This window comes from Oncorhynchus kisutch, unplaced genomic scaffold (assembly GCF_002021735.2).
Source record: "Oncorhynchus kisutch isolate 150728-3 unplaced genomic scaffold, Okis_V2 Okis07a-Okis12b_hom, whole genome shotgun sequence".
Taxonomy (NCBI): Eukaryota; Metazoa; Chordata; class Actinopteri; order Salmoniformes; family Salmonidae; genus Oncorhynchus; species Oncorhynchus kisutch.
Window position 1 is genome coordinate 5,523,644 of NW_022261984.1, and position 60,948 is coordinate 5,584,591.

The window sequence follows — 60,948 nt, forward strand, 5'->3', positions numbered from 1 at the left end:
AGGTATAATAACATGTCCTGTTTCTAGATCTATATCAGTATCTCTATACATTACAACATGTCCTGTTTCTAGATCTATATCAGTATCTCTATACATTACAGCATGTCCTGTTTCTAGAACTATATCAGTATCTCTATACATTACAACATGTCCTGTTTCTAGATCTATATCAGTGATTACTTCCGGCGCCGACAGAGATGGCCGCCTCGCTTCGCGTTCCTAGGAAACTATGCAGTTTTTTGTTTTTTTACGTGTTATTTCTTACACTAGTACCCCAGGTCATCTTAGGTTTCATCACATACAGCCGAGAAGAACTACTGAATATAAGATCAGCGTCAACTCACCACCAGTACGACCAAGAATATGTTTTTCGCGATGCGGATCCTGTGTTCTGCCTTACAACCAGTGCCACGGGATGGTTCCCATGCAGCGACCCAAAAAAACGACTCAGAAAAAGAGGGAAACGAAGCGGTCTTCTGGTCAAACTCCGGAGACGGGCACATCGTGCACCACTCCCTAGCATTCTTCTTGCCAATGTCCAGTCTCTTGACAACAAGGTTGATGAAATCCGAGCAAGGGTAGCATTCCAGAGGGACATCAGAGACTGTAACGTTCTCTGCTTCACGGAAACGTGGCTCACTGGAGAGACGCAATCCGAAGCGGTGCAGCCAGCGGGTTTCTCCACGCATCGCGCGGACAGAAACAAACATATTTCTGGTAAGAAGAGGGGCGGGGGCGTATGCCTTATGGCCAACGTGACATGGTGTGATGAAAGAAACATACAGGAACTCAAATCCTTCTGTTCACCTGATTTAGAATTCCTCACAATCAAATGTAGACCGCATTATCTACCAAGAGAATTCTCTTCGATTATAATCACAGCCGTATATATCCCCCCCCAAGCAGACACATCGATGGCTCTGAACGAACTTTATTTAACTCTCTGCAAACTGGAAACGATTTATCCGGAGGCTGCATTCATTGTAGCTGGGGATTTTAACAAGACTAATCTGAAAACAAGACTCCCTAAATTTTATCAGCATATCGATTGCGCAACCAGGGGTGGAAAGACCCTGGATCATTGTTACTCTAACTTCCGCGACGCATATAAGGCCCTGCCCCGCCCCCCTTTCGGAAAAGCTGACCACGACTCCATTTTGTTGATCCCTGCCTACAGACAGAAACTAAAACAAGAAGCTCCCACGCTGAGGTCTGTCCAACGCTGGTCCGACCAAGCTGACTCCACACTCCAAGACTGCTTCCATCACGTGGACTGGGAGATGTTTCGTATTGCGTCAGCCAACAACATTGACGAATACGCTGATTCGGTGTGCGAGTTCATTAGAACGTGCGTTGAAGATGTCGTTCCCATAGCAACGATTAAAACATTCCCCAACCAGAAACCGTGGATTGATGGCAGCATTCGTGTGGAACTGAAGGCGCGAACCACTGCTTTTAATCAGGGCAAGGTGTCTGGTAACATGACTGAATACAAACAGTGCAGCTATTCCCTCCGCAAGGCTATAAAACAAGCTAAGCGCCAGTACAGAGACAAAGTAGAATCTCAATTCAACGGCTCAGACACAAGAGGCATGTGGCAGGGTCTACAGTCAATCACGGACTACAGGAAGAAACCCAGCCCAGTCACGGACCAGGATGTCTTGCTCCCAGGCAGACTAAACAACTTTTTTGCCCGCTTTGAGGACAATACAGTGCTGACACTGACACGGCCTGCAACGAAAACATGCGGTCTCTCCTTCACTGCAGCCGAAGTGAGTAAGACATTTAAACGTGTTAACCCTCGCAAGGCTGCAGGCCCAGACGGCATCCCCAGCCGCGCCCTCAGAGCATGCGCAGACCAGCTGGCCGGTGTGTTTACGGACATATTCAACCAATCCCTATACCAGTCTGCTGTTCCCACATGCTTCAAGAGGGCCACCATTGTTCCTGTTCCCAAGAAAGCTAAGGTAACTGAGCTAAACGACTACTGCCCCGTAGCACTCACATCCGTCATCATGAAGTGCTTTGAGAGACTAGTCAAGGACCATATCACCTCCACCCTACCTGACACCCTTGACCCACTCCAATTTGCTTACCGCCCAAATAGGTCCACAGACGATGCAATCTCAACCACACTGCACACTGCCCTAACCCATCTGGACAAGAGGAATACCTATGTGAGAATGCTGTTCATCGACTACAGCTCGGCATTCAACACCATAGTACCCTCCAAGCTCGTCATCAAGCTCGAGACCCTGGGTCTCGACCCCGCCCTGTGCAACTGGGTACTGGACTTCCTGACGGGCCGCCCCCAGGTGGTGAGGGTAGGCAACAACATCTCCTCCCCGCTGATCCTCAACACTGGGGCCCCACAAGGGTGCGTTCTGAGCCCTCTCCTGTACTCCCTGTTCACCCACGACTGCGTGGCCACGCACGCCTCCAACTCAATCATCAAGTTTGCGGACGACACAACAGTGGTAGGCTTGATTACCAACAACGACGAGACGGCCTACAGGGAGGAGGTGAGGGCCCTCGGAGTGTGGTGTCAGGAAAATAACCTCACACTCAACGTCAACAAAACTAAGGAGATGATTGTGGACTTCAGGAAACAGCAGAGGGAACACCCCCCCATCCACATCGATGGAACAGTAGTGGAGAGGGTAGCAAGTTAAGTTCCTCGGCATACACATCACAGACAAACTGAATTGGTCCACTCACACAGACAGCATCGTGAGGAAGGCGCAGCAGCGCCTCTTCAACCTCAGGAGGCTGAAGAAATTCGGCTTGTCACCAAAAGCACACAAACTTCTACAGATGCACAATCGAGAGCATCCTGGCGGGCTGTATCACCGCCTGGTATGGCAACTGCACCGCCCTCAACCGTAAGGCTCTCCAGAGGGTAGTGAGGTCTGCACAACGCATCACCGGGGGCAAACTACCTGCCCTCCAGGACACCTACACCACCCGATGCTACAGGAAGGCCATAAAGATCATCAAGGACATCAACCACCCGAGCCACTGCCTGTTCACCCCGCTGTCATCCAGAAGGCGAGGTCAGTACAGGTGCATCAAAGCTGGGACCGAGAGACTGAAAAACAGCTTCTATCTCAAGGCCATCAGACTGTTAAACAGCCACCACTAACATTGAGTGGCTGCTGCCAACACACTGTCAATGCCACTGACTCTACTCCAGCCACTTTAATCATGGGAATTGATGGGAAATGTAAATATATCACTAGCCACTTTAAACAATGCTACCTTATATAATGTTACTTACCCTACATTATTCATCTCATATGCATACGTAGATACTGTACTCTATATCATCGACTGCATCCTTATGTAATACATGTATCACTAGCCACTTTAACTATGCCACTTGGTTTACATACTCATCTCATATGTATATACTGTACTCGATATCATCTACTGTATCTTGCCTATGCTGCTCTGTACCATCACTCATTCATATATCCTTATGTACATATTCTTTATCCCCTTACATTGTGTATAAGACAGTAGTTTTTTTTGGAATTGTTAGTTAGATTACTTGTTCGTTATTACTGCATTGTCGGAACTAGAAGCACAAGCATTTCGCTACACTCGCATTAACATCTGCTAACCATGTGTATGTGACAAATAAATTTGATTTGATTTGATTTCTATACATTACAACATGTCCTGTTTTAGAACTATATCAGTATCTATATACATTACAACATGTCCTGTTTCTAGAACTATATCAGTATCTCTACATTACAGTATGGAATAAAGGTATAATAACATGTCCTGTTTCTAGATCTATATCAGTATCTCTACATTACAGCATGTCCTGTTTCTAGATCTATATCAGTATCTCTACATTACAGCATGTCCTGTTTCTAGATCTATATCAGTATCTCTATACATTACAACATGGAATAAAGGTATTACAACATGTCCTGTTTCTAGAACTATATCAGTATCTCTACACATTACAACATGTCCTGTTTCTAGAACTATATCAGTATCTCTATACATTACAACATGTCCTGTTTCTAGAACTATATCAGTATCTACATTACAGCATGTCCTGTTTCTAGAACTATATCAGTATCTCTATACATTACAACATGTCCTGTTTCTAGATCTATATCAGTATCTCTATACATTACAACATGTCCTGTTTCTAGATCTATATCAGTATCTCTATACATTACAGCATGTCCTGTTTCTAGATCTATATCAGTATCTCTATACATTACAACATGTCCTGTTTCTAGATCTATATCAGTATCTCTATACATTACAACATGTCCTGTTTCTAGATCTATATCAGTATCTCTATACATTACATGTCCTGTTTCTAGATCTATATCAGTATCTCTATACATTACAGTATGGAATAAAGGTATAATAACATGTCCTGTTTCTAGAACTATATCAGTATCTCTATACATTACAACATGTCCTGTTTCTAGATCTATATCAGTATCTATACATTACAGTATGGAATAAAGGTATAATAACATGTCCTGTTTCTAGAACTATATCAGTATCTCTATACATTACAACATGTCCTGTTTCTAGATCTATATCAGTAGCTCTATACATTACATGTCCTGTTTCTAGATCTATATCAGTATCTCTATACATTACATGTCCTGTTTCTAGATCTATATCAGTATCTCTATACATTACATGTCCTGTTTCTAGATCTATATCAGTATCTCTATACATTACATGTCCTGTTTCTAGATCTATATCAGTATCTCTATACATTACAACATGTCCTGTTTCTAGATCTATATCAGTATCTCTATACATTACAGCATGTCCTGTTTCTAGATCTATATCAGTATCTCTATACATTACAGCATGTCCTGTTTCTAGATCTATATCAGTATCTCTATACATTACAACATGTCCTGTTTCTAGATCTATATCAGTATCTCTATACATTACAGCATGTCCTGTTTCTAGATCTATATCAGTATCTCTATACATTACAGTATGGAATAAAGGTATAATAACATGTCCTGTTTCTAGAACTATATCAGTATCTCTATACATTACAACATGTCCTGTTTCTAGATCTATATCAGTATCTCTATACATTACAACATGTCCTGTTTCTAGATCTATATCAGTATCTCTATACATTACAGCATGTCCTGTTTCTAGATCTATATCAGTATCTCTATACATTACATGTCCTGTTTCTAGATCTATATCAGTATCTCTATACATTACAACATGTCCTGTTTCTAGATCTATATCAGTATCTCTATACATTACAGCATGTCCTGTTTCTAGATCTATATCTCTATACATTACAGCATGTCCTGTTTCTAGATCTATATCAGTATCTCTATACATTACAACATGTCCTGTTTCTAGAACTATATCAGTATCTCTCTACATTACAACATGTCCTGTTTCTAGAACTAAACCAGTATCTCTATACATTACAGCATGTCCTGTTTCTAGATCTATATCAGTATCTCTATACATTACAACATGTCCTGTTTCTAGAACTATCAGTATCTCTACACATTACAGCATGTCCTGTTTCTAGATCTATATCAGTATCTCTCTACATTAGATGTCCTCTCATGTCTCTACATTACATGTCCTCTCATGTTATACTACCTGCATACTGAGAATCTGTTAAACATTGATTCTAGCAGCCAATGAAAATATACTGGAACTCATCACGGTTCTGGTTCCTTCGTCAACACTGACCGCTAGCTCTGGGCCACTCAATTCTGCAGCAACGCTGATACTGCTTCTCTTTTAGTCCCTCAAGATCAGGGCCCATGATCCTCTGCTCTACGATGTTACATTTGACTGATTCTGAGATTATGGAGCTACATGACTTCCTGCTGTACTGCTTTATGATCATGATGATGTCAGCCCCGAGGTCCAGTAGCTATGCTACATCGGTAGAGTATCCTTCTATATCAAGATGACAGTTCATCCTGCCTCAGAAAAGCCCCCCAGTGGTGCATCTATTGGTCACTAAATCCGGAGACCGAGGACCATGAAAAAATGGCTAGCTGGAGCTGAAAATATTTGCCATGGGTCCTCTACACCATCGCGAGCATCCTGACCAGTTGCATCACCGCCTGGTATGGCAATTGCTCGGCCTCTGACTCCAAGGTGCTAGAGGGTATTGCGTACAGCCCAGTATATTACTGGGGCCAAGATTCCTGCCATCCAGGACCTATATACTAGGTGGTGTCAGAGGAAGGCCCAAAAATGTGTCAAAGACTCCAGTCACCCAGATCATAGACTGTTCTTGCTTCTACTTTTTATTTATTTATTTATTTCACCTTTATTTAACCAGGTAGGCTAGTTGAGAACACCTTTATTTAACCAGGTAGGCTAGTTGAGAACAAGTTCTCATTTGCAACTGCGACCTGGCCAAGATAAAGCATAGCAGTGTGAGCATACAACAAAGAGTTACACATGGAGTAAACAATTAACAAGTCAATAACACAGTAGAAAACAAAGGGGGGGTCTATATACAATGTGTGCAAAAGGCATGAGGAGGTAGGCAAATAATTACAATTTTGCAGATTAACACTGGAGTGATAAAAGATCAGATGGTCATGTACAGGTAGAGATATTGGTGTGCAGAAGAGCAGAAAAGTAAATAAATAAAAACAGTATGGGGATGAGGTAGGTGAAAAGGGTGGGCTATTTACCAATAGACTATCTACAGCTGCAGCGATCGGTTAGCTGCTCAGATAGCTGATGTTTGAAGTTGGTGAGGGAGATAAAAGTCTCCAACTTCAGCGATTTTTGCAATTCGTTCCAGTCACAGGCAGCAGAGTACTGGAACGAAAGGCGGCCAAATGAGGTGTTGGCTTTAGGGATGATCAGTGAGATACACCTGCTGGAGCGCGTGCTACGGATGGGTGTTGCCATCGTGACCAGTGAGCTGAGATAAGGCGGAGCTTTACCTAGCTTAGACTTGTAGATGACCTGGAGCCAGTGGGTCTGGCGACGAATATGTAGCGAGGGCCAGCCGACTAGAGCATACAAGTCGCAGTGGTGGGTGGTATAAGGTGCTTTAGTGACAAAACGGATGGCACTGTGATAGACTGCATCCAGTTTGCTGAGTAGAGTGTTGGAAGCCATTTTGTAGATGACATCGCCGAAGTCGAGGATCGGTAGGATAGTCAGTTTTACTAGGGTAAGCTTGGCGGCTTGAGTGAAGGAGGCTTTGTTGCGGAATAGAAAGCCGACTCTTGATTTGATTTTCGATTGGAGATGTTTGATATGAGTCTGGAAGGAGAGTTTGCAGAGAGAGTTCTACCGCACGGCAAGCGGTACCGGAGCGCCATGTCTAGGTCCTAAAAGCTCCTTAACAGCTTCTACCCCCAAGCCATAAGACTGCTTAACAATTAATCAAATGGCCACCAGGACTAGTTGCATTGACCCGCCCCCCCCCCCCCATCCTCCACCTTTGTTTTTACACTGCAGCTACTCGCTGTTTATTATCCATGTATAGAAACTTTACACCTACAAATGACCTCTACTAATATGTACCCCCACACATTGACTCGGTACCGGTGCCCCCTGTATATAGCCTCATTGTTATTTTAGTGTATTACTTTTTGTGATTTTTTTATTTTAATTAGTAAATATATTTTTTAAATATTTTAACTATTTTCTTAAAACTGCATTGTTGGTTAAGGGCTTGTAAGTAAGCATTTCACGATATACGGCGCATGTGACAAATAACAATTGATTTGGTCTGAGTGGTTGGCTGTGAATACCCTCCCCAGCTATTAACTGATGCCATAGGTTCTGCTGACTACAGTGATGTCTGGTTAAAACATGTTGAGGACCATCACTATACACTTTGTCTCCACCACACACACAGCTGCAATTGTCGTAAAGTAAAGCAACATATGGCATGCTGTTCTAACAATGGCTGCTATAATATATCATGCAATCACATCACACAGCAGGAATATATACATGGCAGAGAGAAATAGAAGGCTTCAGATGTATGTCCTTCTCTCAGACCTGACTACAGATCTTATCTGAGCAGACACTGTTACTAGGCCGTAAATCAAAGTGCACAAGCACCAGATAGGATTTGGGCTGCTTCCTACCGTTCTACGACAGCTGCCCGGGGACTGACACTCTTGTTGTCCATTTGGGGTAAAATGACAGGAGAGCAGCTCGGAACTGCTGAAACTGGATTTTAAAGTCTCTGAAACTCTGAAAGACTCCAAAAAGCGGTCGGTTATTTCAGGCCCTGTGTATTTGCTCAGCAGCAACAGCAGAAGATTCAGCAGGCTACTGGCATTACACATCTGGCTAAAAGACTACTGTAGACCTGTTGGCATAACTTTTATAGGTAACTTCAACACCTTTTGGAAACAGAAGATGTCCATCAAAATCATCTTAGTGCCTGGGCCCTGTCCTCGTAATTCAAGAGCGTGTTGAGACAATGACTTATCAGTGACCCAAGCCCTGCTCAGATAACCCCTACCATTGTGTCGCTGAGCTGTCAATGCTGCTGTAAATATACATTTTCCCAGGGATGTTGTCAATTGTAATGTAAGTAACTTAATTTTATCCTACAGCTACTGTCAGCAGTCATCATGTGCCTATGAACCTGACTTATAGGGGTAGTAGGTTGGTGGTCTGTTGATATCACTCTGGTTGTGTTGGGGATGTGCTTTGGCAAAGAAGATGGGGTTATATCCTGCCGTGTACACAGTGTCTTCCGACCCCCCCGTCTCAGTCTCTAGGATCTATGCTGCAGTAGTCTATATGCCGGGGGGCCAGGGTCAGTTTGTTATATCTGGTGTTATTATCCAGTGTCCTGTGTGAATTTAAGTATGCTATTTCTAATTCTCTCCCATCCTCCGTCCCCTCCCAGAGGACCTGAGCGCTAGGACCATGCCTCGGGACTACCTGTCCTGATGACTCCTTGCTGTCCCCAGTCCACCTGGTCGTGCTGCTGCACCAGTTTCAACTCTTCTGCCTGTGGCTATGGAACACTGACCTGTTCACTGAACGTGCCACCGAGTCCCAGACCTGCTGTTTTCAACTCTCTACCATACCTGCTATTTCAATATCTAAATGCCAAGTGACATTTACTCCTGATGTACTTACCTGTTGCACTCTCTACAACCACTGTAATTATTATTTGACCCTGCTGGTCATCTATGAACATTTGAACATGTTGGAGAAAGATCTGGCCTTAATGGCCATGTACTCTTATAATCTCCACCCAGCACAGCAAGAAGAGGACTGGCCACCCCTCAGAGCCTGGTTCCTTTCTAGGGAGTTTTTCCTAGCCACAATGCTTCTACACCTGCATTGCTTGCTGTTTGGGGTTTTAGGCTGGGTTTCTGTACAGCACTTTGTGATATCGGCTGATGTAAAAAGGGCTTTATAAATACATTTGATTGATGTCTTCTCCCAGTAAAGCAATAAAAAACGATCAAGCAACTCAGAAAGGTGCTAAAAATAGCCACATTAACATATGTAGCCTAAGAAACAAGGTTAATTATATAGATAACTTGCTAGAAACCGAAAGCATTCATATACTGGCAGTGGCGGACTCACTAAACGCAAATACTGTGTTTGTAAATGATGTCTGAGCGTTGGAGGGTGCCCCTGATTGACCGTAAAAAAAAAAAAAAAGAATCGTGACGCCTGGTTTGCTTAATATAAGTAATTTGATATATAGTATTTACTTGCACTTTTACTCAAGTATGACAAGTACAGTGGTGGAAAAAAAACCAGATACTTTTACCCAAGTAGTATTTTACAGGGTGACGTTCACTTTTACTTGAGTCATTTTCTATTAAGTATCTTTACTTTTACTCAAGTATGAAATCTGAGTCCTCTGAAACTCACTTAGATAATTCCTTTGATGATACAGTGGTAGCAATATATGGTTATAACATCTACATGGTGTTGCTATTTACACTGATTGTACAAAACATTAAGAACACCGTCCTAATATTGAGTTGCACCCACTTTTTCCCTCAGAACAGCCTCAATTTATTGGGTGACAGACTCTATAAGGTGTAGAAAGAGTTCCAGAGTGATGCTGGCCCAGGATGACTCCAATGCTTCCCACAGTTGTGTCAAGTTGGCTGGTAGTGGATCTCTACTCTGAATAGTTCATTCCATCTCATATGATTGAGATCTGGTTGCTGGGCAGGCTACTGCAGTAAGCTGAATTCACTGTCATGTTCGTGGAAAGATTCCTGGACAATCCTAGCCTTGTGACATGGGGCATAATCCTGCTGAACAAATCCATTAGCAGATGGATACACTGCTGCCATGAAGGGATGAACCTGAGCGACAATGATGTCCAGATATCTTGTGGCATTCAAACATTCCTCTAATGGCAATACACTCTGTAAAGTGCCTTCGGAAAGTATTCATACCCCTTGACTTTTTCCACATTTTGATAAACCCAAAACAATGCAAGAAAGGCTTCGGGACAAGTCTCGGAATGTCCTTGAGTGGCCCAGCCAGAGCCCGGACTAAAAACACAGCCCTCACCATCACACCACCACCACCACCACCCTGTAATGGTAACACGTGGCATGATGTGTCGTCGGCCACCGTTGTGTCGTCGGCAAACTTAATGATGGTGTTGGAGTCGTGCTTGGCCGCGCATTCTTGTGTGAACAGGGATTAAAGGATGGGACTGAGCATGCACCCCTGAGGGGCCCCTGTCTTGAGGATCAGTGTAGCAGATGTGTTGTTGCCAACCCTTACCACCTGGGGCGGCCCGTCGGGAAGTCCAGGATCCAGATGCAGAGGTAGGTGTTTAGTCCCAGGATCCTTAGCTTAGTGATAAGCTTTCAGAGCGCTGTGCTGTTGAATGCTGAGCTTAGTCAATGAACAGCATCCTCACATACGTGTTCCTTTTGTCATCTGTGGATCTGTTGGGGCGGTATGCAAATTGGAGTGGGTCTAGGGTTTCTGGGATAATGGTGTTGATGTGAGCCTTTCAAAGCACTTCATGGCTACAGATGTGAGTGCTGCGGGTCGGTAGTTATTCAGGCAGGTTACCTTGGTGTTCTTGGGCACAAGGACTGTAATAGAACTGAGATGTGAGTTTCCATTGGAAATAGTGGAAAATGAAGCCGACAGTGTAATAACACTCTGTCTATAGGAAACACTGCACAATACTGTATGATATGTATAGAATAGGACCTACAGTATCAGCTTCAGTCTCATACACTATCCGTGAAGGGACGTTCTACCTCACACACGTTTAGTGCTTATTTCTTGCTATATACAGTGAGGGAAAAAAGTATTTGATCCCCTGCTGATTGTGTACGTTTGACAAAGACATGATCAGTCTATAATTTTAATGGTGGGTTTATATGAACAGTGAGAGACAGAATAACAACAACAAAAACACAAGTCAAAAATGTTATAAATTGATTTGCATTTTAATGAGGGAAATAAGTATTTGACCCCCTCTGAATCAGAAAGATTTCTGGCTCCCAGGTGTCTTTTATACAGGTAATGAGCTGAGATTAGGAGCACACTTAAAGGGAGTGCCCCTAATCTCAGTTTGTTACCTATATAAAAGACATCTGTCCACAGACCTACACAAGGCTGGAATGGGCAACAAGACCATCGCCAAGCAGCTTGGTGAGAAGGTGACAACAGTTGGTGTGATTATTCGCAAATGAAAGAAACACAAAAGAACTGTCAATCTCCCTCGGCCTGGGGTTCCATGCAAGATCTCACCTCGTGGAGTTGCAATGATCATGAGAACGGTGAGGAATCAGCCCAGAACTACACGGGAGGATCTTGTCAATGATCTCAAGGCAGCTGGGACCATAGTCACCAAGAAAACAATTGGTAACACACTACGCCGTGAAGGACTGACATCCTGCAGTGCCCGCAAGGTCCCCCTGCTCAAGAAAGCACACATACATGCCCATCTGAAGTTTGCCAATGAACATCTGAATGATTCAGTGGACAACTGGGTGAAAGTGTTGTGGTCAGATGAGACCAAAATGGAGCTCTTTGGCATCAACTCAACTCGCCGTGTTTGGAGGAGGAGGAATGCTGCCTATGACCCCAAGAACACCATCCCCACCGTCAAACATGGAGGTGGAAACATTATGCTTTGGGGGTGTTTTTCTGCTAAGGGGACAGGACAACTTCACCGCATCAAAGGGTTGATGGACGGGGCCATGTAACGTCAGATTTTGGGTGAGAACCTCCTTCCCTCCGCCAGGGCATTGAAAATGGGTTGTGGATGGGTATTCCAGCATGACAATGACCCAAAACACACGGCCAAGGCAACAAAGGAGTGGCTCAAGAAGAAGCACATTAAGGTCCTGGAGTGGCCTAGCCAGTCTCCAGACCTTAATCCCATATACCTATAATCTTCACCTGTCGTTAAACTAGCTACATTGCATAGCTCGTTCACCATGGAACACAAAAGAGTCTAGGCAAGATTGCTGCTCCCTGTGAGAGATGAAATATGGTGCGCCTCGCAACACCTAGCTCATTCTCAGGGGAGAGCTGCAAATCCGCCGGAGAGAAACATACACAGTCTCTCGATCTGGCGGGGTATGCACTGTCCCCGAACCCGAATGCTATAACTGGGAGGGTACCGTTGGACTGACAAGTCTCACAGACAAGTAAGACAAAACTTTAGCGCTGCAATGCTGGTAGACCAAACTGTGTATTGCCCAGGTTGGTACACTGTCATTAAAAGTCATTTAAACAGGAACAAAACGCAAACGAGATGGCACAAGCCAAACCAAGTGGGGGGACAGCAGAGCACCCAGATGGTAAGACTAGCTAGCTGCTCCAAGCTATTGAATAGCTGTGGCTATGTTTCTACGCTGATTCACAGGCAGTAATGAGGCGGCAGCTATTTAAGGGGGTCAGCCTCAGCACCACCCGGTACACGGGACCAATCTGAGATCCTTACTCAGAATGTATTCTGCAGCGCAGAAGGATACCCTGTTGGAGTGATCCTATATAGTGATACATAACCCCCTGAACTCACTGGAAAAGAGCCGTAATGAACCAATACAGTCAAGCAGACAAACTGGGCTGAGATGTTTCATGTTCTGGCTAAGTGAAAAGGGAACAACTTTCTCTTTAGACAACTACAAAAGGGTTGAATACTATTCAGGGGAGTTTTATGGCAGTGTGAGGAATGTACAGGCTGAGCAGCTACACGGGTCTCTGTACCCAGTTAAACTGATACATAACAACTCCCCTCTGGTCCTGGGGTCTAATGAAAGACTCAACATCCAACATCTTCGTGGGCACCGTTAAGCAACTGCAGCGACAGGGGAAGGACAAGGCAACGCACCATGCAGCCATCAGTGAGCAGGACCACGAGAAGATAAAGAAGTCAACAGCAGTAGAACCAGACACACCTGAGGGGCTCGTAAACACTTTACAAGAAGAGGCAAGGGGGGAAACTAACAACTGGCTTTTACCTGGACTATATTGTCTGGTGAAAGGATGAAATAAAACTAAGTTACTCATTAAAAGTACATTTTCAATGAAAACATGTTGTTCATCTTTTTTTAAATCTGTTGGCAACCGTTTTGTGAAAGCAATAAGACCCTCGAAATCAAGAATTATCATGAATAACACCCTCCTAAGAACAGCCCTTAGTCAGGAGTTATTCATGATAATCCACAGGGTCTCATGCCTTATTACTTCAATATAAATGAAAATAATGATGTGATTATAAATCCTGTCCACAATAACAAGTGTTTTACACTGAAATACTGATTAAAGTTAACTAGGGTACTTCCTTACTTGTGGTGAAGGTTGTGGACACCAGTTGACTTTGCTTTCCATTTTCCAGCACAGTGCAGACAGTTACAGAGTACTGAGTTCCACCTTGCAGGTCCGAGAGAGTGATGCTGTGTGAAGATGTGGTAGTGATGTGTGGTTCTGTCCCTGGACAGTGGTAGGAGATCTGGTAATGATGTTGAGTTTGGTCCAATCCTGGTGGCTGGCTCCAGCTAACAGCAGCTGATGTGGTGTCCACTGAGTCAACAGTCAGCTGGTCTGGAGCAGGAAGTACTAAGGGAAAATACATTATTGTCAACGCTATATTATAACTCTAGAAATATACTACAGTAGGAAAAAATAGAATAAGTCCAGGGATAAACATGTCTGTAATTGCTTTTGATTTGGGAAAAAATAAGTTAAAAACAGAAGTCACAACCATAGTTGATTTGTAATGTAACAAAATGTCTGTTCTGGTTACTGGTAAAGAGTTGAGCTGTAACAAGGTGAGGTAGATATCTTACTAGTGCAGATGGTTGTAGAGACTGGTTCACTCTGTTCCCCATTCTTCAGCACAGTAGACACACTGACAGTGTACTCAGTACCAGGTTGCAGGTTTGAGAATGTTGTGTGGCAGTCTTCAGTATTCTCTGCATGGAGGTCAGTTACTGAGCTGTAGTAGGATATGAGGAAGCGTTGTGGAACTATCTCCATCTCTTCAGCCTTGGTCCAGTGGAGAGTGAAGGAGGTATCTTTCAAATGGTCTACCTTTAAGTCTCTGGGTGGAACCACTGGAACGAAAATCATGATTTGTTTTAAGAAGATCCATAACATATCTCTTAAAAAACAACAAAGTATGTCAGTAAAATATGACTAAAACCAAACTCTTTACCTGTGGATACAGAGATCCATCTGCTTTGTCTTCCATCTTCTCCCTCTGTAGCCACATTGAACTGGTACTTTTTACCAGGGTTGAGTCTGCTTATTTTAAGATGATACCCGCCTTTCACTATTGATGAGCTTGTTTCCCCGTCACATTTCCAAGTGACCCTGAACTTGTGTGGACTTTTAACCCCCTGAGGAGAACTCCAGCTCAGAGACACAGTCTAATGTCAGCAACAGGACCTGGATGTCACCAGGAGGGGGCAGCACTGGTGAAGGAATAACGAGAGAGAAAAAAAACACTATTGAAAATAAAATTACAAAAACAAATGTGTACTATTCATCACAGCAGTTAAGAGACAACTATTGATATCTTACTAAATGTATCCTCTTCAATGTTTATTTAAATTAAATAATGTTGTTTGGGTCAGTTTACTCTGTCTTTCCATACCTACCATCATCTGAGGACAGCGTTGTGTGTTGGTCTCCATCAAAACTCTTATGCTGTGTAAACCAAAGAAAGAGTCAATCCTTTCTGTGAAACAAATTTTATTTTTCTCTTGACACAAACCCCTCCTTATCCATCAAATACTATACATCAGGCAATGAAGAGAAGGAAAACAAACCAGTCTTCCTGTTTTATTTATCTCATGGAGGGTGGTATCATGTCCTTTGTGGTTTGTCTCTGCACACTGACTGCAGATCAGCATCTGGTCTGTCCTGCAGAACACCTCCAGAGGACTGTAGTCATGTTGACAGAGTTTCTGCACCAGGTCTCCAGTCACATCCACCAGTGTGTGTCTCTTTAGTTTAGGTATTGTATAGTGCTGTCTGATGTGGGTCTCACAGTAGGACACACTGCAGGTCTGACAGAACTTCAGAGCTTGGACCTCAGAGCAGATATCACAGGGTACCGCTCCTGGCCTGATGGGAAGTGGAAATAACAGTTATTAAATACAGTGATCAAAAGAACCTGATCCATTCAGTTTAACACATAATGGTCTGATAATATAACACATGGTAACCTACCTACAACTATATGTTATCATGATAATATAACACATGGTAACCTACCTACAACTATATGTTATCATGATAATATAACACATTGTATCCTACCTATAACTATCTGTTATCATGATATTATAACACGGTAACCTGCCCATAACTATCTGTTATCATGATAATATAACATGGTAACCTACCTATAACTATCTGTTCTCATGATAATATAACACATGGTAACCTACCTATCTGTTATCATGATAATATAACACATGGTAACCTACCTATCTGTTATCATGATAATATAACACATGGTAACCTACCTATAACTATCTGTTATCATGATAATATAACACATGGTAACCTACCTATCTGTTATCGTGATAATATAACACATGGTAACCTACCTATAACTATCTGTTATCATGATAATATAACACATGGTAACCTACCTATAACTATCTGTTATCATGATAATATAACACATGGTAACCTACCTATAACTATCTGTTATCATGATAATATAACACATGGTAACCTACCTATCTGTTATCATGATAATATAACACATAGTAACCTACCTATAACTATCTGTTATCATGATAATATAACACATGGTAACCTACCTATCTGTTATCATGATAATATAACACATGGTAACCTACCTATAACTATCTGTTATCATGATATTACAACAAATGGTAACCTACCTATAACTATCTGTTATCATGATAATATAACACATGGTAACCTACCTACAACTATCTGTTATCATGATATTATAACACATGGTAACCTACCTACAACTATCTGTTATCATGATATTATAACACATGGTAACCTACCTATAACTATCTGTTATCATGATGTGTATTTTTGCTTTACAATAAGTCACAGATCTTTTATTTCATGAGTTCAGCATTATAACATAGGCCTGTATTTACAGCTGGCTGCACATCAGAATCTCACCCTTTGTTTTGTAGAGAGTCTGCTCCTTTGAAATGAACAGGGTTTTCCATGGATTTGTCAGTCTTCATTGATAGAAAACCAGAGGAAATAGACTCTGCTCTCTCTGATTGGCCCCTAGTAGTACAAGACAGTCATGCAAAACACACAAAAACGAATAAAACACTAAATACTAAACACACAAAACAAATACAATAAAATTAACATTTTTTATATTCCTCTCTTCCACATAAGAATGATGTGAGTCACCATGATGTGATATTTAGCTTGTCTTATTCTAGCCAACTACATAAAATAACAATCATTTTAGGATCCTATTGACTTTTCCAAGTAGAACATAGAACGTAGAATCTAACTCTTCATTTTGGTGTAAGGTCCCCTCCATAAAACTAATAGGGATATTCATTGATTGGTTACTCTTCATTAAAATATACAACCAGAGAAAAGGATGCCACCTTTCCAAAAAGTAAGTATGTCAAATTTCTACCCTGCTAGAGCTTTCCCTGTCAACTGTAAGTGCTGTTATTGTGAAGTGGAAACGTCTAGGAGTTACAACGGCTCAGCCGCAAAGTGGTAGGCCACACAAGCTCACAGAAAGGGACCGCCGAGGGCTGAAGCACATAGCACGTAACAATCAAACAGTCTATCCTCACTTGAAACACTCACTACTGAGTTCCAAACTGCCTCTGGAAGTAACGTCAGCTCAAGAACTCTTCATCGGTAGTTTCATGAAATGGGTTTCCATGGCCAAGCAGACGCACACAAACCTAAGATTACCATGCGAAATGCAAAGCATCGGCTGGATTGGTATAAAGCTCACCGCCATCATTGCACCCACACTGCTCGCTCGCGCCAATGAGTGTCTACGTTGCCAAATGCTAAAATAGAAGTCAGTTCTATTTGTGATGCTCATCGCGCTGTAAGTCCTGCCTCTCCCATCTCCTCATCGGTTTATAGAAGCCATCTCCTCATTGGTTATACCCACGTGGGTTTCTGAAAGATGAACTGAGGTTGATTGGTCGTCATGGTAATACTAGATGCCAATCGCAATAAAAAGTCAAAAGAAGAAAAAGCCTGGAAGGGGGAGAGATGACAAGAAACGATTCAGTTGACCATTTTGTGTGGATTAATTGTCGGAGTATTAATTGTCGGAGTAGAGGACCTTGTGCAGTTCAGGTAAAATAACAACTCAATGTTTATATCCCAGGACAAATTAGTTATAAAAAGCAAGCTAGCTAAATAGGACAAATTAGCTAGCAACTGCAAGCTTGCCATAAATGTTTAATGCTTTTCAACCTGTCCCCAAATTAATATAATTGGTTCAGAGTTTGTTTTGATATTTCAACCTGCGTGTCGTTATCGCGTTTGGTGTGGGGGGACAAAATCAATTTGTTCACGATGTCGCACACGGACGGGCACGCGTGTGTTTGGTTTGGGTGTAACAGTATAACTTTAGTCCGTCCCCACGCCCCGACCCGGGCGCGAACCAGGGACCCTCTGCACACATCAACAGTCACCCTCGAAGCATCGTTACCCATCACTCCACAAAAGCCGTGGCCCTTGCAGAGCAGGGGAACCACTACTTCAAGGTCTCAGAGCAAGTGACGTCACCGATTGAAATGCTATTAGCACGCACCACCGCTAACTAACTAGCCATTTCACATCCGTTACATGGGCACAGTGTTAGACCTCATGGCTTGGTTTTTGCTCTGACATGCCCTGTCAACTCTGGGACCTTATATAGACAGGTGTGTGTATCTTTCCAAATCATGACCAATCAATTGAATTTACCACAGGTGGACTCCAATCAAGTTGTAGAAACATCTCAAGGATGATCAATGGAAACAGGATGCACCTGAGCTCAATTTTGAGTCTCATAGCAAGGAGTCTGAATACTTAGTTAAATAAGGTACCTGTTTTGCAAAAAATTATAAAAATCTGTTTTCCCTTAGAGTCATTATAGGGGTAGTAGGTAGCCTAGCGGTTAAGAGTGTTGGGCCTTTCACCGAAAGGTTGCTGGTTTGAATCCCCGAGCCGACAACGTGGAAAAATATGCCTTTATGCCCTTGAGGAAGGCAATTAAAACCCTAACAACAACTGCTCCCTGGGCACCACTGACGTGGTGTTGATAAAGGCAGCCCCCTGCACCTCCCTGATTCAGAGGGGTTGGGTTAAATGTGGAAGACACATTTCAGTTGAATGCATTCAGCTATGCAACTGACTAGCAGTAACACAGTATCCTTCATAGAAATCATATGAACATATTACTATATATTTGAGAGGTGTGTTGTATTTTTGGTAAAAAATCGTCATGTAAATCTATTACATAATTATAGCATAGGATCTAAAAGTGTTCAACAAAAACACAAAAACACACCTCATATCAGGGTCCATGGTCACATTAAGATCCTTGTTTGGTGACCCATCCTTCTGTCTTTCTTTAGGGATGGCTCCACCCTCAGCCCCCTGATGATAACTCATTATATCTCTCAGAGAGGAGACCTCACAATCCTGAAGAGGACTGGTCTGGTCCCATATCAATCTGATGATAACTCATTATAACTCTCAGAGAGGAGGCCTCACAATGCTGAAGAGGACTGGTCTGGTCCCATATCAATCTGATGATAACTCATCATAACTCTCAGAGAGGAGACCTCAGAATCCTGAAGAGGACTGGTCTGGTCCCATATCAATCTGATGATAACTCATTATAACTCTCAGAGAGGAGGCCTCAGAATCCTGAAGAGGACTGGTCTGGTTCCATATCAATCTGATGATAACTCATTATAACTCTCAGAGAGGAGGCCTCACAATGCTGAAGAGGACTGGTCTGGTTGGTTCCATATCAATCTGATGATAACTCATTATATCTCTCAGAGAGGAGGCCTCAGAATCCTGAAGAGGACTGGTCTGGTTCCATATCAATCTGATGATAACTCATTATAACTCTCAGAGAGGAGGCCTCACAATGCTGAAGAGGACTGGTCTGGTTGGTTCCATATCAATCTGTAAATTAGAAGAGTAAATGACATTATATTAAAACGTTTAAACACAAAAGCAGAGTAGGCCTACTGTTGACCTGCAGTGCTGGGGATTTATATTGACATTATAATGACATTCTGTAAAGCATTTTGTACCGAATGCAATTGTGAAAAACACAGAATGTATTTATTTATTTATTATTATGTAAAAAAAAAATGTAACCCAGCAATGTGGCATAATTATAGTGATCATGTAATCAGGTTATTTCAATGTCTTTTTCGTATCGGTCTTCTTTCAGGATATTGTATTATGCCTAGGCTGGACACGCCCCAACCTGGTCATCGCTAGACGAGATACAGTTTATGCCAATTTGACATCAAAAGCACATTTTTGCATTTTTGTTACCCCTAACCCTTTTCTTAACGTTAACCTAATTTTCCCAAACTACTACGCCAATTATACTAACCTGCGAAGTAATTTCTCCTATCCTGCTAGGAAAAGTAAATCCTGTGGTCAATTCTGACATAAACTGTATCCCTTCTAACCAAAAGGCCTCAACGTGCCCCAACCATAGAGAACGTTAGAGGCCAAAAGGCTGTATCAGTATGGGCAGCGCTTCGACCAACTGGGTGGGACTTCCAACTTCATTGGCTTACCCTTCCTGGTGACCGTGTTGGAGTCATGTCCAGCCGGGTCATTAGGAGGGATCAGCCAGTCCCGAAGAAGAAAATGTACTACTTTAAAAAAAGAGAGACAGCAGGGGCAGCGCCAGTGATGCTATCTCTATGGCCCAACGCAAAACAAAAGTGGCTGCCTTTTTAGGAATCCATTTTGTCATGGTTGGATGGGAGTCATAGGCTCTGTCCAAAATCTGTATTGCCTACTACTTACTAAAACGACATAATGTGTGTATATACTATTTAGAAACGTACTATTTGCTAAAAATGTATGCCGTAAGCACCAAATATCAACTACTAGACTCACCTTTAATTTGGGCACAGTGCGTCCTTCCTCAAAAGTGTGCAGCGAATTATAGCCGAAATTTGTACAACATCCTGGCATTTAAAGCAGACTCGATTTCCACATTTCACATATAAAACGTTATATTTTCGCATACCTAAAATGCCTAATATTTAGAATGCAAGTATGGGTATTCGGGCATAACAAATAAAAAAAATGTAACGGGACTCAATTAGGCCTTTGACCGCCCATCAGAGTTCGTGAAGAAAAACATGTATAGAATACACACGATTGTCTATTGTTTCTTTCCTCATAAGCATCTCTTATTTTAGGAAAAATATATGAATATATCTGCTAAATAGCTTAAATCTCAGCGTCAGGTAGCTGTGTAAAAGAGAACACTTTTCGTGGTCTTCCTTGTGCGCACTCCGCAATTATGCCAGTGGGCCAAGTGGGTACTAGATTTATTTACTTGCCATTTATTAGAAAAAAATGAAAAATCGGGCCTGTATTAAATATGTTTCGTTGGATAATAATCGACGCACAAAGAATCTTACACCTGACTTTAATAATAAAAACATGAACCTACCATTTCTCCTGTTGTCTTGCAAGTCGAAAACCCTGTGGGCTGAAGCCACAGAAAGAGAGAAAAGTGGTCGAATTTACTTTCAGTTTCTAACAGGAAAGAATTTCAGGAATATGAATAGACACAAAGAAACAGAACAAAATATAGCATTTAGTTATAAAAGAACCGTCATTTGTCATAAATTAATATTCAATTGTTGAGGTTGATTTACTTCGTATAATATATGTAAATCATTAGAATGTGTCCACAGATAATCCTTAGACGAACTGTGAATCAAACACCAAGCAACCAACCAGCAACCCAGCAACAAACCAGCCAACCAGTCAAAATAATGACAGATGGTAATGTTACAGACTCAGTGTACACAGCATCCCCTACTTCCCTCTCTCGAGAACATCTAATTGGTGTCGTGGCTTGTTCTCCAGCAGTAAACAGGAACATGCAAAGCAGAGACACTAAGTAAAGTCAGAACATTGACTGATATATTAATATAGACTAAATATCAGCACTGTTAATTATTGACTCTCATTGAGTCCTGCATCTATTCACTACATCTTCCACTGTAGTTCCCTCCACTGCCATAAAAACTGTACTTTCAACACCAAATTATGCGATTATTTTGGAGACAGGTTTATAGCAGTGATCGTCATCTATTCATTTACTCTTATAGTATTTCTATGTAGAAACCATATCAACCAGGGAAACTAGTAGTTTTCACTTCATGATAGGACATTCAGATTTGTCTGCCTGCCTTGTGACCACAACTAGGTATTTTGCTCAAATAGAGATATAATTCAATTGTATTTTCTTTGAAAAGATGGGCCTGGCTGAGAATATAACATTCAGTGTGACCCTGTTTACTGTAATTTTCTGGATTATCTTGTGTCCAGAACAAAATGACTTATTTTCCTCAACTAGAGATTGAAATAAATGATGTTTCAGAAAAGTAACATAATTAGGCCTACAGTATCACAGAGAGGTCAAACAGGTGTAGCCTGAGGGCCATGGACCGTGACTGAGTACACCCTGGCTTTCCACCTGGACGTGCCTGGCCCAACCCCACCTAGCCCCACTCTACCTGATACCTGCCTGTTGCTTCCCCTCGAGAGAGCATGACTAAGACTAAGATAGTACACCATATGCACTGGGGGTAGAGAATAAACAGTAGTGTTGCTGTGGACACTGGATAACATGACTAACACACACCTGTTTGACCTCTGTGATGCTGTATTCCTACTTATGTTACTTTTCTGAGTTAGTTCAGGTATCATTCAATGTCCTGTGTTACATTTTTTTAAAGAAACACCATTTATTTCAATGTCTAGTTGAGTAAAATAAGTAGTTTTGTTCTGGTCACAAGATAATCCAGAAAATTGCAGTAAACAGCGTCACACTCAGGCAGAAAAGTGAGAACAATCAGTTTCCCTGGCTCATATGGCTTCTACATAGAAATACTATATGAGTAAATGAATAGATGACATTCACTGCCATAACCCCGTCTCCAATATAATCACATCATTTACACAGACCCACCGCAGACCTTGGTCTGAAAAGACGTTCCATGGTCTGTTTTGTCAACGAGCTCAATGTATTCCAAACCCTAGTGGTGACCAGATGATCTCAATAATGTAGGTAGCCTAGTAAACTATGACCTCCTCTGGTATGTTCTATTGTAAACTGGGACTTGTTGTTTCCCTGTAAAACGAGGCTTTTCATCATATTAAAACGTGTCCCAGTCCAACATGCCTAGCTCTGCCCACTGGGGGCGTGGCTTACGGAGAGCTCTCTGAAATAAGAGCTTCTATTGTCGTCTCCATCAGATTGAGTTCTCTTCACACCGGAGTTTGCGGCTTAAACATCTCCCATCCACAACACCCTACCTGGTTATGTTTTCATTGGTTCTCAGAGCAGCTCTTATCCACCGGGTGATGACCTGAGGAATACTGACTATCAGCTGTTATTCATGGTATGCAGCCAGGTGATACAATCACAAATCACATTAGTTCTGCCCTAATCAGATTGACTGAAGATAAACTCCACTGAGCAAGAAAAATGTGATGGGGGACTAATGATTCATTAAGCATCTGACCCATTTCAGTTGAGAGAAAGGTAATGTTCCAGGTCATCTGTTTTTGCAGTCTTGTTGAGCACATTATCTGATGTCACAACACCTGGAGAAGAGTTTTCAGCAACCCCATTCATGTGATATAACCCTCTTCTGAGACATTCACGTAACTCCAAAAAAGATTATCAGGAAAGCCACCAATGCCTTGTACTGTTAATAGAGTCTCACACATGGCTAAACAGTTGCAAGTGAAATCAAATCATCATCTTTTATTATTATTTTTTGCTAGTCAGCTTGTAGGCACCCGGCCCTGTCACAAGGAGTAGCTAGACCATGGTGAGCCAAGGAAACCCCACCTGCCAAACCCTCCCTTACCTGGACGGGCCGCTGGGCCGAACCCCAGGCTGTAGTGGTGCCTCAGCACTGTGGTGCAGTGCTTTTGATCGTTGAGCCACCCGGGACTCAGCCCAAATCATCTATTAGATTAAAACCAATTCATTGAATAACACAATCCATTTGAGATGATTTGGGTATGACATTTAAAACACGCTCAACAGAGGAGATTGACTTGCAAAGGAATTGATCCTAAAATACAGTTTTGTTTTTTAGTTTAACAAAACCAGTGTGAATTGTAGTCGCTCATTCTCCATAGACTGCTTTATGGGTAAGAAAACACATTTCTAAATATAAAAAACATCTGACCTACTCTATAAAGGGTGCATGAAGGGTGAAATAACAGCCCCATCTGACCTACTCTATAAAGGGTGCATGAAGGGTGAAATAACAGCCCCATCTGACCTACTCTATAAAGGGTGCATGAAGGGTGAAATAACAGCCCCATCTGACCTACTCTATAAAGGGTGCATGAAGGGTGGAATAACAGCCCCATCTGACCTGCTCTATAAAGGGTGCATGAAGGGTGAAATAACAGCCCCATCTGACCTACTCTATAAAGGGTGCATGAAGGGTGGAATAACAGCCCCATCTGACCTACTCTATAAAGGGTGCATGAAGGGTGAAATAACAGCCCCATCTGACCTACTCTATAAAGGGTGCATGAAGGGTGGAATAACAGCCCCATCTGACCTACTCTATAAAGGGTGCATGAAGGGTGAAATAACAGCCCCATCTGACCTACTCTATAAAGGGTGCATGAAGGGTGAAATAACAGCCCCATCTGACCTACTCTATAAAGGGTGCATGAAGGGTGGAATAACAGCCCCATCTGACCTACTCTATAAAGGGTGCATGAAGGGTGAAATAACAGCCCCATCTGACCTACTCTATAAAGGGTGCATGAAGGGTGGAATAACAGCCCCCTCTGACCTACTCTATAAAGGGTGCATGAAGGGTGGAATAACAGCCCCATCTGACCTACTCTATAAAGGGTGCATGAAGGGTGAAATAACAGCCCCCTCTGACCTACTCTATAAAGGGTGCATGAAGGGTGAAATAACAGCCCCATCTGACCTACTCTATAAAGGGTGCATGAAGGGTGAAATAACAGCCCCATCTGACCTACTCTATAAAGGGTGCATGAAGGGTGGAATAACAGCCCCATCTGACCTGCTCTATAAAGGGTGCATGAAGGGTGAAATAACAGCCCCCTCTGAAGGTTGCACTGACAAATGTGACATAACCCACTATGTACATTTTCAAAAAGCCTTGCTTTACAAAGGGTGACATAACACACGTTAACTAATGCCTTGAGTATTTATTTTACAAGTACACAACCCATAAAGTATGCAACGTACAAAAGCTTTCATTTCGTGTTGAACACTTGCATATTTTTGTGATGCAACTACACTAGACAACCATGCATAGCTAATTGCATTCTGGCAACACACACCTGCATAATAGTGGAGGTGCATAAAGATGGCGACCCCATGCACTTACCACAACTTCCTTGTTTCCTAAATTCTCTGTATTGTATATTGCTCTCCGTTACTCTTTATTTTCTATGGTCATTAGCAGAGTATACATGATCCCAAGTTTAGCTCCAAGAGGGCTGCAATTTGAAAAAGACGAGAGATTATGCTGCTTTATTAGCACATTGAACCATGTCGCACGCCGTAGTTTAAAAACTCTATGAACAGAGCTAAAACAATGACTTCATATCTGAATTCTGCCATCTTTATGCACGTTCACCATTGGCCTAAAGCTTTGCTTGCAGAGCCTATTGCTTCTTCAACAGGTTCCATTTGGAGCCTCCATTTGCTTTACTAGTGTCTCCAGCCCTCTTCTCTGGTCCCTGCTGAATGAAGCTCATCTACCCTTTAGACTATGGAATCTAGATCACAGTGTCTAAGAATGAGTCAGCACAGCATCAGCCTTTATATACAGACATTATTATTGCTGACATGAAAAGTACAGTACCTGATAACATGTTCAGTGTATGTCATCATAGCTGACCATATAATCATGAAGCCATCTGAACACATGATAACTTTACCATGTCTTCTATGATTCCGATTAGGTAAAGCAATGATATGTCAAAAGTATTTTAACATATTAAGAAATATTATTTCTAAATATAAGGCTTTGACCAATAGTTTTATTTATGAGGGAATAAAGTAAAAATGAACTTAATGTCAAAACAATTTTTATTCATAAAGTCCTTCAATGATGTGTTATACATATTTGTTCATATGACGATAAGTAGAAAAATCATAGAATTGTGTTCAAAGCATTTTTCATCAATAAAATAATGCTGAGATTTGTAAATTAAAATATAGGTGTATACATTCTTACATTTGACAACGTTAACATGAAAGACTATACTCCCGTCCAGGTGATATAGTGATCTACAGCAGTTATGACAACTTCACCTTCCCTTCTACGTCAGCCTGCTGGTAGCTGTCAGTCAGTGATGTCACTATCCTTACAGCCATCACGGATTGTCACAGGTGGCTGTGACTGATTTTCACAGTTCCTTTCTTTAAAGCTACAGTTTGATATTTGGGAAGCTGTTAATGGTCAATTCAGATTTGTATATTTACCCAGTGATTGAATATAAATGCCTCATGACCAGAACTGTCTGTCTTAATCACAACCCAAAATGTAATGTTTTATTAGTCATTTCCATAGCCCCATCCATCAGCTGAATACCAACATGTAATGTTTTACTAGTCATTTCCATAGCCCCATCCATCAGCTGAATACCAACATGTAATGTTTTACTAGTCATTTCCATAGCCCCATCCATCAGCTGAATACCAACATGTAATGTTTTACTAGTCATTTCCATAGCCCCATCCATCAGCTGAATACCAACATGTAATGTTTTACTAGTCATTTCCATAGCCCCATCCATCAGCTGAATACCAACATGTAATGTTTTACTAGTCATTTCCATAGCCCCATCCATCAGCTGAATACCAACATGTAATGTTTTACTAGTCATTTCCATAGCCCCATCCATCAGCTGAATACCAACATGTAATGTTTTACTAGTCATTTCCATAGCCCCATCCATCAGCTGAATACCAACATGTAATGTTTTACTAGTCATTTCCATAGCCCCATCCATCAGCTGAATACCAACATGTAATGTTTTACTAGTCATTTCCATAGCCCCATCCATCAGCTGAATACCAACATGTAATGTTTTACTAGTCATTTCCATAGCCCCATCCATCAGCTGAATACCAACATGTAATGTTTTACTAGTCATTTCCATAGCCCCATCCATCAGCTGAATACCAACATGTAATGTTTTACTAGTCATTTCCATAGCCCCATCCATCAGCTGAATGTCAAAACTAGTGTCGTGGGCCCCTTTTTGTTGTTTTTCAAATCACTAATTGTTTTGGAAGTGCTATTTATTTCAAAAGTTCTTGATTGATTGAATGGCTCTTGGCTTTGTGTTGCCATGTTCATGCTCGGTGAGTTATTTCTGGTTGCCATGTCTGATATCTTTGATTGGCCAATTTTATGTTTAGGTCAAGAAGAGTCATGCTATCATTTTCCACTTTATTTCATGTTGAATATGTTTTTCAAGCTCTTCATTGCATCATCATGTGTTAATACCTTCCAGTCCTCTGGGATATCTGCAGGGAGTGCATCTGTGTCTTTAGCAATTGTCTCATTGAATGTAGCCATCACATACTTCCAGTAGTCTGAAGCCTCAATGCTGGAATCTCCAGTTATGATCCAGTCAGGGTAATATGTCTGGTAGTCCTTGTAGGGGTGAGGTTTGTCTCCTGTCAGGGAGGTCTGGAATGTGTTGTCACTAATTACATCAGAGGAACATATATTAGTCCATAGCACCTTTGTCTTTACATTCCTCCAACCCTTGACACCCTGTGGACGGTGAATGGAGGTAAAGTGTTTGGCATGCTCCTTACCTCCTGCTTCACAGGGTGCTTTGCAGAAGGGACATACCTCCCCACAGCCAAACTGGCTGGTGAACATATTGTCCTGAGGCTTGAATGGCAGAGATCTGAGCCTCTCTTTGATGTCAGTCCTCTGTTCATACTCTGATGTCACGGTCTGCTTCATTTCCCCCACAAACTCTGTGAGGTAGTCAGCAAACTGATCTGTGTTTGCAGAGTTCAGAATCATAACGGAATCCAGAGCATCCTTTGGAAAGACAAGCTTCTCTCCAAGAGCACTGCAGATGTTTTGAATGAAAGTCTTGATGCATTCTATAGTGCTGTGTGTTTTTCTGATAGAAATGGCATCAGTGATTATCTTGACTATCTCTGAAAGATGTTTCTTCTCTGATTTCTCCAGTCTGCTGTCCTTTGAGAGTTGTTGGACAATCTGGTCAAACAGCCAGTCCTTCACAAACTTTTCATAATTCCCTATGTACTTTCTATATTTCTCATATTCTCCATCAGTCAGGAGCTGTTTCAGAACAGAGAACTGGAAGGACGTCCGTGTGCTGTAATCCTCTGACCCTTTACCAGTCTTCATTTCATCAACTACATCAGGACCAATCATTTTGGTCACATAGTCCTGGACAGCTGGCTGTAAGAGCTTTGAGAACTCCTCAGCTTTCTTTAGGCACTGGTCTCGGTTATGAAATAAGTCTTTGAAATCAGTAAGGTACTTGTTCTTAGACTGTTCCAGACACATTCGGGGGTCGTTGGATACAATGAATTGATTATGCATCTTCTGGAACTCTCTGGCTGCTATGCCACAGATGTGTAGCTTCAGATGGATCTCACACTCTTCATTAACTTTACGTTTCATGTATTGTTTAATTGTTTCATCAATCCTGTTCAGCAGCTCTTTGATGGAAGTGTCATGGTAATCTGTTTTACTTTCCACCTTCTGGGTTATAAACTCATGACACTGTGTTATGATGTCATCACAGAAGACTTGTAGTTTTTTCCTGTGATGGTAATGATCCATGTGCTTTGCAAAGCCTTCAGCATTCCGCCACCAATGAACTGATTTCACAACAAAGTCTGTCTTCCCACAATCCACCAAATTGTTTCTTACCAATATACTATTTACATGACTCCCCCTTCGTGAAAGATTTCCACTTAACATGAGGAAGGCATCCTGAGCCACATCTCTCCTTGGCAGTCCACTAAAATTGATCTCAGACAGAGTTTCCTCCCACATACTTTCAAACTCTTCTTGGAGTTTCTTATCTGATAAATCAGTTTTTTTCTGTCTACAGGTTTGCAGCAAAGCCAGCACCTTTCTCTCCATTGTACTTGTCTGAGAACTCTTGATGTTGTTCAGTTCTGTCATTCCCTCTTTGATCTCAACAGCTCCTAGCAGTTTGTTCCTCACTGTGTTTTCTGTCTCTCGTCTCAGTGTTTTAGCACTGGACACAAAGTCCTCCCTGTATTTTTCCACCAGATTGACATGGCCATCTTGCTTTTCAAAGTATTTTACTAGATTGTCTTGGATTTCCTTTTCTCCCAATGACAGTTTCTCAGATGCTTCTATCATCAAGTATTTTAGCACATCTCTTATGGACCTCTGGGGATTTAGATCTGTTATGCCAAAGTTTGACATTTTGGTTTCAGAACTTACAATCCAGGAATACATCTCCTTCTGGAAGTTCCATTCCCAACCATTGTATTCAGAGCATAATCTGGAGTATGCATCTGCAACCAAGCTGTTTCTGAAACTGAAGATGAATTTCTCAAATTTCACGGACTCCCACAAGCTTTGTGTCCACTTCAGGAAATGTGTAATGTCATCATTACTCTGGCATTTTATTAAGTCTTGCATCAAGCTCTTTTTGAAATCATACACAGCCTCACTGTAGCCAGCATTGACTGGAGCCATAGGGGGAGTCCCATGCCAGAGTCCTGGGATGTAGCAGCTGCTAGTGTCTGGATCATACTCCATCACGTCAGTGAACTTGCTGATATTCTCCTTCTTCTCCATTCTGGCTGCTGCCTGGGTCATTTCATTCAACTGTTCCAACAACTTCTTCCTGTCTCTCATATTGTTGTCATGAGCAGACATGTCTGACACATTCTGGTGCACAAAATGACATATCGGCTTCTTCCCCACTTCCTTCATCCTGATAAAAGCATGAACAACAATCTGCAGAATGTCTTTCATCTCTGTGGAGTTCTCCATGGCCATGTTAATTATTGTGACATCACTGAGTCCAATCACCAGTGTTGCCAGTTCATTGTCATGTTCATGGCTGTCATCTAGTTGAGCCAACTCTGGTGATTTCAACCCCTCTGTGTCAATGACCATGATGAAGTCACATTTCAGCTCCTCCTTGAGGTCTTTGTTGACTTTAATCAGCAGCATGAAGGCCCCTCTGGTGCATCTTCCACTGCTGACAGCAAACTGGACCCCAAACATGGTGTTGAGGAGAGTGGACTTCCCTGTGCTTTGGACCCCTAAAACTGTGACGACCCGGATCTTGCTGTTAGAGTCCACAAGAGTATGAAGCTCAGTCAGAACAGCTGATATCCATTTCAGAGGGATATTTGATGCATCTCCATCCACAAGCTCAATGGGGAAACCATCCAACAGCATCTGAGCACACAATCCAGGGAGATGCTCCATCTGTTTCCATTCTGGATTGTCTTTAGGGAGATAGCAGGAAGCTTCATACAGCTGGCCCAACTCACGCAGGAAGTGTTCAAGTCCCAGGGAACAGTCACACATTTGCCTATCCAAATCGGCAATGTCTTTTTTCTCTGGATGATTTTGGCAAAGCTCTTTGTACTGCTTCCGCAAAGCAGACAAGTTCTGCCGAGACAGATTGTCCAAATTAATCTGCATCCATTTGAGGAAATAGGATCGCTCCACTTTTGAGCTTGACATGCCAGTTATGTTTTTTATTGCTTTTGTCATCTCAAATCTTTGTTGCTTCTCTCTCAGTTTTATTTCCCTTTTCTTCAGAGAGCTCTTGTAGTGTTCAATTTCCTGACCCCCTGCTTTTCTCAGCCTACATCTCTCTTTCTCCAACTGGGAAAGCTCTTTCCAGATTTGCCCTTGTAAGGGTAGCTGTTCATCTTTGAATTGAATTGTGTCTTTGATGTTCCTGGTGATATCATTTGCTGTCTTCCTGGCACTCTGACACTCATCACTGTCTTCATCAACCAGAATCCCACTCTGACGAGCCACGTCAGCCATGTTTTCAATTGGCAGTTTGTTTGGACTTGTTTCGGTGATGTCACCGACAGATGACTGCAAGGTTTTTACAAATTCTGCATCATTTTCATTTTCCTTAACAATCACATTTGTTGGCTTGATACTGAATTCTGTGGTGAGTTTTCTAAATGTGTTTTCTGTGATTTTATTTTTCTGAGAGTCAACAACCTGAAATAACTCTGCTTTTCCAGTTCTGCGTTCCAAAATCTCAGAATATGCATCTAATTCATTACAAAAAATGTAAACTGCAGCTGATGTTTGACACAGAAAGGAGAACTTTGTTTCAAAGGACCTGATGTCTCCTCTGAGATTGGCCACCGCCACAGGCTTAGTGAAGATGTCTATGTTTCTGTTCCCACATGGAAAGTACCAGCTGATTTCAACCAGACCATCTGAGATTTGCCGAGGGACATCTCCACATTCCATATCATGATGAACAAATGTGTCATTGTACTGTTGATGGTTACTAAGCAACTTGTTCAAAATCTGAGACTTGGACAAGCTGCTCTTTCCTATCCTAACAAAGGACACCATGGGAATATCAGAGACAACAATTCTCTTCTCTATGATGGACTTTGAGTCAGCTTGTGAAGACGGCCTGAACTTCTTCACTATGTCCCTCAAGGCCCACAGCATCAAAGTGCTTTGTTCTGTGTCACAGTTGGGCAGCAGCAGAGGAACAGCAAACTGACACATGGACATTTTCTGGACCATCTCCTGCTGCAGGAAACCATCTGAGCACAGAAACAGGGCTGTGATCAGGTCTAGGGGGTTTACCTTCATATGATCCTTCTTATCAGTGGGGATGTACTTTACATCCCTTGCTGAGACGTTCATCCTCATCAGTTCTTTCAGAAAACACCACGGTAGAGATTGAGGAGTTACCGTATGGTTCTTTCCTAACGTTAGGCCATCGATTGAAAGCACGGCATTCAACGACAGTTTCTCCTCAAAATGCTGTGTCAGTCCCAACTTCTTCATAAAAAGTTTCAAAGTGAGCTCTGCAATAACAAAGGAAGATGTTTGAGTTTACTAAAATATTCAAGTTTATTTCATCTTGAAGCTGCAGTTGATTACTTACTTGTATGTAGGGTAGTACAGACTGGGTCACTCTCCATATTTCTCTTGTCAATGGTGCAGACAGTGATGGTGTACTCTGTCCCTGGAGTCAGACCAGTGACAATTCCACCGCTTTCTTTGATAGCGAAGGACTCACTTGGACTGGTATTGTCACGCCATGTCACCCTGAAGTGGTGCAGGATGTCCTCCATGCAATCAGGATGATCCCAGATCAGTTTAGCAGAGGTCGCACTATAGGACCATATAACAAGATTTCCTGGAGGCGAAGGGTCTGTGTAACAGAAATAACACAAAACAGAGTTGTATTAGATTATTAAAAACATGGTGATTTGTAACATACAGTGGTGTTTGAAATGATTGACCCTCTTGATAAAGATGAGCAATAATGACTGTATAAAATACATCCAATACTGGCCTATATTGCAAACAAATGTGGATATTATTTTATACTAATACAACCGCTCATAGAAATATACATATTATTTTCTCAAAAAAGTTAGGGGTCCAACTGATTGACACCCCTAAAGATTCTTATATATAAAGTGGTCAAAGGTTTAGCATTTGGTCCCATATTCCTAGCACCCAATGACTACATCAAGCTTTTGACTACAAACTTGCTGGATTGTTTGGTTGTTTCAGAATATCTTGTGCCTAATAGAAATGAATGGTGAATAATGTATTGTGTCATTTTGGAGTAACTTTTATTATAAATAAGAATATAATAACATATCTACATTAATGTGGATGCTACCATGATTACAAATAGTCCTGAATGAATCATGAATAATGATGAGTGAGAAAGTTACAGAGGGTCAAACATCATACCCCCAAGATATGCTAATCTCTCAACATTACCTATAACAGGGGAGATTAGCTTGCCTTGGGGGTATTTAAAAACAAGTACCCTTGTACTGGGTCACTACACCACTCATCTCTTTAGCCTTTTACAACAATAGGCTCTAACAATTAGAATTCTAAACTTCTTAGACTACCAAAATAATACTTTTTGGACAGCTAAAACAAGCACACAATTCCTCTTCAGAAAAATGGTTCAGTCTAGTTCAGATTTGTCCAATTCCACCCCCAAGAAGTGAAGTGAGTCGGTATGAGGCTTACTTGTGCAGATGGTTGTAGTGAGACGTTTGCTCTGCTCCCCATTGTTCAACACAGTTGAGACACTGATGTTGTACTGAGTACCAGGTTGCAGGCCAGAGAGAGTTCTGTAGGAGTCCTCAGTATTGGCAGAGCGGGTCTCTGTTCCCAGGCTGCAGTAGGATATGAGAAAGCATTGTGGGACTTTCTCCAATTCTTCAGCCTTGGACCAACTGACAGTGAAGGAGGTCGCTCCAGACTGTTTTATGTGTAAGTCCATGGGTGCTGGGACCACTAGAAAGAAATATAATTTGTTTGACAAAATATAAGATGTCTTGTTTGTTAATGTCTTGTTTGGACATCGCATGAAAACAACAACATCCCTAGAAGCACATAACCAAAGACCAACTCAAGTTACTGTACCAGTGAATACAGATGCTGAGATCCATCTGCTTTGTCTGCCATCTTCTCCCTCTGTAGCCACGTTGAACTGGTACTTTTCACCAGGCTGGAGTCCATCTATTTCAACATTACACCCATCTTCCACCCTCAGGCTCCTCTCTTCTCCATCACATCCCCAAGTCACTCTGAACATCTGTGGTCCTGTCAGTCCCTCAGGAGAACCCCAGCTCAGAGACACAGAGCCTGATGTCACTGACGAGAACTGGATCTCACCAGGAAGGGGCAGCACTTAAAGAAATAATGGAAGAGAAAAATTATTACTTTAATTGCATCGAAACAAAAAATAAAAATACATATTAATCAAACAATCATTATGGAATAAGAATTATTAATCTAAACAAATTCATCTTCCTCTTTTAATGGTCTTAAAATTGTATGTATGTTGTTGAACACCATGTAAAGGTCTGAAAATACAATGTTTGGGAAATGTATTTCTTGATTGTACAAACACCTACCGTCAATTGAGGCCAGCTTTAGTCCTCGACATTGATCTCTATCAAAAGTCTTGAAAACAGAGTAAGAATCCATTATTTTGATGAAAAACACTTGTTTTACAGAACATACGATGAAAAAGCTTGTATGACTGAACATCATTATTATCAAATTCAGTATCTTCTTTAAAGAACATCATCAGGTACAAGAAAAGAGAACAGAACCTACCTGTTTTCCAGCTTGTTTTATCTCTTCAATGATTGTGTCATGACCTTTGTGCTTTGTCACTGAACACTCCCAGCAGATCAGCTTCTGGTCTGTCCTGCAGAACACCTCCAGAGCTCTGTGGTGTTCCTGACAGAGTCTCTCCTCCAGGTCTCCAGTCACATCCACCAGGGTGTGTCTCTGTAGTTTAGGTAGTGTGTAGTGCTTCTTAACGTGGGTCTCACAGTAGTACTGGTTGCAGGTCAGACAGGACTTCACAGCTTGGACCTCACATACATCACAGACCACCTCTCCTGGCCTGAAGTGTAAGACAATTACACACATTAAAATGTAAACACTAAAACGTAACAAAATACATTAATTTATTAGATTGGCCAAGCAACTTTAAATTTCACAAGAAAAATGTACTTTATATACATGTCAATCATGTACACTATATATACAAAATTGTGTAGACACCCCTTCAAATGATATTTCAGTCACACCCTGCTGCTGACAGGTGTATAAACCTGAGCACACAGCCATGCAATCGCCATAGACAAACATTGGGAAAGGATGGCCTTACTGCAGAGCTAAGTGACTTTCAACGTGGCACCATCATAGGATGTCACCTTCCCAACAAGTCAGTTTGTCTGTGGTAGGTCTGTGGAGGCTCGGCCTCTTAGTTCCAGTGTTAGGGATGGGGCCCCGTTTTCTCAATTTCCGCCTAAATGACATACCCAAAGCAAACTGCCTGTAGCTCAGGCCCTGAAGCCATGATATGCATATTCTTGGTACCATTTGGAAGGAAACACTTTGACGTTTGTAGAAATGTTAAACTATTGTAGGATAATATAACACAATAGATATGGTAGATGAAAATCCAAAGAAAAAAACTATCGCTTTTTGTTTATGTTGAGAGACCATCTTTGAAATGCAAGAGAAAGGTCAAACAGCAAGATACGATCTGAATTGCATCCAGGAGGCTGTCCACGGAGTGGCAGCAGTGTATGTGCAAAGTTTCAGACTTGTAACTTCAAGAACAAGCAAGAAATATGCCATTTTGTATAAAGACAGTCTTCAAAAATCGGTGTCCTTGCGCGCCATGATGCAGTTGCAATCGGTGTCCTATTGAACATACTTCTTTTTCCGAAAGTTTGATAATATTTTAGGGTGTCTGAGGAACAAATACAAACACATTTTGACTTGTTGAAACAAAGTTTAGGGGTAGATTTTCAGATTCATTTCTTTGTAAGTTGAACGAGTGGATTTCCCAAATCGATGGAGCCAACTATAGGGACTTTTTGGGATATGAAAAATGATTTTATCTAACAAAAGCGAGACAACATGTCTCTGGGACCCTTTAGAAACAAATCAGAGCAAGATTTCAGAATTTAAGTAAATATGTGGAGGTGAAAAATAATAATATATATTTTGTTGTTGCATGCTCTCCTCAAACAATAGCATGACATGTTTTCGCTGTAATAGCTACTGTAAATCAGACAGTGCAGCAATCATTTCAGCTTTCAGCCGATATAAGACACTTATGTACTTACAGTCTTGAGAGTCTTTAGGTGCCTTTAGGCAAACTCCAAGAGGGCTTCTGTCTAGCCACTCTTCCATAAATGCCTGATTGGTTAAGTGCTGCAGAGATGGTTGTCCTTCTGTAAGTTTCTCCCGTCTCCACAGAGGAACTCTGGAGCTGACCATTGGGTTCTTGGTTACCTCCCTGACCAAGGCCCTTCTCCCCTGATTGCTTAGTTTGGCCAGGCGGCCAGCTCTCGGAAGAGTCTTGGTGTTTCCAAGCTTCTTCAATTTAAGAATGATGGAGGCCACTGTGTTCTTGAGAACCTTGAATGCTGCAGAAATGTTTTGGTAGCCTTCCACAGATCTGTGCCTTGACACAATCTTGTCTCAAAGCTCTACAGACAATTCCTTCGACCTCGTGGCTTGGTTTTGGCTCTGACATGTACTGTCAACGATGGGACCTTACATAGACAGGTGTGTGCCTTTCCAAATCATGTCCAATCAATTGAATTTACCACAGGTGAACTCCAATCAAGTTGTAGAAACATCTCAAGGATGATCAATGGAAACAGGATACACCTGAGCTCAATTTCGAGTCTCATAGCAAAGGGTCTGAATACTTAAGTAAATAAGTAAATATTTATTTTTTAATTTACATTTGCTAAAAATTTTACTTTGCCATTATGGGGTATTGGTCAGTACAGGTGCATCAAAGCTGGGACCGAGAGACTGAAAAACAGCTTCTATCTCAAGGCCATCAGACTGTTAAACAGCCACCACTAACATTGAGTGGCTGCTGCCAACACACTGTCAATGACACTGACTCAACTCCAGCCACTTTAATAATGGGAATTGATGGGAAATGATGTCAAATATATCACTAGCCACTTTAAACAATGCTACCTTATATAATGTTACATACCCTACATTATTCATCTCATATGTATACGTATATACTGTACTCTATATCATCTACTGCATCCTTATGTAATACATGTATCACTAGCCACTTTAACTATGCCACTTTGTTACATACTCATCTCATATGTATATACTGTACTCGATACCATCTACTGTATCTTGCCTATGCTGCTCTGTACCATCACTCATTCATATATCTTTATGTACATATTCTTTATCCCCTTACACTGTGTATAAGACAGTAGTTTTGGAATTGTTAGTTAGATTACTTGTTGGTTATTACTGCATTGTCGGAACTAGAAGCGCAAGCATTTCGCTACACTCGCATTAACATCTGCTAACCATGTGTATGTGACAAATAACATTTGATTTGATTTTATTGTGTATAGATTGATGAGGAAATTGTTTTATTTTAATACATTTTAGAATACGGCTGTTCTGTAACAAAATGTCGAAAAAGTCTGTTTTGAATACTTTACGAATGCACTGTATCACACTGACAAGGCATATGAACTAACAGGTTATAGAGCAAGCAACGCAATTATTACAACACATAGATTGTAATTGTAATATGGCTTTTTTTTTCATGGCTGGTCTTCCCCAGTGATTTTATCCACGCACCGCTACTGCTCGAGCAGTTCAAGAATTGCCTTCACGAAAGGCGTGCCACTGCTACTGTTGAGGGAGGTTAAGAAACAAGCAGAAGGCTCATTTTCTTGTTTGCTAATTTAATAAAATGCACTTACATAAAACAAATTATCTTATGTGGAGTGGTGAACAAATATGGATACTTAAAGCTACAATGTTTACCTTTTTGGCTCAACCAATATTCACCAAGAAATGTGAGGTACAGATATTTTATTCCCATTGAAAGCAAGTCTAAGAAGCGGTATATCTATTATATTTCTATGCTTTGCGTTCTGAAGTTTCATTTTTGTATCCTTTACTTTCGGTTTTGTACACCAGCTTCAAACAGCTGGATATCCAATAGTTATCGTTATGGAAAAGTTATTTCACAGTGGTACAATGATTCTCCACATTATGACTGCTTGTTTTGTCACAAACTGAAATTAGGCAAACTATTAGAGTTTTAGCAACCAGGAAATGGTAGAGCGATTACTGCATAGTGCATCTTTAATGTGGTGATGCCATTTGGCACCCCTGGTTCTTTAATAAGAGACACCTGCTGATCAATTGACAGTTTTCTCAACCAATGAGAAGTTACAAAAGGTTTAGAGAAAAGAGATGTATCTAGTGGATAACAAAGGAGGAGGAAATGAGAAGACATGCATGTAAGACTATTTAACAAGAGCTGCAGAGTCAAGAAGTGTATTTTGAGCTGAGAAAGTAACTACATTATAAAGGTAAATTAAAGGTGTACTGACAGCATTTTAGCATGAAATTAATTTAACATGAAATCTCATTCAAATCTGTTTTCTGAGCGTTTTGCTCTCTGAGCGTTCAGAGCACATACTGAACTATTGACACTGGACACTCTGGCCGTGGAGTAGGGTTGATCCGAGCGTTCAGACCTCACAACAGCAGTCAAGCACCCAAACTAACTGACTTCCATCCAGACACAAAAAGAGAACACCTCACTCTGACCATTTTATTCGCTCTAGCAAAGCTGGTTAGGCTGTTTTCATGTTATCTAGAGCATTTGTAACTGTGCTGCTGGCAACTATTTAACAGTTTTTTTGAAAACTGTTTACTGACACCGGGCATATTCAACGAGTATTGCGCATTTATAAATTCATCAGTTATGTAGTCTGCCTCAATTTAAGCAGCACACAATGTACCAGACCAGATGTGATTTACATCCTGACTGCAATCAATATTTTTGGGACAACCAAAAAATGTATTTGTGAATTATATTAATCATGCATTGAACTGCATCCATCTACTCTGCCAACAATCATCATGACCATCGTTAAGTTTGGAGGAAAAAGGGGAAGGCTTGCAAGCCAAAGAAGACCATTCCAACCGTGAAGCACGGAGGTGGCAGCATCATGTTATGCGGGTGCTTTGCTGCAGGAGGGACTGGTGAACTTCACAAAATAGATGGCATCATGAGGCAGGGAAATTATGTGGATATATTGAAGCAACATCTCAAGACATCAGTCAGGAAGTTAAAGCTTGGTCGCAAATGGGTCTTCCAAATGGACAATGACCCACAAGCATACTTCCAAAGTTGTGGCAAAATAGCACTGTATACAGCAACTCCTCCCTTATAAGCATTCCAGGGAGAGAGCCAAGCCTTTTGGTTCGTAGCTTCAAGCCTGCAGCGCGCGCACACACACACACACCAACTGATTAATTAACTGAAAATAGCCCATATTAATATATGTAGCCTTAGAAGTAAAGTTCATGAAATCAATAACTTGCTAACATCAGATAACATTCATATATTAGCAATTTGAGACTCACTTAGATCATTCCTTTGATACAGCAGTAGCAATACAAGGATATAAGATCTATAGACGAGACTGGAATGCGTTCCTGGGTAGCTTGTCAGAGATAGACATAATATGGAAAAGAACAAACTAAACAAGAGAAACAAACATTCAGCAGTCCATTAATCAGTTGGTGTGTGTGTGTGTGTGTGTACTGCAGGCTTGAAGCTACGAACCAAAAGGCTTGGCTCTCTCATCCCTTCCAGGCTTTTGGGAGGGAGGGTGGACAATGAGCCTTTCATAGCTGATGTAAGCAATGTCCCCACGCACTCTTGCAGCTTTCATGGCTGGGATAACTTCTTTCCTCTTTTGGCGCACAGCTTCAGGATAGTCCTCGTTGAGGAAGACGTATGTTCCTCTCAAGGTCTTGGCTCTTTCCAGAACAGCTACCTTTTCATTGAAACTCAGAAATTTGACCACTATCGGGCTTTTCACCTGGGACGGTGGTGGGTTTTCCACTCCTGTTGGCACGCTCCACCTCAATCTTCCTGTGGTTCATCTTCAGTTTCTCTGAGATTCTTTCTCTCACTTTGTCCTAAGACTCCAGGTCTCATGGAGATTCTGCAATTTCATCCACAACAAACGATGTTCCGCCTTGATTGTCCCTCGATTATCTGATTTCTCCATCATTGTTATCATGGACTAACATAAAGAACTGATGTCCTCTCTAAATGACTTACATATTGCTGTCATCTTGCAGTTTTCCTGATTAAACTCATTGAGCTGACCCTGGGAGAACTGCAAATTGTGGTTCAGGTCCTGGACCTCTCTGGTCCTGGACCTCTTTGTAGCAACTGATACTGTAATAACAGTGAATAATGTAATACCTGAAAATAACGTAATAACTTTTGCATTTATAATGTAATAAATGCTGATAATGTAATATTCTGACCACATAACTTAATATCGTTTTTGTGCTTAATGTAATCATTATTATAATTATATTACATTTCCGTTGATTACATTATAAAGTGGTAACTTTTTTCATCAATAGTGTTATAACTTAAACCAATAATGTAATAACCTAAAAACACAATTTTTTTAATATCATGGATACTAAGTGTCACACACTTGAGAAACACTTTGCATTTGTATCCATTGCCACAACAGACTTGCACCATTACAGATTGTAGATGGAACCAGACTCATGTCCAGATCTCCCTCTCTCTTTTACACATACAGACAGACTCACTGGGTGTGTATTGGGGGGGTTGATATTACTATTAGAGTCAGGGTTAGAGCTAGGATTCAGGAATATGGTTTGGTGCACAGTCAGTTATTACGGAAGCATGACACTTGCTAAGCATTCAAATAAAATAAAATGTTGTTTTAGATTGTTATTACATTATTGGTTAAAGTTACTACACTATTCATGAAAAAAATGTTACCCACTTCATAATGTAATAATCAACCCATAATGTAATAATATAATAATTATTACATTATGCACAAAAATGTTGCCTTGTTGCCATTGCATTACATTATCAGTTGCCAGTGGTGTAAAGTACCTAAGTAAAACACTTTAAAATACTACTTAAGATATTTTTGTGGGTATCTGTACTTTACTATATATATATATATATATGTTTTACAACTTCTACTTCACTATGCACTTTTTACTATTGACTCCATACATTTTCCCTGACACCCAAAAGTACAGTCGTGGCCAAAAGTTTTGAGAATGACACAAATATTAATTTCCACAAAGTTTGCTGCTTCAGTGTCTTTAGATATTTTTGTCAGATGTTACTATGGAATACTGAAGTATAATCACAAGCATTTCAATAGTGTCAAAGGCTTTTATTGACAATTACATGACGTTGATGCAAAGAGTCAATATTTGCAGTGTTGACCCTTCTTTTTCAAGACCTCTGCAATCCGCCATGGCATAACTGTCAATTAACTTCTGGGCCACATCCTGACTGATAGCAGCCCATTCTTGCATAATCAATGCTTGGAGTTTGTCAGAATTTGTGGGGTTTTGTTTGTCCACCCACCTCTTGAGGCTTGACCACTAGTTCTCAATGGGATTAAGGTCTGGAGAGTTTCCTGGCCATGGACCCAAAATATCAATGTTTTGTTCCCAGAGCCACTTAGTTATCACTTTTGCCTTATGGCAAGGTGCTCCATCATGCTGGAAAAGGCATTGTTCATCACCAAACTGTTCCTGGATGGTTGGGAGAAGTTGCACTCGGGGGATTATTCATGGCTGTGTTCTTAGGCAAAATTGTGAGTGAGCCCACTCCCTTGGCTGAGAAGCAACCCCACACATGAATGGTCTCAGGATGCTTTACTGTTGGCTTGACACAGGACTGATGGTAGGGCTCACCTTGTCTTCTCTGGACAAGCTTTATTCCGGAATCCCCAAACAATGGGAAAGGGGATTCATCAGAGAAAATGACTTTACCCCAGTCCTCAGCAGTCCAATCCCTGTAACTTTTGCAGAATATCAGCCTGTCCCTGATGTTTTTCCTGGAGAGAAGTGGCTTCTTTGTTGCCCTTCTTGATATCAGTCCATCCTCCAAAAGTCTTTGCCTCACTGTACGTGCAGATGCACTCACACCTGCCTGCTGCTATTCTTGAACAAGCTCTGTACTGGTGGTGCCCCGATCCCGCAGCTGAATCAACTTTAGGAGAGGGTCCTGGCGCTTGCTGGACTTTCGTGGGCGCCCTGAAGACTTCACAACAACTGAACCGCTCTCCTTGAAGTTTTGATGATCCGATAAATGGTTGATTTAGGTGCAATCTTACTGGCAGCACAAACCTGGCCTGTGAAGCCCATTTTGTGCAAAGCACAAGTATATGCAAATTGCCATCATACAAGCGGAGGCAGCAGACTTTGAAAATTAATATTTGTGTCATTCTCAAAACTTTTGGCCACGACTGTTACATTTGCAAAGCTTAGCAGGACAGAAAAATTGTCCAATTCACACACTTATCAAGAGAACATCCCTGGTCATCTCTACTGCCTCTGATCTGGCGGACTCACTAAACAGAGAACATCCCTGGTCATCTCTACTGCCTCTGATCTGGCTGACTCACTAAACACAAATGCTTTGCTTTGTTTGTAAATTATGTCTGAGTGTTGGAGTGTGCCGCTGGCTATCCGTAATTTAAAAAAACATAAAATCGTGAAAATTTGGTTCCCTTAAAATACAAGGAATTTGAAAGTATTTATACTTTTGATACTTATTTGAGTATATTTATATTTGAGCAATTACATGTACTTTTTCCACCACTGTCAGTTGCTACAAGGTCATTTTTATTAGTTGACTCCACCAGTATTTGGACACAACACTTGAAGCTATTTTCTTGATGTTGTAACAACTGCTTGTAGAACTATTTTTGTCTGTTTAAAATATCCTTCCCCTGTGATAGACACCACCGTCCTCAATGGTACTCACAGCCAGTCAGTGGTACTCACAGCCAGTCAGTGGTACTCACAGCCAGTCAGTGGTACTCACAGCCAGTCAGTGGTACTCACAGCCAGTCAGTGGTACTCACAGCCAGTCAGTGGTACTCACAGCCAGTCAGTGGTACTCACAGCCAGTCAGTGGTACTCACAGCCAGTCAGTGGTACTCACAGCCAGTCAGTGGTACTCACAGCCAGTCAGTGGTACTCACAGCCAGTCAGTGGTACTCACAGCCAGTCAGTGGTACTCACAGCAAGTCAGTGGTACTCACAGCAAGTCAGTGGTACTCACAGCAAGTCAGTGGTACTCACAGCAAGTCAGTGGTACTCACAGCAAGTCAGTGGTTGTAAGCATGTAACGCTAATGTTATGTTGCATGCAAACAACTCGCTTGTGAAAATACACTCATTGAAAATATTCAATGCGAGTTCTATCTAGCTACCGGAAATATTTATTGCAGGACATGAACGGATAAGGCTCTGGAAGGATGTGTCTACAGAGACTACTCCGCTTGTGTCAAGTCATTTTGAATGAAAGTTAACCCGTAACTGGTTTGGTTCTGGTATATTAACTGGAAAGTGTTAACTCCAAACTTGTCCGCCACGAGTGGGTGGGAGTTTTAATGTTGAATCCAAATTATTCATGGCCCATAATGAAGACACTCCCAAAGAGCTTGTTTTATAAGTCTGATTACCAAAAACTGCCATGTTCCAAAAAACACTTAGGGAACGTGTAGGCCTCTTTCTTAAAGGGATAGTACAATATTTGGGCATTTTGACGGAAGTTGCTAACTAGTATTAGCACAATTGTAAGTTGTCTGCACACTTCCAGTCATTGCGCTAATGCTAGTTAGCAATGGCTCACAAAATTACCTTCAACTTCCTTCCAACTGCACGCAGAGACATAGCAATGCTATCCTGGAGTTCATATTGAAGTGTAAATGGATCCTTAGTTGAATGAAATACCCTGAAAATAAGATGGAGTGGCAGGGTTGCTAAAAACATTGTGTATCTCTTCCCAATAGCATAAAAAAACTAACCTTCTGCACATGTGCAGGATTCTCTACTTTTTTTGCTCCCAACTCTGCCAATTCCCTCTCCTGTGTGTGTGTGTGTGTGTGTGTGTGTGTGTGTGTGTGTGTGTGTGTGTGTGTGTGTGTGTGTGTGTGTGTGTGTCCTTGTGTTACATTGGGAGAGTTAAGTGTTCAAGTGTAATTTATTGACCATTTTGGGATACAATGTTAATGCCATATTTCCTGTGAAATATCACCACAACCTAGCAACCACTGTTGCTTGTACTTTAGCTATTGCCTTGATTAAGTGGCTACAATAGCTAGCTAGCACTTTCCTTGCCATGATGTTAACAGAACTATTCAACGGTGGATAAACCCCCACAAAGGACACTGTGAGCCGACTTGCCGTGCATGCTCTCCCCACTGAATAGACTGTATCCCGGTGACATCCAGATGGTTACCAATACCAATATTACAATATTTCTCATGAAGAGATCCTACTTGGAATAAATAAATAAAAAATAAGAGGAAAACAGTTAGCCAAGACACTACTGACAGTGACACTGTCTCTGATCCTGTCTCAGCTCGCATGTCTCACAGCCTCTGTAACACATGCACAGAACGTGATTTGTTTTTTGGGCTCTGGGTAAGAAAAGTCTGATTTGGTCATGCAGCCTCTGCTTAAATAAAATGTATGACCTTACTTCTCTTTTGGAGCCGAGTTCTCCTCCTCGTCTTCCTCATCCGTATCCATTGACTGGTGACTGTTTGCTGATGCATAACTCAGAGTCGGAGACTCTGCTCTCTCCAGAAGGACTCTGAAAGTACAATAATTCATAACTTCGAGGAGTAGAAGCATTAAAAGTCCACTAATTAGTATTGCTATCAACTTCAACAAAATCCCATAAAGTGGGTGAATATTTTACCTGCCGATTCAAAAGGTTATTATTAGGCCTTAGGGATCAAAATGGTTTAAGTTTAGGATTAAGGTTAGGTTTAGATTTAAGGTCAGGGTTGGGGCCGTGAGATCGGGGGTCAAATCTTTTTGAGAAAGGTCTTCTTTGAAAAGAATAGTAAAACAATACGATGAGAGGTGGATATAACAAAACAAAATAAAAAATGAATTCACATCAAAATGAATAAAGTCAATCTCTTTCCCCTTGAATTTCTAAAAACCTGTTTTTGCTTTGTCATTATGGGCTATTGTGTGTAGATTGATTAAATAAATGTTTTTCCTCATCAATTACATTTTAGGTCTGGATACTGTCCGAAAGTATTCAGACCCCTTGAATTTTTCCACATTTTGTTACATTACAGCCTTATTCTAAAATGTATTAAATTGTATTTTTTCCTCATCAATCTACACACAATACTCCACAATGAAAAACTGGTTATTAGAAATGTTTGCTAATTGATTAAAAATAAAAAACTGAAGTAATCACATTTACAATTTTTCGGTTACTACATGATTCCAATTGTGTTATTTCATAGATTTGATGTCATCACTATTATTCTACAATGTAGAAAATAGTCAAAATAAAGAAAAACCCTGGAATATATACAGTGGGGCAAAAAAGTATTTAGTCAAGACACCAATTGTGTCACGCCTTGGTCTTAGTATTTTGTGTTTTCTTTAATTATTTGGTCAGGCCAGGGTGTGACATGGGTTATTGTGGTGTGTTTTTGTCTTAGGGGTTTTGTGGGGTGTCTACGTAGTCTATGGTTGCCTGAGGCGGTTCTCAATCAGAATCAGGTGATTATCGTTGTCTCTGATTGGGAACCATATTTAGGCAGCCATATTCTGTGAGTGTTTTCGTGGGTGATTGTTCCTGTCTTTGTGTTTGCACCAGATAGGGCTGTTTCGGTTTTCACATTACGTTTATTGTTTTTTTTTGTAAAGTTCGTGTTTCGTTATTTAATAAACATGGATTGCAATAGCCACGCTGCATTTTGGTCCGACTCTCCTTCAACGGAAGAAAGCCGTTACAGAATCACCCACCACACCCGGACCGAGCGGCGTGGTAACAGGCAACAGCGACAGCAGAAGCAGCGAAAGGAGGAACGGACATGGGAGGATGAATTGTTCGGAGAAGGACCCTTGGATCAGCCTGGAGAATATCGCCGCCCCAAAGAAGAACTGGAGGCGGAGAGAGCCGAGAGGCGCTGGTATGAGGAGAAGCAACAGTGGCAGCAGGAGCAAGAATATCGGGACTACACTACTTGGGAGGAAATAGACAGGTGGGCGGTCGACCCAGAGAGAGTGCCGGAGCCCGCCTGAGATTCGCTGGAGCAGTGCGAAGCAGGTTATAGGAGAATGGAGTTGGAGAGACAAGCACGACGGCGCAGAAGGAAACCCGAGAGTCAGACCCAAAAATGTATTGGGGGGGGGGCTCAGGGAGAGTGTGTCAGAGTCAGGAGTCAGACCTGAGCCAACTCTCCCTGTTTATCGTGAGGAGCCAAGGAGGAGACCAGAACCAGAGCCGGTGTTAGAGGTGAGCGAAGCAGAGACTGTGAAGGAGTTAATGGGGAAAGTGGAGGAGAGAGTAATGAGGGAGTTGCTAGTTTGGTGCTTTAGGTACGATATTCGTCCGACGGAGCGTGTCGGGGATTTGATGGCACCTGGGTCAGCGCTCCATACTCCATACTCCATACTCACCTGTGCCAGCCTCACGCACTAGGCCTCCTGTGTACCTACCTAGCCTTGCACGTCCTGTGCCAGCCCTGCTCTCAGGCTCTCCAGTACACCTTCACGGTCTGGTCCATCCTGTGCCACCTTCACACACCAGTCCTCCGGTGGCAGCTCCCCGCACCAGGCTTCCTGTGCATGTCCTCTACCCAGTGCCAGCACCATGCACCAGGCCTTCAGTGCGCCTCGCCTGTTCAGCGCTGCCAGAGCCTTTCTCCTCTCCAGCGCTGCCGGAGTCTCCCGCCTGTTCAGTGCAGCCAGAGCCTTTCTCCTCTCCAGCGCTGCCGGAGTCTCCCGCATGTTCAGCGCAGCCAGAGCCTTCCTCCTCTACAGCGCTGCTGGAGTCTCCTGCCTGTTCAACGCAGCCAGAGCTGCTAATCTGCATGGAGCAGCCAGAGCTGCTAATCTGCATGGAGCAGCCAGAGCTGCCAGTCTGCATGGAGCAGCCAGCCTGCATGGAGCAGCCAGAGCTGCCAGCCTGCATGGAGCAGCCAGAGCTGCCAGTCTGCATGGAGCAGCCAGCCTGCATGGAGCAGCCAGAGCTGCCAGCCTGCATGGAGCAGCCAGAGCTGCCAGCCTGCATGGAGCAGCCAGAGCTGCCAGTCTGCATAGAGCAGCCAGCCTGCATGGAGCGGCCAGAGCTGCCAGTCTGCATAGAGCAGCCAGCCTGCATGGAGCAGCCAGAGCTGCCAGCCTGCATGGAGCAGCCAGAGCTGCCAGTCTGCATAGAGCAGCCAGCCTGCATGGAGCAGCCAGAGCTGCCAGCCTGCATGGAGCAGCCAGAGCTGCCAGCCTGCCTGGAGCAGCCAGAGCTGCCAGTCTGCATGGAGCAGCCAGAGCTGCCAGCCTGCATGGAGCAGCCAGAGCTGCCAGCCTGCATGGAGCAGCCAGAGCTGCCAGCCTGCATGGAGCAGCCAGAGCTGCCAGTCTGCATGGAGCAGCCAGAGCTGCCAGTCTGCATGGAGCAGCCAGAGCTGCCAGTCTGCATGGAGCAGCCAGTGCTGCCAGTCTGCATGGAGCAGCCAGAGCTGCCAGTCTGCATGGAGCAGCCAGAGCTGCCAGTCTGCATGGAGCAGCCAGAGCTGCCAGTCTGCATGGAGCAGCCAGCCTGCATGGAGCAGCCAGAGCTGCCAGCCTGCATGGAGCAGCCAGAGCTGCCAGTCTGCATGGAGCAGCCAGAGCTGCCAGTCTGCATGGAGCAGCCAGCCTGCATGGAGCAGCCAGAGCTGCCAGCCTGCATGGAGCAGCCAGAGCTGCCAGTCTGCATGGAGCAGCCAGAGCTGCCAGTCTGCATGGAGCAGCCAGAGCTGCCAGTCTGCATGGAGCAGCCAGAGCTGCCAGTCTGCATGGAGCAGCCAGAGCTGCCAGTCTGCATGGAGCAGCCAGAGCTTCCAGTCTGCATGGAGCAGCCAGAGCTGCCAGTCTGCATGGAGCAGCCAGAGCTGCCAGTCTGCATGGAGCAGCCAGAGCTGCCAGTCTGCATGGAGCAGCCAGAGCTGCCAGTCTGCATGGAGCAGCCAGAGCTGCCAGTCTGCATGGAGCAGCCAGAGCTGCCAGTCTGCATGGAGCAGCCAGAGCTGCCAGTCTGCATGGAGTTACAGGTTACAGTCTGTGAGAGCCAGAAATATTGCTTGTTTGTAAGTGACCAAATACTTATTTTCCACCATAATTTGCTAATAAATTCATTAAAAATCCTACAATGTGATTTTCTGGATTTTTTTCCCCTCATTTTGTCTTGAAGTGTACCTATGATGAAAATTACAGGCCTCTCATCTTTTTAAGTGGGAGAACTTGCACAATTGGTGGCTGACTAAATACTTTTTTGCCCCACTGTATATATAAAAATATATATCTTAATTTCCATAATTAACTAATAATATGTGTAATAATGTAGGCAGTTCATGAGAAGGATTATTACCAAAAACCAAGACTGCCATTACAAAAATAAAAATTGGCACAATTATTATTTTATCATACAATTATTGTGATTTTTTAAATTGAACCTTTATTTTACTAGGCAAGTCAGTTAAGAAAAAAATCTTATTTACAATGACGGCCTACCTACAGGGTCAGCCCCTGGAGCAAATTAGGATTAAGTGTCAAGGACACCGACAGGTTTTTCACCTTGTCGGCTCGGGTATTCAAACCAGCGACCTTTCGGTGACTGGTCGCTAGGCTACCTGCTGTCCGTCAACGAACACACACACACACACACACACACACACGAGGTTGACCGATTAATCGGAATGGACGATTAATTAGGGCCGATTTCAAGTTTTCATAACAATCGGAAATCTGTATTTTTGGACACCGATTTGACCGATAAAAAAAAAAAAAATGTACACATTTATTTAACTAGGCAAGTCAGTTAAGAACACATTCTTATTTTCAATGACGGCCTAGGAATGGTGGGTTAACTGCCTAGTTCAGGGGCAGAAAGACAGATTTTCACCTTACAGTTAACTAGTCCAACGCAATAACAACCTGCCTCTCCTTGCACTCCACAAGGAGACTGCCTGTTACGCGAATGCAGTAAGCCAAGGTAAATTGCTAGCTAGCATTAATTTTGCACGCCCAATTTTTCAGTTTTTGATTTGTTAAAAAAGTTTGAAATAACCAATAAATGTCGTTCCACTTCATGATTGTGTCCAACTTGTTGTTGATTCTTCACAAAAAAATACAGTCTTATATCTTTATGTTTGAAGCCTGAAATGTGGCAAAAGGTCGCAAAGTTCAAGGGGGCCGAATACTTTTTTAAGGCACTGTAAAAAACAATCAATCATAATCACTAGTTAACTACATATGGTTGATGATATTACTAGTTTATCTAGCGTGTCCTGCGTTGCATATAATCTGACTGAGCATACAAGTATCTGACTGAACGGTGGTAGGCAGCAGCAGGCTCGTAAGCATTCATTCAAACAGCACTTTTGTGCGTTTTGCACTAAGTACAGAGCGTTGTACGAGATCTTCCGTTTCTTGGCAATTTCTCACATGGAATAGCCTTTAATTCTCAGAACAAGAATAGACTGACGAGTTTCAGAAGAAAGGTCTTTGTTTCTGGCCATTTTAAGCCTGTAATCAAACCCACAAATGCTGATGCTCCAGATACTCAACTAGTCTAAAAAGAAGGCCTGTTTAATTGCTTCTTTAAATCAGGACAACAGTTTTCAGCTGTGATAACATAATTGCAAAAGGGTTTTCTAATGATCAATTAGCCTTTTTAAATGATACACTTGGATTAGCTAACACAACGTGCCAATGGAACACAGGAGTGATGGTTGCTGATAATGTAGATATTCCATTTTTTTAAATCAACAGTTTCCAGCTACAAGTAATTTACAACGTAGACTCTGTATTTCTGATCAATTTTATGTTATTTTAAATGGACAAAAAAATGCTTCTTTCAAAAACAAGGACATTTCTAAGTGACTCCAAACTTTTGAACGGTAGTGTATATCTATAATTGATTTTAAAATGTATATCCCATATCTACACAAAATTGAAAGCTCTCACAACCCCTGCTCCCAGACACACATTCAATTGTTTCCATACACAGCTGGCGAGTCTGTTGCTAGGTAACTAGATAACGTTAGCTAATTGTTTGCTAGCTGGTTAAAGCTAACAAGCATTGTATGCTAGATTAAAAATGTTTTAATTCAAATGAAAACTTCACAAAAAGTCAGAACATTGAACTATTATTAGTTTGAGGTCAATGGTAACTTGCTTATCTTGAAATAAAGCTCACATTTTTGTTAATTAGGAGTTTTGCAATTGTGTCTTCATAGTTAAAGTTTGCTTGCTGTTCTCAACTGCCTGAAATCTCTAGCGTGATTTTACAGAAGACACAACCTTTAGTCCTTCCAGGATTTAGTCATTCTGCGTTTACAATCAACGCAATTCAAAAAGAGGGCTCTCAATTTTAACCAATCACCACACGTTTGCTGCATAAACTGGTTCAATCAAGCAACACGTCAACAAACGTTTTCCCTTGTCAGCGCATTTTCGTGACAAATTACACAAAATCATTGCAAATTGCAATGCAAAGTGTTATTATTGCCCAAGCAGAATCAAGCATTTTGGCCTGAAACTATGACAAAAACAAACTGTGATATCCTGGGTGGACTGTCATAACAAGGCAAGTGGGGACCTCTTGTGGCGGACACACAATGAACAAAACCCTTTTCTACAGACTTGAACAGGATAATAACAATATAATTGGTTACTCTTCTATATTCTACTGCATATAACCAATTATAGCCTCCTACAAGCGACAACAGTAAATAGATTCATTAGTGACAGCAAATTGGATAAAATGCCATAAATAAAATGTGTGATCTTACTCCTCTTTTTGAGATAAGTTTCCCTCTTTGAATCCAAGAGGGATAACCATAGATTGATCACTTTTCATGGATATATAACTGGGGGCTGGTGACACTGGTCTCCGCAGATGGACCCTGCAAGCAACAAAAGACAGTCCCACAATTCAATTGAACCTACAATAAACATGTACATCACATGATACATGTATATGTCACACAACTATACTACTCTGTATAGGCTGTACTGGTTTACCTTTCATCTATGATTTGGTCTCCATCATCACTTGGGTCTCTGCTTGAAGTCACTGACTGGTCACTCATAGACATATGACTAGCTGGATGTAGCTGGAGATGCTTCAAATGGTTTCTGTGAACATAAAACAAAGTAATTGTGAGGTAATCAATAAAAAACGATCAGACAAGCAACAAATAATAATTAGAAGCACCTTAGTTCTCCGTCACTCTCCAGTATTCTAGTGGACTCACAGCTGGGTGTAGAAAAGTCTGTTTTATGCACATGGACACTGAACAGAGTAGAATTTTATTGCAGCTATAGAGTTTGAGAACCTTCTGATAGTGAACCAGGGATTGTAACGGTTCAGGGAACCGAACTGAAAACCGTAATGGAACAAAAACATTTTTGAGGAACGTAAACAAAACAGTGGACGAAAGTGGCTTCTACTGTTCCGGAACAGAACCATTATTTTATGGGAACCTATTAATAACGTTCTTTTAAATTTGGGGAAATGGCATGAAAGCACCTATGAAAAGCACTTACTCTGTCACACAGAAACCTCTCCTTCCAGTGTCTGCCTGCCTGCTAGTTTTCTAGGCTAGTTACGGATACTATAGTCATCACATTTCACATTGGATTTAACAGAAAGGAAATACTTATTTTGAATTCTGGTGCCGCAGCACAAACAAGCTTGTTAGCTAGCCCTGGTCCAGGGCGTTGAGCTAGCCTCAGTGTTCAGCCAACTCTTGGACATTCAAAGTTCCTCCATATTAGCCGCTCCTCCGTAGCTAGGTACAGTGCCTTTAAAAATAATTCACACCACTTTACTTTTCATGCATTGTGTTACATCCTGAATTTAAAATGTCAAAGTGGAATTTGTTTGACATTTTTACAAATGTATTAAAATGAAAAGCTGAAAGGTCTTGAGTCAATAAGTATTCAATCCCTTTGTTTAGGCAAGCCTAAATAAGTTCAGGAGTACATATTTCAAATAAAATCAAATAAAATAGTTTTAGTCACATGCGCCGAATACAACAGGTGTAGTAGACCTTACAGTGAACTGCTTACTTATGAGCCCCTAACCAACAGTGCAGTTTCAAACAATACAGATAAGAATAAGAGAGTACAAAGTAACAAGTAATTAAAGAGCAGCAGTAAAATAACAATACAGGGTGGTGCCGGGACAGATTCAATGTGCACCGATTATTTGAGGTAGTATGTACATGAAGGTAGAGTTAATTAAAGTGACTATGCATAGATGACAACAGAGAGTGGCAGTGGTGTGGAGAGGGGTGGGGGCAATGCAAACAGTCTGGGTAGCCATTTGACTAGATGTTCAGGAGTCTTATGGCTTGGGGGTAGAAGCTGTTTATAAGCCTCTTGGACCTAGACTTGGCGCTCCGGTACCGTTTACCGTGAGGTAGCAGAGAGAACCGTCTATGACTAGGGTGGCTGGAGTCTGTGACAATTTTTAGGGCCTTCCTCTGACACCGCCTGGTATTGAGGTCCTGGATGGCAGGAAGCTTGGGCCTAGTGATGTACTGGGCTGTTCGCACTAACCTCTGTAGTGCCTTGTGGTCGGAGGCCGAGCAGTTGCCATATCAGGCAGTGATGCAACCAGTCAGGATGCTCTCGATGGTGCAACTGTAGAACCTTTAGAGGATCTGAGGACCCATGACAAATCTTTTCAGTCTCCTGGGGGGTATAGATTTTGTCGTGCCTGCTTCACGAGTGACATTGTGTTCTTGGACCATGTTAGTTTGTTGGTGATGTGGACACCAAGGAACTTACAGCCATCAATCTGCTCCACTGCAGCCCCGTCAATGAGAATGGGGGCATGCTCTGTATTATTTTTCCTGTAGTCCACAATCATCTCCTTTGTCTTGATCACGTTGAGGGAGAGGTTGAAGTCCAGGCATCCACACGTCCATGTCTCCGACCTCCTCCCTATAGGCTGTCTCGTTGTTGCCTGATCACCGACCTACCACTGTTGTGTCATCGGCAAATTGAATGATGGTGTTGGAGTCGTGCCTGGCCGTGCAGTCATGAGTGAACAGGGAGTACAGGAGGGGGCTGAGCACGCACACCTGAGGGGCCCCTGTGTTGAGGATCAGCGTGGCGGATGTGTTGTTACCTATCTTTACCACCTGGACCATAGGTGGTCCAGAGTAATTTTCACTCTGGTTACACATTTAACATGCTGATAGAAATTTGGTAAAACTAATTTAAGTTTCCCTGCATTCAAGTCCCCGGGTACTAGGAGCGCAGACTCTGGGTGAGCGTTTTCTCTTGTTTGCTTATGGCGGAATACAGCTCAGTCAAAGCTATCTTAGTGCCAGCCTCTGACTGTGGTGGTATGTAAACAGCTACAAAGAATATAGATGAAAACTCTCTCGGTAGGTAGTGTGTTCTACAGGTTATCCTGAAAAACTCTACCTCAGGCAAGCAATAGCTCGTGGCTATAGCTCGTGACTACCTCATATCTGTACCCTACACATACAATTATCTGTAAGGTCCCTCATTCGAGCAGTGAATTTCAAACAAAGATTCAACCACAAAGAACAGGGATGTTTTCCAATGCCTCGCAAAAAAAAGACACCTATTGGTAGATGGGTAAAAACAAAAACGCAGACATTGAATATCCCTTTGAGTATGGTGAAGTTATGAATTACACTTTGGATGGTGTATCAATACACCCAGTCACTACAAAGATACAGGTATCTTTCCTAACTCTGTTGTCAGAGAGGAAGGACACTGCTCAGGGATTTCACCATGAGGCCAATGGTGAGTTTAAAACAGTTACAGAATTCAAATGTCTGTGATAGGAGAAAACTGAAGATGGATCAACATTGTAGTTACTCCTCAATACTAACATAATTGACAGAGTGAAAACAAGCCACTAAAGTAATACCGGCAAAAGAAAATTAACAAAGAGATTAACTTTTTTCCTGAAAACCAATTGTTTGGGGCATAAATATGCCACTCTCCATATTTTCAAGCGTAGTGGTGGCTGCATCATGTTATGGGTATGCTTGCAATCGTTAAAGACTGGGGAGTTTTTCAGGATAAAAAATAAACTGAATTGAGCTAAGAACAGGCAAAATCCTAGAGGAAAATCTGGTTCAATCTGCTTTCTACCAGACACTGGGAGATTAATTCACCTTTCAGCAGGACACTAACCTAAAACACATGGCCAAATCTACACTGGAGTTGCTTACCAAGAAGCAAGGGAATGTTCCCGAGTTACAGTTTTGACTTAAATCTATGGCAAGACCTGAAAATGGTTGTCTCGCAATGACCAACAATCAATTTGACAGACCTTGAAGAATTTTGAAAAGGAAAATTGGAAATGTTGCACAATCCAGGTGTGGAAAGCTCTAGAGACTTACAAAGAAAGACTCACAGCTGTAATCGCTGCTATAGGTGCTTCTACAAAGTATTAACTTAGCGGTGTCAATACTTATGTACAGTGCATTCGGAAAGTATTCAGACCCCTTGACTTTTTCCACATTTTGTTACAGTACAGCCCTACTCTAAAATTTATTTTGAAAAATTTGTCTCATCAATCAATCTACATAATGACAAAGTGAAAACAGATTTGTATTTTTATTACAAATAAAAAACATATCTTGTTCACATAAAAATTCAAACACTTTGCTATGAGACTCGAAATTGAGCTCAGGTGCATCCTGTTCCCATTGATCATCCTTGAGATGTTTCTACAACTTGATTGGAGTCCACCTGAGGTAAATTGAATTGATTGGACATGATTTGGAAAGGCACACACCTGTCTATATAAGGTCCCACAGTTGACAGTGCATGTCAGCACAAAAACCAAGCCATGAGGTTGAAGGAATTGTCCGTAGAGCTCCGAGACAGGATTGTGTTGAGGCACAGATCTGGGGAAGGGTACGAAAAAATGTCTGCAGCATTGCATGTTGCCAATAACAAATTGGCCATCATTCTTAAATTGAAGAAGTTTGATACCACCAAGACTCTTCCTAGAGCTGGCCACCCTGCCAAACTGAGCAATCGGGGGAGAAGGGCCTTTGTCAGGGATGTGACCAAGAACCTGATGGTCACTCTGACAGAGCACCAGAGTTCCTCTGTGGAGATGGGAGAGAAGGACAACCATCTCTGCAGCACTCCACCAATCAGGCCTTTATGCTAGAGTGGCCAGACGGAAGCCACTTCTCAGTAAAGGCAACATGACAACCCACTTGGAGTTTGCCAAAAGGCACCTAAAGGACTCTTAGACCATGAGAAACAAGATTCTACGGTCTGATGAAAACAAGATTGAACTCTTTGGCCGGAATGCCAAGCGTCACGTCTAGAGGAAACCTGGCACCATCCCTACGGTGAAGCATGGTGGTGGCAGCATCATGCTGTGGGGATGTTTTTCAGCGGCAGGGACTGGGAGACTAGTCAGGCGTGAGGGAAAAATGAACGGAGCAAAGTACAGAGAGACCCTTGATGAAAATCTGCTCCAGAGCACTCAGGACCTCAGACTGGGCAGAAGGTTCACCTTCCAACTGGACAATGACCCTAAGCACACAGTCAAGACAACGCAGGAGTGTCTTCAGGACAAGTCTCTGAATGTCCTTGAGTGGCCCAGCCAGAGCCCGGACTTGAACTCAATCAAACATCTCTGGAGAGACCTGAAAATAGCTGTGCAGCGAACCTCCCCAAATACAGGTGTGCCAAGCTTGTAGCGTCATACCCAAGAATACTTGAGGCTGTAATTGCTGCCAAAGGTGCTTCAACAAAGTACCGATAGAGTAAAGGGTCTGAATACTTATGTAAATGTGATATTTCAATTTTTTATTTGTAATAAATTAGCAAAAATGTCTAAAGATCTGTTGTATTGTGTGTAGATTGATGAAGGGGAAAAACGATTTAATCCATTTTAGAATAAGGCTGTAACGTAAAAAAATGTGGAAAAGTCAAGGGGTATGAATACTTTCCAAATGCACCGTAAAGGAGTTATTTATATATTTAATTTTCAATACATTTGCAAAAAAAATCTAAAAAACATGTTTTCACTTTGTCATTATGGATATTGTGTGCAGACGCGTAAGAACAAAAATATATGTCATGTATTTTGAAATCAGGCTCAAACAACAAAATGGGCTATAAGTCAAAGGTTATGAACACTTTCTGAAGGCTCTGTATCTAGCTAGCATACAATTATGTAATTCAGTGAAGTAATGATAGGCCTACTACTAATATCCTAAACACATTATAATGCATGTCATATCATGATACCGAGCACTTCAAGGCAGCACCCCTCTCTCTCACTCTCTCCCAATCCCGCAAAATGTAAGTCACATCTCGCTCCCTACACTTGACTGTCATATAAGGATGTAAACAACTAGCTGCTCTCTCAGCACTGATTGGTGGAGTAATTTAATGAGCTAAATGTAAAAACTATGTTGACTTCACAAGTTAACAAAGGAACAGAAGGAACAATATGAATCACTATTTCTTTCTCAGTCAGACCTGTTCAGAACTTTATTATAGTGGTTGGAACAGCGGAACGGGACATATTGGGGTTCTGTTCAGAAGAAAAAAACGATTGGAAAATAATGTTTGTTCCAACCCATGTGGTGAACACAAATAGAGTATTAGTTTGATTGAAATGAAAGACTGCAGTGCATACTGCAGGGGTTAAATTAGGGGAAACTGAGTTCCACCATTATCTGACTGGAAACAGCATTCAGTTGAAATTGAATTTTCATTTTCCAGATGCATTTTGCAATTGAATCTATTACTATACCTTGTAATGTCAGTAAATACAATAATAATCACTTATCCTGATTATTACTTGTTGATTATCACTGAGATAGCAAATCAATGATAGAGAAGCCTTAAATAGAAAGAGTGAAAGAGACTGGGTTGTGTGTCAGAAGTTAATGGTTTTCTGTGGGAAGACCGATAGATTTAGAATGTGTTGGGTGGAAGGGAGTAGAGCAACGGTTGAGATAGGGGAGACAGATGGACATCTGTGGACTAGGGGAAGGAGGTCAGGAGGTGAGGACAGTTCCCCTTGAGGGAGTAATCAGGGTTTAGTATCTGATTACCTTCTTCCTGTTAAACCATAAGATGTAAGGATTGGAGAGAAGGAGGAGTGTCCTAAAGTGGGGTGTATATAACTGTGATGGTGAGAAATGTTTTGCTGTCTGAATACAGCTGTACAGAACCTTTGGGAAGTATTAACCTTGGATAAGCTGCTCTAGTGTCCGTGAGTCATTTACTCTGAAAAATAAGAACCTAACATACTATAATACACAGTTATCCTGATAATTACTATGATAAACAGTTATCCTGAAAATTACTATAATAAAGTTATCCTGAAAATTACTAAAATACAGTTATCCTGATCATTACTAAAATACAGTTATCCTGATCATTACTAAAATACAGTTATCCTGATCATTACTAAAATACAGTTATCCTGATCATTACTAAAATACAGTTATCCTGATAATTACGATAATAAAAAGTTAACCTGATCATTACTATAATAAACAGTTATCCTGATCATTACTATAATAAACAGTTATCCTGATCATTACTATAATAAACAGTTATCCTGATCATTACTATAATAAACAGTTATCCTGATCATTACTAAAATACAGTTATCCTGATCATTACTAAAATACAGTTATCCTGATCATTACTAAAATACAGTTATCCTGATAATTACTATAATACACAGTTATTCTGATAATTACTATAATAAACAGTTATCCTGATCATTACTATAATAAACAGTTATTCTGATCATTATTATAATAAACAGTTATCCTGATCATTACTATAATACACAGTTATCCTGATCATTACTATAATACACAGTTATCCTGATCATTACTATAATACACAGTTATCCTGATCATTCCAAAAATACAGTTATCCTGATAATTACGATAAAAACAGTTATCCTGATAACTACATCATTAGAAGTGCAATGTCCTCCAATGGACGGACAACACACACACATACATACATGCCTACCTCATATCAGGGTCCATGGTCTCATCAATATCCTTGTTTGGTGACCCATCCTTCTGTCTTTTTTTAGGGATGGCTCCACCCTCAGCCCCCTGATGACTCATTATAACTCTCAGAGAGGAGGCCTCACAATCCTGAAGAGGAAGAGGACTGGTCTGGTCCCATATCAATCTGTAAATTAGAAGAGTAAATGACATTATATTAAAACGTTTAAACACAAAAGCTGAGTAGAACTACTGTTGACCTGCAGTGCTGGGGATTTACATTTACATTATAATGACATTCTGTAAAGCATTTGGTACCGAATACATTATGAAAAACACTAAAGGTTGAATGTTTTCTTTTGTATTATTATTATTACAACAAAAAAAGATTTAGCAATGTAGCATAATTATAGTGTTTATGTAATTATGTTATTTAATTGTCTTTTTGTGTGTGTGTCCTCTTTTAGGAAATGGTATTATGCCTAGGCTGGGCACCAAACCGCCCCAACCTGGTCATGGCTAGACAGAACACAGTTTATGTCAAAAGTACATTTTTGCATTTTAGGTAACCCTTACGCTTTCCTTAACTTTAACCTAATTTTCGCAACCTACTAGGTTAATTATACTAACCTGCAGAGTAATTTCTCTTAACCTGCTAGGAAAAGTCAATCCTGGTCAATTCTGACATAACCTGTACCCCTTCTAGCCAAAACGCCTCAACCTTCCCCAACCAAAGAGAATGATAGATGCCTCTAGTGGCCAAAAGGCTGCATTAGCATGGGCAGCGCCATTAACAGCTTCCACCATTTTTATGTAGTCAACTGGGTGGGACTTCCAACTTCATTGGCTTACCCTTCCTGGTGTCATGTCCAGCCGGAAAATGTACTACTTTAAAAAAGGAGATAGCATCAACTGCTCCTGAGTGGCGCAGTCTAGGGCACTGTATCACAGTGCAAGGTGTCACTACAGTCCCTGGTTCAAATCCAGGCTGTATCACATCCGGGAGTGATTGTGTGTCCCATAGGGCCCACCGTCGTCCAGGTTTGGCCGGGGTAGGCCGTCATTGTAAATAAGAATTTGTTCTTACCTGACTTGCCTAGTTTTTAAAAAATGCTGCTGCTCTCTCTATGGCTCAAAACCAAAGTGGCTGCATTTTTATGAATCAATTTTGTCAATGTTGGCTGGGAGTCAGAGGCCCTATCCGAAATCCATATTGCCTACTACTTTCTAAGACAATGTGTACTACTAATCGTACTAGATACTATTTGGAAACGTACTGTTTAGTAACAATGTATGCAGTAAGCAACTAATATAAACATACTCCCTCAAAAGTGTGCAGCGAAGTATAGCCGAAATGAGTATAACATCCTGGCATTTAAAGCATACTGGATTTTCCACATTTCACATATAAAACGTTGGATTTTCGCATAGCTAAAATTCCTAATATTAAGAACGCAAGTATGGGTATTCCGACACAACCCTGTAAAAATGTAACTCAATGACCTATGACCGCCTGTCAAAGTTTGGAAGAAATACACTATGTACACAATACAATTACACACGATTGTCTATTGTTCCTTTCTACATAAGTATGTCTTATTTTAGATTAACTATATTAATACATCCGCTAAATATCTTAAATCTCAGCCTCTGGTAGCTGTGTGAAAGAGAACACTTTTCGTGGTATTCCTTGTGCGCACTCCGCCATTATGCCTGTGGGCCTAGTGGGGTACTAGATTTATTTACTTGCCATTTATTAGAAAGAAGATGAAAACTCGGGTCTTTATTAAAAGCAAGTTTCGTTGAGTTGAATAAGAATCGACTCCCAAAGAATCTTACACCTGACTTTAATAATAAAAACATGAACCTACCATTTCTCCTGTTGTCTTGCAAGTCGAAAACCCTGTGGGCTGAAGCCACAGAAAGAGAGAAAAGTGGTCGAATTTACTTTCAGTTTCTAACAGGAAAGAATTTAGACAAACAACTCCCGCTTTAAAAAAAACAGGTCTACATTTTTTAAGAGGCAGAATATGTAGTTCTAATACTGAAATATTTGTGATGTCAAATATTGTTAGGGTCAAATTAATTCAAAACATTGAAATAACACGACACATCTGATACATCTTGGTATTGGCATACGCCGCAAACTCTATAAAGAAAATATTTATTGTCCATTAAAATTATTTGATAATGTGAATGTCTTCAGATCGTGCTTATTAAATGCAGTGAAGATACAAACAAGCATAGATCAGAAAACATACAGTATTACATTTGCATCATATTTTTGTCAATCCTGTGATAGTTGTAATCACTCCTTTGTTCCTCTAGGTGTAGACAGAGGACTTTGTAGCGCTGATGGGTCCTGAGACCTTAGCAGAGACAGTGGAAATGAAAGGAGTGAAGGGACGCTTTTAGAGGTACAGAGATCATAGGAAGTAGTTTGGGGGTGGTGATAGGGTGCTGCGATTTTTTTTGGGGGGGGTGGGTTAAACTGAACACAATAGGGCATTTAGTTATTTAAGAACAGTAATTTGTCATAAATTAATATTCATTTGTTGAGGTTGGTTGATACCTCCTCTAATGTGTGTAAATCATTAGAATGTGTCCACAGATAGTCCTTAGATGAACTATGAATCAACCAACCAGCAACCCAGCAACAAACCAGCCAACCAGTCAAAACAATGACAAATGGTAATGTTACAGACTCTCATTGTACACAGCATTCACCTTGTTTACTACTTCCCTCTCTCAGCCTCTTGAAACATCTCATTGGTGTAGTGGCTTGTTGTACTGCACTGTAACAGGAACAGACAATGCAGAGACACTAGTCAAAGTCAGAACATTGACGGATATACACAGTGTACAAAACCTTAGGAATACCTTCCTAATATTGATTTTCAGCCCCCTTTTGCCCTCAGAAAAGCATCAATTTGTTGGGGCATGGACTCTACAAGGTGTTGAAAGCGTTACACAGGGAAGCTGGCCCATGTTGACAGTGTTATAGGTTTAGGGTTACACAGTGTTATAGGATTAGGGTTACACAGTGTTATAGGATTAGGGTTACACAGTGTTATAGGTTTAGGGTTACACAGTGTTATAGGATTAGGGTTACACAGTGTTATAGGCTCAGGGTTACACAGTGTTATAGGATTAGGGTTACACAGTGTTATAGGATTAGGGTTACACAGTGTTATAGGATTAGGGTTACACAGTGTTATAGGATTAGGGTTACACAGTGTTATAGGATTAGGGTTACACAGTGTTATAGGATTAGGGTTACACAGTGTTATAGGATTAGGGTTACACAGTGTTATAGGA

The 60,948-nt window shown here is 41.5% G+C and overlaps 2 protein-coding genes across 2 annotated transcripts; both read right to left on the reverse strand.

Moving 5' to 3' along the window:
• Positions 1-13,935: 13,935 nt before the first annotated feature.
• On the reverse strand, positions 13,936-21,428 carry LOC109881469 (E3 ubiquitin-protein ligase TRIM16-like). Its single transcript, XM_020473596.2, has 8 exons — positions 21,143-21,428; positions 18,989-19,617; positions 16,615-16,728; positions 15,267-15,564; positions 15,096-15,144; positions 14,651-14,909; positions 14,283-14,549; positions 13,936-14,052 (listed from the first exon to the last, which is right to left on the reverse strand). Exons 2-6 carry the CDS (start codon positions 19,090-19,092, stop codon positions 14,827-14,829), a joined length of 648 nt encoding a protein of 215 aa, XP_020329185.1. The 5' UTR covers positions 19,093-19,617; positions 21,143-21,428; the 3' UTR covers positions 13,936-14,052; positions 14,283-14,549; positions 14,651-14,826.
• A 4,107-nt stretch (positions 21,429-25,535) lies between these two features.
• LOC109881468 (interferon-induced very large GTPase 1) lies at positions 25,536-59,582 on the reverse strand. The gene is made up of 11 exons (XM_020473595.2): positions 59,502-59,582; positions 57,650-57,817; positions 50,648-50,761; positions 50,416-50,529; positions 44,091-44,204; positions 34,086-34,380; positions 33,881-33,929; positions 33,387-33,653; positions 32,988-33,257; positions 31,873-32,142; positions 25,536-31,792 (listed from the first exon to the last, which is right to left on the reverse strand). The coding sequence occupies exons 2-11, from the start codon at positions 57,748-57,750 to the stop codon at positions 27,177-27,179; spliced, it is 6,210 nt and encodes a 2,069-aa protein (XP_020329184.1). The 5' UTR covers positions 57,751-57,817; positions 59,502-59,582; the 3' UTR covers positions 25,536-27,176.
• Between the last annotated feature and the right edge of the window lie 1,366 nt (positions 59,583-60,948).

Bases quoted from the DNA above. Each gene is read 5' to 3' on its own strand.
- LOC109881469 (XM_020473596.2), bottom strand. From the start codon at position 19,092: ATGAGTTATCATCAGGGGGCTGAGGGTGGAGCCATCCCTAAAGAAAGA. The intron at 15,145-15,266 runs GTTTGTTTTCCT...TGGTTTACACAG, and splicing joins TAAATAAAACAGGAAGACTG to CATAAGAGTTTTGATGGAGA. The intron at 14,910-15,095 runs GTAGGTATGGAA...TTCCTTCACCAG, and splicing joins AACGCTGTCCTCAGATGATG to TGCTGCCCCCTCCTGGTGAC.
- LOC109881468 (XM_020473595.2), bottom strand. From the start codon at position 57,750: ATGAGTCATCAGGGGGCTGAGGGTGGAGCCATCCCTAAAAAAAGACAG. The intron at 44,205-50,415 runs GTAAGATCACAC...TTGTACTTTCAG, and splicing joins AACTTATCTCAAAAAGAGGA to AGTCCTTCTGGAGAGAGCAG. The intron at 32,143-32,987 runs GTAAGCCTCATA...TCTGTTACACAG, and splicing joins CACTACAACCATCTGCACAA to ACCCTTCGCCTCCAGGAAAT.